Raw genomic sequence first — 72,089 nt, 5'->3', positions numbered from 1 at the left:
TGGACGGGAATAACTCGACGATAAAAAATGTGATTTGTTTGCAATAAAAAAACATTTTGTCAGTTACTAAACCCTTTAATTGGATAGGGTGATGAACAACAAAATTCACCTTTTCCCTTTCTTTAAATTGACCTCAAAGTTGAAAGTGGGCTTAAAGGGTACATGGGCTTAATGGGTACGCTTACCTTATTAAGATTAAACACAATATCATTATCAAGTTAGCATGAGCTCAGATGTCAGTCATGTATACAAAAGGATTAAAATGGTCATAATGCAGTGAATTTCCTGTGGTGTGACTTCATTTTCCTGCGGTGTGACATGCCTATGCAATGTGTTGATGCAGGACACATTTTCCCAAAAATGGCAAAAATAAGGCGAAATTCCACAGACCACTAAGTGCTTTATTTTTTTCTATTCTACTTTTTCCATCATTTTTTTCAGGAATTGGAAAAACTTTTTTTTTTGCGTTACGCCCTTAAACGTCAACCACCCAGTTACAGTCAGCAGAAGGTATCCGTTACACGCAATGACAGTTCCTTGTTGGACGTCTTTGACCCCAAAGCATCCTCACCTTCTCCATCTTGGTCTGGTATGGCAGCTCCAGCAGCCATGATATACAGTAAGCTGGAGAGTGGTACGTAGGGTCTCCAAAGAATTGGCCACAGTCTTCCCACCTTAGCCTCACATTACAACACAAGAATGGCCAGGGAAGCCAAAAACAAAATCTGTGACCCTACACATCCAGCATACCACCTATTCACACTCCTGCTGTACCTAAAAGGTACCAGAGCAACCCATGCAATACCACATGCTTTAGGGACAGTACCTACCCACAAGCCATCCGCTACTTGAATTTGCACACTTTATAGTTACTCCACTACCTGGCCTTCCTACAACTTGTCTTGCTTACTTTGCACAATGAAGCTGTTTTCTCAATGCAGTTTCAATGTTTCCATTACACTTATCAATGTCTTCCATGTTTTTGTTTATTCCCTGCTCAATTATTCATGTAGCCTTGCGCACCATTCTCGTACTTCCGCCAAGAGACTTGGCTCCGCACTACGTCTGGTACCTGTTTTCTGTGGAGCGATGTTGAGCGGTAGGATTTGGCCGGTGTTCTGACAAACGGTCCCATTGTAATTTTATCCTAGGGTAGGATGTTCTGTCAGACCAGGCTATTATTTATGTGCCCCCTTGTTTTCTTTCACACATCCCCCCCCCCAGGGCTGGGCAATATGACGATATATATCGTTATCGTGATATAAAAAGTGTATATCATGACCTTTCTCCTATATCGTGATATTCAATTGTATACAACTGATAAAATTGCCATCATTTAATTACATTTCATGTTGTCACAATACACACTATAAGTTCATGTAACTGTAAAAATAACAATAAAAAGATCTATTTTAAAGAAAGGTTGTTTTGCGACATGAAAAATTAAGAGCAAATAAAGAGAATAACTGAAAACGTATGTAATTGTGCTATATCGTGATATATGTCGTTATCGTGATATAAAGTAATCCATATCGTGATATAGTTTTTTTCCATATCGCCCACCCCCCCCCATTCCATTCTCCATTCCATTCCATTTCATGTGCCACTGGAACGTCAAGTAGGTACACACATTTCAGATCACCCGACAGCTAACGAGAGGAAAAGACCAATCAGCAAACAGCCCGATGGCCTAGGCCTGAGTAGGCCAGGCCTGCACACACAGGGCACGACAGCCTTGGGGAGCACTTTGTGATATCACTATATTGCGTATCCCTGCACACTGGCGACCCTTTATGCTTTAAACAAGGATAGTAACAGGTGGATTCAACAATGGCTTTTCATTGAGCGGTTCAAATAAAATGAACCTGAATCATAGTCATACTGGCTGGCATACTGGCTGCATTGAAAACAGTGGAATCGAAAGATGCCACAGCAGTACAACACAGCAGTTTGTTTCGATCCGGTATGGCGAGGTCTTTAGTAGCAATTGGTGGAGGCCGAAAGTATCCGCCCAGAATCCCAGAAAAAAATTACAAGTCAATGCAGAGGCTTGTGACGCAGGCCATTCAGTTAAGTCATTCATGTGTTTTTTTTCACACACCAACTCAGCTAATGGGAAAAGAGAGACTGATGATGCATAATCCTTCAAAAAAAAAACACACACACACAAAAAACTGTTAACTAAAGCTTGTGCTGTAATGGCAGATGACGTCAGGCTGTGTCTGAGCGCAGGGGAGCGCATGGGGGCCTGGAGGGCAGGGCCGGGCCGGGACGAGGAGAACTGCGACAGATGCCTGCTGCACTCAGACACGATGATGTCACTCTGGATCACCGGCAATCTAATCTCACAGAGGTGATTCACACGCTCTGCATCGCTCTCTCTCTTTCTTTCTCTCTCTCTCTCTCCTTCTTTCTCTCTCTCTCTCTCTCTCTCCTTCTTTCTTTCTCTCTCTCTCTCTCTCTCTCTCACTCCCTCCCTCTCTCTGCTGAATGCACAAAAAAAGAAAATTTAAGCCTACCCCCTTGTCCTCGTATTGGCTGGACTACCTCTGAGCTACTGCTTTCAACCCACCTACTTTAGAGATAAACGCAGCTGAAAAAAGATCGGTACAGAAAAGCAAAGGAAAACAAAAGAACTCGAGTACAAAATGTAATGTTGCCATAAAACGGAAGGCACCACACAAATTGCACAGACTAAAAAAAAGAGAAAACTCCCTGTTATATAATAAAAGTGAAAGAAAATAAGACTGAAAAGGGGAGCAACTTGAGAGAACTTAAGACACAAAATCAGCACACATTTCATAACAAAATCGAGGTCACCGACAGGGGTAAATATTTTTTAAAAATAAGTCCGACAGGCGGACAACAGATGCGTCCGTCTATGCCCGTTCTGAACCTTTTTTGCCCAAACGCCCCCTTGCCTCCTCATAACCTGTCAAGGCAATTTATCAATAAGCCTACCATGTACTGTATAAGCCTGGATTTGAAAAAGTACCATAGGATTTCAACAGTGTTGGGCAATTTACTGAAAAACTGTAATGCATTGCTGATTACATGTTACTGTCTTTTCAAAATAATCCCTTACACTACATTTAGCAATGTGGGGACCTAAGGCGAATTTAGCTAGGGGGGCCATCGGTCCATCCCATATCACATTTTTTTTAAACATAAAATCTCTATTTTTGTTAGGCTATTTTTTTTTTAATCACGATTTTTTTCTTTAAAAAAAATAATAATTACAAACATAAAAAAACAGGCAAACATTACCCTTTCTGGACAGATTTGAATGAATAGGCTATTTGCAATTTTGCATAGGCCTACAATTCTCTTTTCACTTTAATATGAGAGCAGTGATGTCCCCCCCTCACTGAAGTGTTATTTCATGTGTGTGCATGATGCTGTCACCTATTTGAAGTGACGTTGATGTTGGATTTCATGGAATACTTGTAAATGCCGCTTTGGGAAGAAAACAGAGTAGGCGACAGGTGAACTGTCTTTCTGTCAAAACAGTGGTTTGCAGGCGTTTGCGTTTTCACGTGGATATTGTCTTCGTGGACCGTAACAGACAAACAGTAAGTTCCATAAACTAATCAATGAGACATTGGCTACGTGTACATGATGTTTTTAAGTCCGATTTAATAAATGCGATTTAAATAGATCGGATTAAGAGTTATTTTGCGATGTGTATACATGGCACTTTCACTTAAATGCGATTAAACGTCTGGGGAAAATAAAGCATTGCGATTGGACTGAGGTCGCACGTGCTGAGCGAGCCAAATAAGGCACGGGGGCGTGGTTCAATGCCACCGAGATGCAGGTCATCTTCCCCACGAAAATCGTTGCCTCAGGCGGACTGAAATCACAACATTTCCCCCTTTCTCCCTGGATCATTTACAATGCTACATTAGCTACCCTGTTAGCATAGAAAAACGAGTGGTCAAATGGTAATGTGGAGTAACTTTGTTGTGCTTCATTACTTCGTGGGGCACTTTTACATCAATATATGGAAGCCACAACATTTATAGTCGCTTAGGGACTTTAAATTAAGCAAAACTTTCATGTGAAAATCAACAGGAAGTGCCGCCATGTTTTTCTCACTGGCATTGCACGCATGAGCTCCAGGCCAAAACTGAGCGACTGCCACCTTGTGGACACAAGAGGGAATCACAAGAGGGGGAATCACAAGAGGGAATCACAATTCAGAAACGCATCACGGGAGGGCGGACGGACGGACGGCGGACGGACGGACGGACGGACGGACACCAAAGCCTCTTATAGAGATGCGTGGGACGCATCTAAAAAACCTTTTTCCACCAGACGAAGTGAAGATGAGAGGCTGCATCTTGGCCCCGACAGGATGTTTATTAATTGGCATATAGAGAGCAGCCGTGGCCCGCTGCCCAGACAACACACTAGTGATGGCCCAGTAATGCTCCCTGCAGCCCCCGAGTGCACCGCGCCACACACGCACACACGCACGGACGCACACACACACACACACTCCACCGGGGGCAATTAGCCTCAACTGAACACTCCTCTTATCAAACCGCAACCTGCCAGCCTCCATACCGGGGGTGTGTTTGTGTGTGTGTGTGTGTGTGTGAAGGAGCGAGAGAGAGAGAGAGAGAGAGAGAGAGAGAGAGAGAGAGAGAGAGAGAGAGAGAGAGAGAGAGAGAGAGAGAGAGAGAGAGAGTTAGAGAGTTAGAGAGTTAGAGAGAGAGGGGGGGGGGACTTGTGCATACGAGTTTGTGTATGTGTGTGTGTGAGCGAGAGAGAAAGAGAGAGTGAGTGAACTCGTGCATACGAGTTTGTGTGTGTGTGTGCGTGTGCAAGCGTGCGCATGCGTATGTGGTGCACATCCTTCTGAATGCATGTGTGTATAAGTTTGGATGAGTGAGTTCCAGGGTATGTATATGTGTGCGTGCGTGCATACGTGTGTGTGTGTGTGCATGCGTGCATATGTGTGTGTGTGTGTGCGTGCGTGCATATGTGTGTGTGTGCGTGCGTGCATATGTGTGTGTGTGTGTGTGTGCGTGTGCGTGTGCGTGTGTGCTGTACAAGTCCATCCATGCAAAACAGCTTATACAATAAACTGCATAATCTCTCCATGCCAGGCGTCCCTACTCTGACTCATCCCATCCCCGCGGTGGAAACAAAAGACATAAGCCCCCTCACTAATGTCCCTTTATTTCAGCAAGAGACGAGATGCGAGCTGGATATGCTAAACTACGCAGATTATGGGCCTCTCAATGTAAACACCTCATCTTGAGGCCTATGGTACCATACATGTGCCCGTACATCAAAAGGGCCAAAGCATGCAGAGCGATTGGGAGTCACTATTTCTCTATGAAGGGTCAGCGAACTGAGTGACCAAAGCAAATATGCCGGGGGCGAAGTGATGTGGACTAGGGATGCTAACGATTAATCGATTAAAAAAACATTAATCGCCAATTCAACTGACAAGAGACCCAGGTGAAATGGGCATGAGAAGAGTGTGCGCGAAGAGGGATGTGAATAGTGGGAATATTTAAATCACCCGTGGTCTAAAGAATTTAAATGGAATTCATATGTAGCATTTTATCTCACTTTTTAATATACATTTTTAGATTTAGTAGTTTTTTTTGGAGAAACATGGAGATTTCGGGGGGGAAAACGCTGCTTATCAATTAATCGTAAGTCGATCGATAAGGCAATCAACCAACGATTAATGAATTAATCGATAACTTGCATCCCTAATGTGGACAATCAGAGAATTTCAGCGATTGAGATTCAGCTAAATATTATAGTAATGACCTATGACGCGGTTTAGCGCAAACCAAACCAATGAGATCAATAAACCATGCATGTATGCTTACTATGGGCCTCTCAATGTGACATTACATGCAGATGCAAGTGCCTCATCGTGAGTCCTATGGTACTACAATAACTCATCATCAGACTCTTCGAAGCATGGGAGATTGGCTTGGGTTGGTGTGCAAGGACAGACTTTGTTGGGGGCTGTGGCTTGAGGCTGTGGCTTGAGGCTCATAGTTTGTGGCCAAAATTAGCATGCATCACAAGCCAAAAAAGGAAACAATAAAAGTTACGTTATTTATGACGTATAAACGTAATAGCTGCTATATAACCTTATGTGACCCTTAAGCATCAGGTTGTGCTGCCTGCACACTGACGCTTTTCTTTGATAATTACAGAACACAGTGATCAAGTAACGGTCTGATGTTAAAAACAGACAGGAAGCCTTCCTGCTTAGATAACAGAGCCACCTCACCACCATCACCACCACCACCACCACAACCACCAAAACAACATAAAAAGGAGAATGGTGTCTCCTGAATAAGTGGTTTCATCTCTTAGCAGACAGTCTTGGTGGCACTGCACCATTTCAGCTCATTCGAATGCCCTCCTATTCCACATATTAAAGAGGAAGAAAGAGAAAAGAGGAGATGAGATTGACTGGTCGGAGGTCTACATGGTGGTGCTTCCTCATTGTACCGGCCCGGCCGGCAACCATGAAAAAGATCAGATCAATATTGGCAAGGATGTGACGGCATACCCGAGGGACCGTGATGGGGGATGCAGCTTTGCAGAGGCCAGGAAGAAGCACGGCATTAAGGCTATTTTTACTGCTATGGGACCAGGGCCTGCTGCCATTGTTTTGTATACTGACTGACGGGAGAATAAAGTTTCAGCTGCCCCCCTCCCCACACACACACACACCACCCTTCGAAATTGTGACAGGAACTTAAGGGGGGGACCCCCTTTCTCTTCACACACTTCCATATATTGCTCTGCCTCTCTTTTTCTCTCTCTCCTTCACACACACACACACACACACACACAAACACGCGCGCACGCGCGCACGCACGCACACCTCCTGTACGCGTCCAGCTGCACGACACAGCTGGCGTTTCCAATGGAGTCCATCCTTTCGAAAGAATGCACCAAGAAAATTTCATGTGACCCTCTTCCTTCCTAATGACGCTCCATATTTTTACAACCCACTTAAAGTCACTAATGACTAAGTATTCGGATAAATATTAAACTATGTGACAAAACTAAATCTTGTTTGTTTTAGTTTCCGATTAAACCAATCAAGTTGATAAAAATAAATAAGTAATACACCCAGCCATTTATTTTTAGTAAACTTGGCATACATTCATTCAACAGCACCGAAAGGAAAAAAAACTGTAGATTATAAAGATTATAATGCAATGAGGGGAAAAAACCCTACAATTATAATCCAATAAACTGGGCTGGGTGGGTGCGTGCGTATTGTTTTGCACGTCTTGAACAATTAGGCTCCTGGTGCACAGGTCAATGCTTCACAGGCTCACGGCAGGTCATCTCCCCTCCTGTTAACATAACACGACTCCAAAACCTTACAACCACCAGTCTAGCATAGCGTAGCGTAGCGTACACCCAAAACCAACAGTGTGAGTGAATGGCCAGGCTAATGGTGACTGATGCATAGTCTGATTATATAAGCCAGTGACCTGAGCTGACCCCAACTAGCTCCATGAAATTGATCCTGAGAGGAGAAGGGGGGGGTGAGGGACGGTGTCGTCAAGATTTCACATCTGTTGGCACCACTCTTCCTAATAAGCATGAAGATCTGTCCCTTTACACAGAGCATACACTTCAGGAAATAATTCAGTCGGTTTCAACTTGGGGAGGAATTCCCCACGCCACTGACACCATTTAGACACCCTTTGCGCGGCTATAGGCTGCGTTTTCCCCCCTCTTCTTTCATTCTTTCTGACTGACCATAAAACATTGACCCCCGACCCCCAATGAAACTGAAGAGGAAAGACATTCATTTTCTTTTTCTTTTTCTTGTGGCTCCACTAAATGTGTCTGCCCCTCAGGCTTCTCAGAGTGCGATAGAAGCATAGCTGCAGAGGCGGAGCTATAGGGAGGGTGAGCAGGGCTTGCCCCTGGGCCCAGGTCCTTCCCGTATTGGTAGTGAGGGCCTCATTATGACTTTTTGGAGGCTGTATGGGGGGCCCAGTGTTTTGTCCTGGGGCCCTGTGTGCAATTGTTCCGCCACTGCATAGCTGGCGTTCCATGATGTCCCAAAAACTGTGGGCCAGACTGGGGACTCAAACATGTCCTGTGTCTTAATCTCCGAAACCTTTACTTGTCCATTACGCTGCATCGGGTGTGTGACTCACCCAGAGTATGTTCTGCCCTACATAGCGCATTATGGTAAACGAAGTAGGAGCATGTCAGAATCTGGAAAGGCATTCCAAATGTCTGCTCACTTAAATTCAAATTCCTAAGAAATTCAACTTTAAGTCAGCCAGCCCAGTTAACACCTTAAGATACTTAAGACGCAATAACCCCAGTCGGTATGACCTAATTAACACTCATCTCACATCATCACAGCTGGAAACATTACTCCATTCACCTGGGGGCTCCTGGAAGATCAACAACCATCATTATGTTCATTCTAGTTATATGTAGGTCAGTGGGAAACACCGGCTGTGTTTGAAATGTTCATTCATTTACTATCTGTGCTATGTAGTACTACATTGCTATGTAGGCTTTCCCTGTCTTGTGCACTACACAGTGTGACCGTGAACAAAGACAATTTGAAACTCCACCAGACATTGGTAGGCCCAGCCATAAACGGCTGGGCACTGGACTGCTACGCTGGCGACTCGGGTTCGATTCTCGGCCCGCGGTCATTTCCCGATCCTTCACCGTCTCTCTATCTCCCATTCGCTGCCTGTCTCACTCTTCACTGTCCTGACTAAATAAAGCTAGAAAAAACCCACACACTAAAAAAAAAAACAGACATTGGTAAGGAACAGACATCACCTGGACGAAGTGGTGCATCACACAAATGCAATGTACCATGAATGCTTCAAATCCATTCTGGGTCATAGCCCAACCATACCCGGGTCATTCCATGTGAAGTCATACACTAGCCAGACTCATGCAATGCTGGGGTTCTACCTCGCATTTTAAAAGGCACACTAAGTTTCATGAACATTGGTGCCGGTTGGGCCCCAAAGTGTCTGATCTCATGTGGAATAACCAACTCTCTTGCACTCTATCCCTGTCATGATATTCACTGCCCTGCCCAAACTAAAAGCCCTCAAATAATAATAATAAAAAGATATCATCAGAGAGAGTAGAGAGAGAGAGGTTCCATTGGCCCATTGTTTCCGGGTTCTATTATTGCAAGGGAGAGGGGGGGAAATCCCCCTTTAGGCAGACCTAAGGACTGTTCTATTCAATGCTAGGAGCATTATGACATGCCCCTTTAGGCAAACCAGAACCTGGTCATGTTAGGTGCCCATAGCAACCTATTACATTGGCATATCTCTATATACTTAAAGAATCTCTGATATCATTGTAACTCCCCTCTCCCCCTGACCACAGGTCACTTCAGTCTTGATATCAGCCACTTTAAACATGGAGCTGTGCCACTCACGGTATTAACATACCGATCATTCACAGCAAGTGGAGTGGGAGTGGGATAGCAGACTGCAAATGGGATGCATGTACATTAGCATGTTGCATGACGCCAGGCTGGTGCTCAAACGAATGCAAAAATCAATAGCCTCTCCCCTTACTACTACTACACACACACTGCAGCTTCACAGCATCTGTTGCCTGCCTGACCACGCCTCACGTGGAAAACATAAATGAAATTTACTGAGAAAAAAAGCTGGGAAATATAAAAAGGGATTCAAATCCATACATCCACGTGTTTCTACTACTAGATGGAAGTGTTGTGGGAAAAGAAACGGCCCTTTAAATGGCATTACACTAGACTAAGCAGCAGAGGCTTTTATGCTAACCCATTAGTCCACAGCTGCCCCCAGCTGTCTTTGTGTTTGCAGGGGTTTGAAAAGGATGTAGCAGAGACATTTCATTAGCGTTAGTGGGCCCGCGGACGGAGCACCATGCCAAGCACAATGCCAAAACAAAAAAGTGATGAGGCTGTGTCTACGACGAAATTTCACCGTTACCCAATTCCCAGCTAAAATTAGACAAGCGAAAAACGCTATAGCTGTAGGCTATAAGTGCATTTATGTAAGACCGTATGTCCAAACCAAACGCACAAAAAAACTTGACCGTGGGCTTTTGCATGCAAAAACCGTGGTCATCCGATATAAATAAACTCACTTTTCAGCATTGGTTAATGAGTACCATGTGCTCTGACCTTTATACACAAACCTGCGAGGCGAATAAAAAGCTCAGATGCCTCTGTGCTGGGGAATAATATAGGTCTGACATTGCCTGGATGGATTCATACTTCTTTGTTTAGAGCATTCTTTCTGTGCATGAACAAATAAAGAGAGGCTAATGTCTCTGCGATGACGTGAGCGACTGAAGAGGGCCGGTCGTGACGGTCTTCTTCTTCTTCTTCTTCTTCTCCTTGCGTAAGCAGCAGCAGCTCCGCAACTAATGTAGCTAAGTGAGAGCACTGTGCCCAGAGTACTGCGGGCCGGCCGGGCCGGGGCCTCAATCCAAAAGCATTGCATAATTTGCCTGTCAGTCAAAAGGAAACCCCTCCTCTTCTCTTCATCTCTACTTACTGTCCTCCCCTCTCTTCCTCTGCCGCAGCCCCCGCTCAGTAATGCCCTGTCTTACACACGCAGGCACGTGCGCACACACACACACGCATGAATGTATGCACGCACGCGCGCGCGCACACACACACACACACACACACACACACACACACGCGTGCACACACACACGCGCGCACGCACGCGCGCACGCACACACGCGCGCACGCGCACACACACACACACACGCACGCACACACACACACACACACACGCGCGCGCACACACACACACACACACACACACAGACAGACTTGTCAGAGTTGTTCAGGAGAAGGGGGATGGCCTGAGCCATCAACTTCCAGAGGGGATTTGCCATCTGTTATACAGAAGTCCTAGCCTTGTCATCATCATGCAGCTAAATGATGCCATAAAATATATGCCAACAAACTGCCATAACCCTCCCACTGTTACACTACATGGACATGCTTCCAGGCCATCAATACACTACTAGCTTCCACAACTGGCTCATTTCAAAAGGGTTTCTTGTTCTATTCAATTTTTAATATCATTACCTCTGATAACTCAGGTATCTTGCCCCTTAGATACTGTATGCTTTGTCTGTAAAGAATAGAGCTGGGAAGAAAAGCATACAAACCATTTCTGTATACTACACTATGACAAAAAGATGATAAACGACAAAGAAGACAATGGAAGAAGAAAAATGTGGAACACATTTTTTTAGAATAATAGAAAAAAGATGAGTGGTATGCGGCGCCGCTCTCACATTTATCAGAGGTTTATGTTTTGAAGTGAAAGTGAGAATGTTTGGACAAAATGAGTGCTAGGTGAAAAGCATGATGTAGCCTGATCATCAATCAGTCATGACAGATGACTAACATCAGGACGGGGGAGTCAACATCTTGTTGCCATGACCAGATCATCATCCTAGACTGCACTAATTACAGTCTCGAAATGAGTGACTCCAATACAGTCATTGACCACAGAGCTGAATCTGCTCAACTCCTACATCAATATAATTAAGCAAGATACTGACAAAAAATTGGAATCACATTGATTCACAGCACAATATAAGCTTACCATTGTCTTCATTGTCGTTTATCATCTTATTGTCGAAGAAGCTTCTTCAGTCTCAGTGTTCAAATGCCTCGTCGCGAATAGCGTTAAGTGATGCAGTCTTTTGTAAGAAATGTGAGATTGCCATTCAAAATACAGTTGGCTGTGCAAGGGGCTTTTGGACCTTTCTGGTAAATGTATTAAAATAATAAACAAGAACGCAATGCAACTCTGAGTGTACTCTGAGTACAACTGGAACAGACCAAAAAATGCAATATCCCAAATCTTGCAAATCATCATAATTCTGTGCACTTTTCAACCACTCCATCTACCTAGTTGTTTAAATGAATTAGAGTCAGGTCATTTTAGTTTAAGAAAAGGCTGATAACATGGTAGTAGATAGCAGACTCTTCGATCATGCTGCCCATCTTTGGCCACTCCACAACAGGTAAACAGGAGTCAGGTGTCATTCTGTGCATCACACCTCTGTGAAATCGTGTCACAATAATAACATCCTTATTTTATCCAATGTGAATGTAGCACTATGTCCCCATACTTTAGCAAATTATCAGTAGTGGCTCTGGTTGTGGGACAGCTTGGAGGCAACAAGCACAACCTGACACTTTTGGAACAAGCTTGTTTTGAACACAGAATGACCCATTTTGGGAGTCGGTTATGGCTTGGGGGGTAAGAAAAAAAAAAAAAGCAAAACCCCACACACATTTTGTAGGGCTTTGCATTCACATACACAACTGAATCAAATCAGTTTGGCCAATATGGGCTACAGTTGATGAATTTGGATCTAAGATGTATTTTTGACAAACAGTAAGCCAATCTGAATATCAAGGAAACCCGTAAGAGGTCCAAGCAATGTTTGACGTTCTTGCAAGTGACATGTCTATAGCTTGTTGTGTGGAGAATAATGTCGCACATTTTCCGAGAAGTAGTCTGCAAAGTCTTTCAGTTCCTGTCGCAATCGAGGAGACAGCAATAGCTCAAATGAGGATGGGGGACATAAATAGACAGTGACTGTGGAAAAGTAATGTCCATACACCAGGAGGAGCTTTACAAAGCTTGGGAAAACACAACAGCCTTACACCTTCCAACATCTAAAGAAAAGTCACTCACTATTCACCTGATCTGAGGTAGAGATAATATCAAGCACCTAGATGTTTCCAAAGCCAGACAAAGACTAGCAAGTTATCTTAAATCTCTCAAATTACCGCTGCACACTAACCAACGTAGCCAGTTCCCATGCTGTCATTATCCACCCCCACCCTCCATCCTTTCAATATGAACTGACTCGCCAAACTGCCCATCCAACACCTGACTAAGTCATCATCAATAGTTTGTGCTGTTAGTAATAACAGCAATAATGTACACTTATTGTAATAAATCATACAACTAGTGTAAATAAATCTTCATAATAAACTCAACGCGTCCCATCCCATGATCTCATCCTATCACACATCACTGACCATGAGCGCCCACAGCAAACTGTGAATCACTGAGATGCAGCAGACCCACAGCTGCATGCATAGCCAATTATATAATCCATAAGTCACTTGATGCCAGCACTGTGTACATGTGCACTTCGTCTCAACATCATGCCTTGCCTTGCCTTTCCTAGCCAGATCAGATACTGTGGCTGTGACGCTGACATCATGTCTCATTAGTGGTCTATTAGGTCACACAAGACAACATTTGATATTGCTTCATTCCTAATAATAATTCGAAATGATCTGACGGAGGAAAAATGTCCTTTTGTCAGCATAGCATTGGCTTATGTCTGCTTGCTGCGCGTGTTCCACTTCTGCGCCTATTCCAAAGCACGTACTGACACACGCGTACATGAGCATGTGCTCTGCTGACACTTGGACAAAATGCAAGGAAAGCGTCCTCTGTAATGTCCCAGGCCGTCACTACTGCGTGCAGCGTATGTTATAACGTACTATACAGGAGTGAATCATTCACCACTGACCTGATTGTGAGAATTATTTTACAGATGGCAAGGCAAACAATGTGCGTGTATGTCTTAACTCAGACCATTTCTTGCATTCTTTGTCATTTTGCATGCAGTGTTTGGATTGTCAAGGTGAGGGGCAATTTCAGACCATGAATGACCCGCAGTGTCAGTGTCTTACCTTCAATGGCGATAACGTGTTCCCGAATCTGGTTCTGCAGGAGGGGCTCTTCCACCCTTTCCAAGAGTTCATAAATCGAATAAATGTTGGGATGGACAGACTCGAACCGCTGGATTTCCGCTCGGATAGCGGCCGAATTTGCAAGGTGCTGTTGATAGTTCATCGTTCTGATGAGATTCGCAGTTGCACTCTAAACGTCAGTGTCCAATGGCTTTTGTCAGTTTATTTACGCGTGTTCACGCCAGCTTTTGCGGTTCAATTCTACCACAGAGCAAGTAACCTATTAATATTCAATGGTACAGAAACCAGCAGAGAAATGTTGGCTCACTAATTGTATTTTGGTTAACCTTGCTAGCAACCTAGCCTGCAAGCTACCACAGCCAGCTGGATATCAGTCACAATGGGTTGAAGACATCTGTCACAGAAAAATGAATGCTCTGAATTAAATCTTGTATCGTGATCACACCAACACGGATTATTTCCACAGTGTCTCTAAAGGGTGCCTAGTTTGTTTCGATAAGTGGGCAACATTACCTGATAAAACTACCAAACGATAACATAAGCTAGCTATGAAATGTGCCCATGTAGTGTTTCCAAACAGCACACCCCAAAATAGAAGCAGAGACGCCGGAGGGAGATTCGGAGCTCTCCCAATTTGAATTCTTTATTGGAAAGACTGTTGAGCAGTCAGTCCAGCAATCCTTCCCCATATCCTCGCTCCGACTCCGGAGTCCAGGAATGAAATATTAGCATTGCCCAAAATCGCTGATACTACAACTATAGCAATTTTCCAAAACACCAAATACTTTCATAGCTGGCTAGGCTAATGTTAAATAGAAGCAGAGGTGACCAGAGCAGGCCCCTCGAATGCTACCAGTAAAGGAGGTAAAAGTCGGAATAACCGGTTCTAACATTTGTCAATGTTTTAACGCATCAGAACAATCCAAACGGTTATAAAAGTAGCAAAACACTAAAGACAGCGCGGCGGCTGTCCTCTTATAGCTAGCAGGCTAGCTGGTCGGTGAAGGTAGATGAATTCTGCGCAGTCAACTCGCTTTATCGTTGTTTAGTTGAGCTAAGCTAGCAGAACACACGCCAAACTACTTTCAGCAACGCATATATGACCCAATAAAGAGTGCAATAGCGCCATACACAAAACAAAAATGCGCCTGCTGTTGAGAATAACCACGTTATCTACTGCGGGTTATCCTTTTTATCCTCAAAGATGCGTGTATTTCCCTTCCTCCAGCGGCTCGATGCGTCCCGTCTGGTCTGTATCCTCTCACAGACATTGCAGCCGCGCGTGCCGTGGTGGTGGTCATTCCTTGGTTGTTCCCATCAGGAAAAAGAACAGTGCGCTTGTACGTGGCAATTACGGTACTTGGCCGATTGTGCGTAAGGTGCATTGAAAACCCACGTTCTACTGTGCAGGGGAGATCAGAATGACCTCTCATCCAAAGCTTGAGAACAGTGCAAGGTAAGCTTTGCATTATATCACAAAAGATATGCATATGATGAATAATTGTTTCAAAATGTATTTCACAGACACAAACACACACATAGACAAATGGCCTTTATGTGTTTCTCTTATACTACCAAAAGACAACCACTACCAAGTCAAAAATGAATAAGAATAAGCTGTCAAAACAAATACATTGTTAACCCGAAAAAGCATGGCTGAGTTCCTTAAAAAGTCATGGCTTGCTGGCACAGTGAAAGCAACTTGAGTCAACTACAGTCAATCTACTGAAACAACACAAGATATGATTCTTGTACCACAGTTTTGTCTCTGAAAATCGTTCTGGTTATTTCTTTGTAAATACTGATCTGACGCCACCCATATATAGTCTTGTGTGCGAGGTTGATTGCCATTAAGGGGTGATGGTTTGGCGTAGATCAAGACAAGCAGGCAGGGAGTGGGGAGTGTGGGGCAGGGAGTAAGTGGAGGCCCAAAATGAATTCCTTTCAGGGGTTCCGCAATATTCCTTTTAATGGCGTGGTCATGGTGATCAGAATCCTGGGGGTCATTGCATGACCTCGGATACCACACCTCCGTCCACCAGCAGAATATGCATGATGCCACCATGACCACGCTTCTTTTTCCCGCTACTGATGGCCTTGATGCAACACTCGTGGTTCGCCACCGCGAACTGGGTTTCCGTGCCGTCGTCTGCAAATTCCCCCTGCATAACAATATCAACCAGTCACCATGTGTCTATGTGTGTGTGTCATTTCAAAATGTTGATAAAGACTATGTTTTTTTGTTTTTTTAAAAGCATGCAAAAAGAACGGATTTGCATAACTTACCACAGTCTCCATTTGTTGTCCATTGCACCAAACATCCATGGTGTCCTTTTCTGTTAGGAAAATAGATTTAAGTATAAAAACTTGGTATATGCACAAAAAATAAATATGTGAAATTAATTTAGATACTGTTAGTCTAAACAGATACAGTAGACCACTACAGATAGACAGACAGACAGACAGACAGAAGGGCTGGCAGGCAGGCAGGCAGGCAGGCAGACAGACATGGCCCAAGTGTGAGTACACCCATGGCAACCTACAACCCCCCAAGCAACCCTCTACCAAAACCCATTTAATTACACACTGGGAATTGCATTGCTAAATGTAAAGATGCGTTTAGCCCATGCATTAAAGTGTCCTATACTGAAAGCCCTTCCTTCTGGTCAATGTAATCACACAGCACATCCAAGCACAATGAAATTCAATCTCTGCATTGAACCCAGTGCATGGGAGCAGGGTGCTGCCATGGCGATGGCTATCTATGGAGTGGTCTGTGACAGCAGAGGCATCAAAGAGCTTTGCCAGTAGAGGGCGCACTGTCCTAAATTACAAAGGCAATGAGGAAGTATGGAAGCAGGGGGACAAAGGGGACACTTGTCTCAAGCACAGGGAGAGAAGGGGCCCAGATTGGGTCCTCTTTACATTTTATGTATTGGCTTTAGGACCCTTTCAGATTGGCCAGATGGGTCCTTTCCTGGGCCTGGCCAAACGTATCAGTGACCCTGCATGGAGATACTGTTGCATGGACAATTGTAGCGAATGGGGAAAGAGTTGCTCAGCGCATCTTCGAACCCAGGCATGAGTCTTCAGGGTAGCAGGCTCTAACTGTTATACCAAAGAGCCAGACTCGTGACAATCAGAGCAAGCCCACAATCACATCAATGCTCACCCCACTCCACTGCCTTCCCATTCAGAAAGGGTACCATCATTTCACACGCGCAGGGTCTCCCTAACACAGTGTTTCTCAAAGTGGGGCGGAAGCCCCCCTAGGGGGGCGCGGAGGTATTGGAGGGGGGCGCGTGAAGTCAGAAGGATTTTCTTTTTTAATACTTTTCTGCTTTGCCATTAAGTCAACACATTCACTTTACAATTACAATATATTCATTAATTTATTCACTAATATTTGGAGAACATCATAGGCCATATACGTGTATATTAGGCTCTAATAAACTTTACGAAGACCTATTTATTTGTATTTTCGTCACCATTTTGCTCGAGGGGGGCACAGACTGACACCCTTCCTCTGGAGGGGGGATTGGCAGGAAAAGTTTGAGAAACACTGCCCTAACAAAACTCTTCAACACACTTCTCTCATCCAGGGAGTCTGACATGACAGGGTTCGCCCATCTTTGAGGTCCCTTGCACCAGGATCATCTATTCTGCGTGTCCCTTGTGTGGAACATGTAGTTGTGGGTGCACCACAATTAACCAGTGTTCGACCCCATCTTCCTCCAATAGCTGAGATACCCTAAGCATGGCACCGTCCTTCCGCACTTCTCCCATGGGGCAACAATTGGGGGCTACCCCCTTGCACAGGTAAGGCATAAACACAATTTTGTTGTGTGCAGTGAGCACTGCGTGCTGTGTCACAATGATAATGGGAGTTGGAGTTTCCCAGTTGGGCTTTCACTTTCAGATCACATGTTTGGTACCCCTGCCATGGTTCAAAACCAGGCAAGGAAACTCCTCCACTTTGTTACAGCACCATTTTGGTGAGCTGCTGGTGGCTGGTAGCAGGTAAATAACATCAGCTATCAAAAACAGTAGGATGGGTTAGGTGGGATGTTCTGGCAGCGTACTAAAATAGATTCCATGCCAACAAATTCATGACGTACGTAAGCCCTCTTCCTGTCAGAGCTGTAATGCTTAACGACACCTCTGCCATGCAGGGAGGCCATAGATCAATCCCACCCACCTGTTGGCAGGGCTGCTGGTAACTTTGGCTGGCCCCAGGACAAAGTTGTCTGAGGATGCCCCCCACCTCCTCAAACCCCACCCTAATACATACAATAGGCTCGTTCGTGACGAAGCAGTGCTGCTTTTGCTAAGCAGTGGGCATGCGCACTTTGCCAGTTTGATGCATTCTGGTTAGAATTTTCTAACCACAATGCATCAAACTGGCAAAGTATGCATGCTCGCTGCTTAGCAAAAGCAGCACTGCTTCGTCACGAACTAGCCTAATATGATGAGGACCCACCCATGTCCCTGGGCCCGGGACTACTTATTCCTTTGTCCCCCTCCCCCTGTCAGCTTCCCTGCTTGTTGGCCTGGGGAGATGAACCCATGACCCTTAAGGCTGCAAATCCAATTCCTCAAGCCCAAGCCCCATGGCTGGCTGGCTGGCTGGCTGGCCCCATTGGTGGGCCACGTAACGCCTGATGCAAAAGGCCACAGGCCACCAGTCAGTGTGTCACATCACATTAGGGCTTCGTTTGGCAGGCAGATTCTTGTCACAACACTTTTGCTTTGTTTTCTTTTGTGTTTTGTTGTTTGAATGCAGACAACTGTTTTGTGGTTGTGCAAAAAAATGGAGGTGATGAAATGGTTCTTTGATATTGCTGGATGGTTTCCATGGAAAACTATCTCTGATGACCCATTACATAATGTGAATGCTTATTCACATAAGACATAGTTCTTCAGACTCTAATAATAATAATAATCATAATCATAATAACCATGATAACAATAAAAATAACTTCTTTTTATAGCGCCCTTCATGAAACCCAGGGTTGCTTTAATGGGCTGTGCGTATCATATTGGTGTCAGCACTGAGGGTTTTTTTTTTTAATAGCTTAATCTTTTGGTTCTAAAAGTCGTAAGGTTGAGGGCCACTTCAGAGTTTGCGTTGCCATTCCCCATGCACTAGTAGGCCTAAATATTGTACATGTGGAGATGTGTTACTGACCCAACACTATCCTGTAGTCTACACCATCCAGCTTCACGGTCCAGGATTTGCTTATTTTGGAGCGATTGTCCATGAACCTCTGGTAGGCCTTCCCGTTGATGTTGAGAGAGTACTCGTAGGCGAAGCCGCCGATGGCCTCGATGTGGATGGTGGCCTTGGCCTCCGTGACTCCTACGGTCTCCTTCCCCACCAGCTTGAACATCCAGTCTCTCCTCAACACCTCCTGAAGTAGCACACAGCACAACGCAACACATCACATCACACTATGGACAGTTTGTGTGTGTGTGTGTGTGTGTGTGTGTGTGTGTGTGTGTGTGTGTGTGTGTGTGTGTGTGCGTGCGTGCGTGCGTGCGTGCGTGTGTGTGTGTGTGTGTGTGAGTGGTGTAATGTCTATGTTATACAGTATATAGCATATGCAGTGTAAAACCACACACACACATACACACACACACAGACACACAATACACAATATAATAAGTTATTGTGCAGAGGTTTAGGTGTGTAGTTGTGCAGACCCCACAAATTGGCACAAAGCGTAATTGCTGCACATGCTTAAAACATTACCTATTAGAAACAGCCAACTGAAAAATAGAAGCACCACTACATGACAAAAGATTTGCCTACCTTTCCATTGATGTAGATGACACGTTTTCCCGTTGTGGTCCCATGTTCAAATTCAATCCGGTAAATGCCATCACTTAGCTCTACGTCCCACCGCGCAGCAATGTCCCCAGCCATGTCTCAGCAGGTAACATACAGCAGACACCCGAGGTGTCAAAAGATTAAGCACATTACAAGCATCTTCTCATCTACACCCTCAGTGTGCACTCGAACGTGTCGCACACATTTTTTTTTGTCTTATCAAATTCCCAAACACGCGTGCATGGAGCTTCCTTGGTGTGCTCTCTCAGCAACAGGTGCATTAGTGTAAGAGGCTTATCAATCTCCTCCTAGCATCTTGTCCAGGGCAGGAGGGCGCACGCGGTCTGTCAATGTCTGTCAGATAGGCTGGACTTGAAGTTCAGACGGATGCCAAATGGGTTGATGGCAAACAAATTGCATTTCAACTCTGGCTGAGTCAGCATTGTGCGTATCAGCAGATTAGTGCTAGGTGATGAAGTCCAGATTTACCTACCAAAGAATATGACGTGGCCTTCACTAAAACTCCTTTAGCAAAATAGTCGAACGACCTAATATAATTTTAAAAATATATATAGAAACCATTGTAGACTTCAAAATGAACATCCAATGATGACTTATAAATCTCAGTGCAGACACACAACTTCTACTCTGCACTTCTTTTCCAAAGCTGCAATATGCGCCAGTTTCTACCAGTAGATGGCAGTACTGTCTATTCCATTATTCCATGACTGGGTCCACCTCCCAAATAAAAGGGTCTACGTGTACAGACCCCGTTATATTAGCTTTCAATATGACAAGAAAGTGTCTTTATTGTATCATGTCATACACCATAACAGATGTCTTATCCAACTCAATAATTAAACATTGTATATTACTATTAAAATAAAAACTAAAGCAGTTCGAAAAATACCAATTTCTTGAGATCTCCTTGAAACGGAATAGGCATAGGCACACAGCAGTGGGCGGTATTGAACCCTGCTGCGAGATCCGATACCCATATGTTACTTGCTCTCCATTTCCAACTCTTGGGCTGTATAGAGTAAGTTAGCGAGATGGTTATGCCTGCATTTTTCCATTGTAAGCGGAAAGGAGACGTCGCCAGACGACCCCACGGTGAAACGGGGGATAGAAGAAGCTGATGCAGACATTTGCCGAAGATGGGTAAACCGACGTGAGCTTGCACGCAACCCAAATGATCTGCTACACACCTTTTGTTTCTAATCATCTGTGTCAGGAGTTGTTTTGATATAACGCGAGATTAGGCTATACTCAGGTCGTGCGTAATAGTCGACTTTGTAGGTGCCTTTTGAATGTCTGAAGAGGATGCAGCTTCTTTTCAGTTGTAGCATGACAAGTGATGGTTGTGGGACAGACATCTGCCATTAATTTCTTTATTAAAACTACCGCTTCAGAATTATATCTCAAACTTCAAGCATTTCCCAGGGACAACTGTCAATGACAATGCGCAAGGAATAAGTACGTCTACTTTCATTTTGAACTCTTTTTCAAAAGTTGATCGCTGGAATGGAATGTATACTATATACAATGTTACTATATTTTTCGGTGATGCTGGCAGCAGTCGCTGTAAGTGTGTCAGAGGTGTCGGTACAATCAAACGCACAGTTCCAAGGAGGAATGCACAGCCAGGCATATAGGAAACGCAGTCACAGTCCGCATTCAGACACTGTGATCAAAAGGCACATTGAAAGCATTGCACAACTTGCTGGCCAACTTGCAGCACCACCCACCACCACCGCGGCACACAGTGGGGAATTCATAAACTCACAAGAGAAAATGAACCCGGACCAATTAGGGACTGCAAGGACCATCAAAAGGACGCAGAGAAGTAGGAGGTTACCTCAGCCCAAAAAAGTAGTCCACAGTGCTGCAGCCGCAGCTCACCTTGACCACAGCAGTGCTCTCCAAACGGGGCATTCATCGTCGTCACCACTTCTCCACCTCAACACAAACACCTCCACCACCTCCTCCATCATGCTGGCCAGGTTCTCTGGCAGGAACAGAGCGCTCGTCATCTCCGCCCCACACAAGTCTGACAGGTCCTATCAACAGCTGCTGAAACTGATGAAAAAACACGCCTACTGTGAAATGGCAGAGCGCGACATGCTGCAGATTGTCATATTCCATCAAGGTGGAGGTGGAGGAGGTGGAGGAGATGGTGGAGGCGGTGTGGTTGGAGAGATGGAAGGCAAAATAAGGCACATCACCAAGCAGGGCTTCATCATCGAGGAGCCCCTGGATGCAGACACGATGCATCGACTGGTGGGGGTGCTGAAACTGGAGGCGGGTAAATTTGAGATGGTCCTGCTCAGGAAGACCCTGCAGGTGGAGGCTCGCTTCCCGTACCCCGTGAGGCTGGAGGCCGTGTACGAGGCTGTGGACCAGATCCCCGTGCGGAGGCTGGAACGGCTCAGGCAGAAGGGCTTTGTCCAGAAGTGCAAGGAGGCCGGGATGGAGGGGCAGGTGGTCAAGACGGCAGTGCTGGTGCCCAAACTGCCTGAGACTCAGGTGAGCTCGCAGGCAGACAACAGGAAAGATGTGGTCAGGCCTACAGCAGTAAGCATTATGAGGCAGGACACAGGTCAAGGCGTGAATGTGAAAGTGACAACTTTTCCAAGCACCACCACGTCCACCACCTCCTCACCACCTGGAACTACCACGACCACCACCACCACCACCACCTTCACCACCAGTGTCACTACTCCAAAGATGGGCCCCACACAAGGACACAGTGCTCCCCACACAGCAGCCACAGCTGACCCATTTTACCAGCAGCCCACCAGGAATGTGCGGAGTGATCAGTCCACCACTGTCACTTCCACTTCTGCCTATAGTGCTCACTGGAGCAAGGCTGGAAACTCCAGTGGTCAAGGAATTAACCAGGCTTCTGGCACCACAGAGCACAACCAGGCCAAAAAAGGCACGTCAGCTGAGCAAAGTACGCCAAAGAACAAATCGAAAGCGGCAAACAAGAAGAAACAGAAAAAGGAAAAAGGAAAAGGCAAAGAGAAAACCAGGGAGGACAGTGAGAAAGCGACTGTCGCCAGTCTTGAAGATGACATCCTTAGCCAAAATGGTAAATCTAAACGGGGCACAACGGAAAGGCCACCCAGGACCGAGAAACCAGACAAAGCGCAAAAAAAGAACAAAGCAAGCAAGAAGTCAAAACCTCCCAAGGAAGGCAACCATGTCAGTAGTCCTGAGATGGAGGCACTCATCGATAGGAAAGAAAACGCCTCAAAGCCATCAGAAACGGAATTAGCCAAGAAGAGATCGCTGGAAAGGTTTTTGAGTTACTTTGAGAAGAGAAGAAGGTTGATTGTAAGTATGCTTCTTAGTATTTAAGATAAGATAAGATAAGATAAGCTTTTATTGTCTGTTTGTACAGAAATTTGTCTTGCATGACACTTCTCCACAATCCACATGTAAATGCACATTAAAGACACACAAAACACAACATGGCCTATATAGTCTAGTCGTCTAGGTCCATAAGATTTCCGTTGAGAAGCTTTGCAAATCGCTTATATACTGTATTGCGTGCCCTCTGCGAGAGTAAAGTCACCATATCTTATCTCCCTTAGCAACCCTGTGAAGTTCTGGGGCCTATGAAATGTCCTACTTGCCCTCCCACCCATGGTTGTGACCTTTGGTTGTCATAGTTACTCGAGTCATCTACTGTATGTGTCCTCCTCCAGGTTGTCACAGCTCCCAGCGAACAGAACAGCATGTACAGGCAGCAGAGGGATGAGTACAGGGAGCATGTGTGTGAGATGGCCCTCAGGAAGGTCTCCGTCGTCACCATCTTTGGGCCCCTCGCCAATGGCACCATGAAGATCCATCACTATCAAACGGGTACGTACTGTAAGGGGGGGGTGCTGGGGTGCACTGTGATAATGCACACACGTACCATAGGCAGGCAGCTCATCATGGAGGCCCAGGTATGAGGCTGGCCTCAGTCATATCCCTTCCTTGTGATGAACATAATTTATATGGTCATGTTGATATGTGATTGATATCACATTACAATACATTGCATTTGGCAGACACTTTTTCAACCAAAGCGTCTTACAATTGGGGACATAATCATGTCATCAGAATAAAAGTACTGTTTCCTTTCTTTGTAGTATTATGTTGCTTAAAGTTTTATGTTGCTTGTTTTATATTTACTTTGTACTGTAATGTGTATTATGTACATACTGTATAGCACAACTTTCAAAGTCTCACGGCTAAACACACCAGTAGGTACACCTGGTATTTTTTTCCAAGTGTGTGCATTTTGCTCCCAGTATCATTGCTGTGTATTTCCTGGCCGAGCAAGATAAGCTAATGACCATGAGCACACTGTATTCCAAAAGGAAACTACCTCCTGCCATATCAACTTAAGACGATACTCGAGTAATGTTCAGTTGTTTTATTTGATCATATTTCCTTGTTTTTTTCTCAACCATGTCACAAATAATGTACACTATACAGTAATTAAAATCGCATGGGGAATCTGCAGTATCACTAAGGCTCACCAGTGGGCCCAGGCCCACAGTTTGGGAATCACTACTGTATACTTACTGTATTTCTTGGCAGCTCATGACAAGCCAATGAGGGGTTTGCAGGACGATGACCTTGTGAATCATGACCTCATCATGGCCTTCCGCAAAGAGCTGGGCATGACACACGATGACTTCTCCATGGTGCTCACCGACTTTGAGATCAAAGTCAAGGTCAGAGCTTAACTCTCCTTCCTTGGGCGATCATAATTGTACATTCAGTTGTAAAAGAACACACAAACATGCACGCACGCACGCACACACACACACACAAGCCTTGCTTCTTTCTTTCCACTTGAACATTTGTTTTTCTACGACCATTTTTATTTGTGTTTGCTTGTTTGTTTGTTTGTTTATCATAGCAACAATATGAAGTGCCGATTGCCATGAAGGCCGTGTTTGACTACATGGACACGTTTACGTCACGCATTAAAGAGATGGAACAAAAGAAAGAAAAAGGTCTGACGTGCAAAAAGGAGGACAAATCGAGAACATTGGAGAACTTCCTGTCACGGTTAGTTATGAATTATGCATTTCACCACATTACTTAGACTTTGTCTTGTCCCCTCTTTGTGTTCGAGTTATGAAACAAAAACACACTACAGAAATATCATAGTCTACATTTTGTTTTACAATTTTGTAATGAACAATAAGCAATGCATTTCTTGGATAACTAATAATGGTCTTCCCTACATCTAGTATGTTCTCTCTCTCCACAATTATGGAGTTACCTAGTCTACATTTTTCACTATGTGCTGTTGCCTGCATATTATAACTAGTGTGTACGCATCTACGCAACAAATAAATCTGCCCTCTCTTCTCATTGCTGTGGCTGCATGGCTCTCCATGTGGCGTGCAGGTTTCGCTGGAGGCGGAGGCTGTTTGTGATTTCCTCCCCTAACGAGGACGAGTGGGCCTACCAGCGGCAACTCCACACGCTAACCAGCCAAGCGTGCAGCCTAGGTGAGATTGCTGTCAAAGAAACCCTGCCACCGCCTCCAGGCCTCGATGGCTGCACTGGAGTAATCATGTCTGATAGATGGACTCCTGCAGTCCTAAACCCAGACCTGTGTTTTTCATTTATCAAGCGGTGCACAGCTCAGTAGATGTTGTTGCTGATCACATTTACATAATAGGCTGCAGACACCCATGTGTTGTGTGTTTGGCTGCACATCACTGGCTCTGTACGAGTGTGTGTGTGTGTGTGTGTGTGTGTGTGTGTGTGTGTGTGTGTGTGTTTGTCTCTGTGTGTGTGTGTGTGTGTGTGTGTGTGTGTGTGTGTGTGTGTGTGTGTGTGTGTGTGTGTGTGTGTGTGTTTGTTTGTGTCTGTTAGTTAAACAAAGCTGCATGACTGGAAAAGTTTTGTGCAGGGTGTGCAGTAATCGTATGCTGAGCATGTATACAAAGGCAGACTACTGCATAACGACCACGTGAAGACTTTTTTGTATGTATGTCATTTTCTGTGTAAATCTCCTGCAAACAGGGTGAACCCATATGTTAACTCCACTGAGAATTCATGGAATTTGGGTTTGTGCCTAGGGGGAGAAAGAGAAAATATATAACTCTTTTTTTTGCTTCTGTTTGGATTTACTTGTAGTGGAAAACTTTATTTTCTTTCCTTCTTGCATAGGCTAAATGTAGACTTTTCATTTTCAGAATGTATGCTGCCCATGCACAAGTGTTATCTTTTTTTATGTGCTGTATATTAACGATGTCTAAATACTTATTTAGACACAAATACTGTAGGTGGGTCTTCTCCATGTCTGCAATTTTGAATTACCAGGGGTAGACATCTTTGGCTGCAAAATTGACAATACATAGGTTAATACATATTGTCAGTAAATACTAGTTTATTACTTGGTAATATTCATGAAATTATCCAATTTGTGAATGGGCAGCATTATATTCAGAAATTAAATGGTTGAAAATGACTGCAATATCAGTGCCACGATTTGACCTGAGAACTGCACTGCCATAATGGTAGCAAGTCTTTAAGAAAATACTATAGTGTACATTTTCATGCTGTATTAGAGGTATTCACCATTTTTTAAAACTGACACAAATGTGTGACCTTATGTTGAATGAAAGAAAAATCCCTTTCTTACATCACAATATGTTTTAGTCATTCAGTGGCGATTTCTTCTCCTATTCTATCCTATGAATTCATTGAGTAGCCTATTTGAAAGCAGAAATGTACTTTTTTACCTAGCTTTTTCTATAGGCTAATACAAGCAAAGTTCAGAAAAGAAAGACAAAACGTCCTTGTAGTTTACCCGTGTAAAACAATGACTTTGGTGGAGAAGACACGCATACAAGAAGCATGGAGGGGATTCAAACTTAGAACAAACTTGCAAAAAAAAGCAGCAAGATGAACACAATGTCCGAACAGCCTGCCAGACCACCACTCTGATGATGTAAACAAAAATAAACTATAGTCAAATAAGCCCAGCAGCCAACCACTGAATAACTGGATAACTGTGACATTTATTTGGCTCACACAGCATACCAAAAAGAAAGATTTAATACATTCCACAGATTTCAAACAGCCACAAGTACAAACCTTAGAAACTGTTTATGTGGAGTAGAGGGGAAGAAGAAAATAAACATTTTTTTTACAGGAACATAGTCTATCAAACTTGTCCACTCACCGAGATAAATATACTGTATATGTACAGTTGAGGACGAATTTATAAAGCCCCCTCCTGAAATAAGACATCTCTCTTGATTGCTCAGTGAGAATGACCATGAATACATGCACGGTAGTGACTTGAGGCAAAAGACACTGGACTGGAACTGTTGATTGCTACCATGCTGTCTCTCAAGGCCATTTCCAATACATGACTGCTTCAAGAACAAGAATAGAAGATGATTGAACAAGAACATTCACCAACATTTTTACACCATTTACCAACCGACCAAATGCTGGTAAAACTTGACTGTGGCTGGTAACAATTTCAGTGTCACTAGCCAATTTGGCAGGTAGCTTATTCTATGGTATGATGACATATCAGAATAGCGTTTATTCTGCACTTTGCCCCATGTGTATCAATTGTTTTTAAGTTCAAGAAAAAGCTCAGTTACTCAGTTTCTATTTGTTTTATTGCTTCTGAGGTTAGATGTACAGCGTCATGATACAAAAAATAAATAAAAAATTGTGGCTAGTAGAATAGCTGGATGGGTAGTGACTTGGGAAAACCACTAGCCACAGTGGCCGGCAAGCGAAAAAGTTAATGTCAAGTCCTGCCATTTAGGTGTAACTAACTCATTTCCCAAGCACACCTGACGATCTCTCATGGTGCACTATGCGCCATGGCAGAGTGATTAACATTTATTTTGATTAGACAATTGATGAGATGATTGGATGTTGTCAGTACTCCACATCACAGGACGAGCCGTTTATATCTGTGTGGACTTTCATGTTGCCATTGCTAATGCTGGTAAATAGCCAGACAAACATGAATATAGTGCAAGTCAACAGTATGTCAAATGTTTTCCTGATGGACTGATGCTTCGTGTTTTTCTCATTCCTTCCCTCATCCATGATTTGACGCCACTCCAAATCCTTTTTGCTCGGTTTTCCTGACCTGGCTGCTGAAATGGCTCCTTGGAACCTGCAGGTCTAGTCTTGTCCTTGGAGTTAAGGGGAGGCCAGCTCAAGGTCCTTTTGGTCTCCGCGCAATTTTGATATCATTGGTTAACTTGGTACTTTCCGGGGCATGTGGGTCCGCACTCTTGTCGGTCTTGTTCAGGGTCAATCTGTTTGCCGGTCTTGTCTGTTTGTTTGTCAACACTATAGTGTTTGTCAGCCTTGTTGTCACTGCTAATCTGTTTGTCAGTGTTGCTGACAGGCCAGTTGACAGCTTTGGCCAGGCACGGTATAGAATCATCTGAAAAGGCCCACCTCTCAATACATACAGTACAATCAATGTAATAAGGATCCAATTATGGGCCCCCTACTCTCCCTAGGCGCAGGACAACTGACCCGTTTGTCGCCCCTTGTCGCCGGGCCTGCTTGCAAGTGTTGGTCAGTTTGTCAGCTTGTTTGACACCATCATTCTGTTTGCCAGTTTTGTCAGTAGGGTTGTTTGAGGAGTTTGAGGGTTTGGTCTTCTGCTCTGTCTTGTCAGTCAGTTGGTCAGTCTTGCTATCAGTCATTTTGGTGGCAGCCAGGGGAAGCAGATTTCGATTTTTGGAAAAGGTGGGAGTAGGCCTACTAGGTCTTGCACCTTGCTGCTTTCTCTGGTCAGTCTCTATATCAGTCTTGTCAGTCATTCTTTTGGTGCATGGAGTGGCTTTCGATTTCCTAAAGAGGCGAATACCAGGCCAATCACCTTGCTGCGAACACACAATAAATATGTTGTATACTGTCAAATACTCCCCACCCCTAAAAACATTGAAGATTCGAGATTTCTTTTAAACCTATTAGGCCTACATCTTGTGAGTAAGTTAGAGAGGCTAAGACAATAAAAAGCTTTTTTTTCCTCAAAAGCTTATAAGTGTGTGTGTGTGTGTGTGTGTGTGTGTGTGTGTGCGCGCGTGCGTGCGTGCATGTTACATTACATTACGTTACATACAGTACTTATCAAATTCTCAACATTGCCTATTCAAAGTTACAAGCTACTGATCTTCTACTGCTAAACATTCGTATGGACAGAAAAACTATAATAGAGGTGAAGCTTCTCTCCCATTGGTTCCCATTGTAGCCACAGTTCCACCTAACTGCCACTAGTTGGTGAACGCGGGCAAGTGGAAACGTATAGTGGAAAATGTATGGAATGGAAAATGGAGCCCATAGGGCTAAATGCTAGGGAAAAAATGCTACTACAATTTCCAGTCACAAATCTCATAAATACTGTTAAATATTCCTGGTGTTATATAAGAGGCTCTATTGTCAAATTTTCAGGTGTTTTAGTTTTTCAAGCAGGGCACAATATTTCGACCTGTACTCGCTAGCATTCCGCTAATGTTCATGCAAACAGAATGAGATACTTCAAGCATAGAGGCTCCAGTATCTACAGGTGTCATATCATAACTTCCAGGAATAAGTTGCTATGGGGGCAAAATGGCGGCTGGGGTGAAAATCGCTCGAAATACATAGAGGTGACATTTACTTAATGTCCACGTAAAATACCAAGTCATATATTTCTGAAATATATTTCAACGGGAATCTTTTCAGTGACTGGTTCATACCAAATCATGCATTTTTCTGTAGTGAAGTTAGCTAAATAATTTTAAATTAATTTTAGAGTAGGACCAATGGAACTGACTGACTAAACGGGGAACCCTGCAACAGGCCTATTGACGTTTAGACTGCATCATGCCTACCAGACAATATTGATAATAACAATAGTAATTATAATTGCCGTTAATTGTCTTCAAAAAGGTTAACAACACCAAGGCAGTGGTAAACTGACTGGGGATGTATGAAAGTGACGGCACTTTCACGCCAGTGGCTCAACTGTAACACCTATGGCTGTTGCCCATAAAACAATCTTGTGACACCTCTAGAAACTGGAGCCTCTATGCTTCAAGCCCGTGCATTTCCTGGATCCATGTGATGTCAGGTGAATGCCCCTTTAGGAGGCCTTTGGCACTGTAGATGGCGGTAGCGCACATCTCATGCAAGCAGTCACCAAATGACACAGAAAGACCAGAATAAGTAAGGGACAACGGCCCCTTAGACTGAATTTGAGCACATTTCTTTGCATTAGGTGGGACGAGTTTGGGATTTCTTTCTCTATTAAGAAAATATTTAGTTTATGGACTTGGCCTCATAAACAGAGTTGCCCCAAAAAAGTCGCTTTTGGCTCACTGAAAAGTCGCTAGATGGCGTCATTACATAACAGCATGTCATTTTTCCGACGCCTCATTGGTTCGACGCGTCAATATTCCGAAAATGTCCAATTGATCCTATAGCCCACTTACTCGAAATAATTAAATGAAACCCTTTGCTCCGACAGCTCAATGTTCCGACCAATGGCTGTTTGGGGTTGGTCATCATCCCAGGTCGTATGTCCTGCAAATAGACTTCTGCTGCATGCGCTGCGACGAGCACATAGATGCCATCTCAGTCGGTCTACCTGTGCCCTTACGAAAACCACCCCTAAACATAACCTGTCATTAATGCAATGTTGCCAAGTTTAACAATTGTGCCCTACCCAAAACCACTCCTAACCCTAACCTGTCAGTAGGCTATTGCAATGTTTCTGAGTTTTAAATTTGTGCCTCTACCAAAACTTTTGCTAAACCTAACCTGTCACAGACAGCATGACCACGGCGCAGGCTGTCAGACTCAGAGATGACGGTGATCTAAAGCAGCTTTTGGTCGGAACATTGGACTGTCGGGACAAAGGGTTTCATTTTATCGGTAAAAAGTTATCTGAGACTAAGTGCTGTAGGATCAATGGGAAATGTTCGGAACATTGACGCATAGGACCAATGGTGCGTCGGGAAAAACTAGCAGACCCCACAGCGGCATGCACGACACGCTGATCCCTAGAAAATTTGCCCACATGCCTTCATTCACAGTAGCCTACAAATGGGCAGTGCTAGCTACTGTTTGGAAATCAGAACTAATCTGCAGCCCTGCTTAACCGTGGGAACAGTGTTGCCAAAAGAAAATCAGCCAAAGTCGATATTGGCTCGCTGAAAAGTCGCTACATGACGTCATGTCATTACATATGACGTCACATCACATACGGCGCGCTGATCTTCAGAACACGTGCCCGCATGCCTTCCGTCCACAGTAGAAATGGGCGGTGCTATCAATTTTTTGGAGATCAGAGCTAATCTGCAGCCCTGCTTAACCGTGGGAACCGCTTCTGACGGCGGCGCAGTCACAATTATGTTGAAAAACAATGATTTTGCACTGAAAATGTGCGTTTTAAAAAGTCGCCAAATGCACCCAAAAGTTGCTAAGGGCACTAGATGAGGTTTTTAGTCGCCAGGGACGTCAAAAAGTCACTAAATCTAGCGACAAAGTCGCTAATTTGGCAACACTGCGTGGGAAACGCTTCTGACGGCGGCGCAGTTACAATTATGTAGAAAAGAAATTATTTTATCTTTGAAATTGCGCATTTTAAAAAGTCGCCAGATGCACCAAAAAGTCACGTTTTAGTCGCCAAATTGGCATCACTGCTCATAAATTCAGCTTAGTTACCCAGTATATAATTATCTAGTCAGTGGCTCAAAAAAAGGACAAAATACTCAATTGAGTTAGTAGTTAATATCAGGGCAAAAAAATATATACAATGATAAAAAAAATATTATTGTAGGAAACTCCATTGACAACCATTCATTTTTCTGTGGATTAGGGTTAGCTAGTTGTAGCTAATAGCTAACACCCTGACACTTGTTGGTGCCCACCCCGCGCCGCCTGGCCGATGTGTGCCCTTTGCACACTGCATATGCGCAGTATGACGTATCAGGAAGCAGAGATGGGACCAAGTCCCACATGTGCAAGTCTCAAGTGAGTCTCAAGTCTTAACCCGGGGGTATTATCTTCTGCTTATCCTCAGCAAGCCACACCATGCCCCTCTTCATTTCTGCTACCTTGTCAAGTACTTTCTGGAACACCTTGTATGCCTCTTTAATCTCTGGATGCACCCTCATGGTCATCAAGAAATCTTCTCCTTTCAATTTACAGGAATTGAAAAGGCGCCTTACTACAGAGGTGTTAGTGCCAACTATGATGGATGCCTCCCCTTTGACGGTCGGGTCTGGACACACCAACACAAGTGCCTCAACTGTCTCAGTCATTCCCACTACGTCTCTGCTGAACTCCAACCTTAAGCACAAGTAGCCATCATAGGGATATTCTTCTGCACTGAGTCACCATAACTCCAGACAGTGAATTGGAGTCAGTGGTATGTGCTTTAAGTATTTTTGGTAGAACGAGCGGTAAAGAAGGGTGACTTGAGATCCACTGTCAAGTAAAGCTTTGGCGTAGATGTCTTCAATCTGAACTGAGACAACTGAGGTAGGGCCAACAAGGCCTGCTGGGAGCATAGCTTTCTGTCCTTGCAGTGATTTGCACTTTGTGGGACGTGTCATCACCGGGACTCCAGTTCGTTCCCTTACTGGGTCCCTGGGGAGTTTCCCGTCTGCCGTCTGAGCTTTATGAGCCGCTGATGGACTTTTCTGAGGTTCTCTGCATTCTGGCATTGGCGTTGGAAATGGCCATCTTCCCCGCACTTGTAGCAAAAAACATCAGCTGTGTCCTGTCGTACTCTCTGTTACTCTCTACCCGTTGACTGGGTCTTTGTGAGACGATCGGTGGCGTTGCTGAGGGTGATGAGACGGAGAAGGAGAGCAAGCACGTCATCTCACTTTTCAGGCGTTGCACCTCTTTCCTCAGACTCTCAACAGAAGGGGTAGTTTCAGTAGGCACTGGGCTGGGACATGAGAATGCAGCAGGGCTGATGCTGTGCTCAACAGGAGCGACCATAGCAGACAGGGTTACATGACTGCCTGTCTGCCTTTCAAAGATCAGAGCCTCCTCTGCTCTCACTTCACGCAGCAGCTCAGTGAAACTGGCGGGAGGCTTGAATTTGTACACCAGCATGATGCAGAGGGCAACCAACCAGGTCATTAGGCAGTGCGCCCCGTGCAACTTGCTCAATGCGAGTCCTGTCCATCTCTTGGAGAAGAATCCCCCCTTTTCGGAATGCAGAATGTAGCAGTTTATCAATTCTGTGGACATATGCTGAGAGTTTTTCTCCTTGCAGTTGGAAAGTGTTGCGGAACTTGAACATGAGGTCTAGGGCACTCTCAGTGGTTCCAAATTCGGTTTCCAGTGCTGCTAAGTAATCCGTGAACCGGGCTTGCTCACTCTCAAGCATCGTACAATATCCGCTGCTGGCCGTTTAAGACATTCAGCAATTTTCTGCTTCTTCAAGGGGTCTGAACACTTTCACTCCTCAAGCAAGTGCGTCATCTGTTCCGCCCAAGCATCATATTCCTCTTCTCCAGGTGGTGTTGGCTTGATACCTGAGAACCCTCGAAGCTTTCAGTGGACTGGATTTTCCACAGGGGCTGTTTGGCATTTGTGCACAAGCGAGGTGATGGCATGGACCAGCTGCATATTCAGGTCTAATGATGCTGGTGGTGACATGGCAGGAGAGGGCATGGCAGGATTTAGCACTACAGGGACAGACATGACAGGGGTAGGCACTGCAGAGACAGGCATGGCAGGATTTGGTGCTGCAGAGACAGGCATGGAAGGGGTTAACAGGTCTTGCACATCAGCAACAGTCTTTCCCTCATAAGCCAGGAAGGCTTTCAGTTTGGCTTCAAAATCTTCCTCTGGGGGAATCTTCATAGGCAAGGCTTCAGCAGCGACACAGACCACCCAGGGAGCCACCTCAGTACTAAGGGCTACTTGTTTAGGCATCTCAACTACACTGACCATCAAAGTGAATCATAAAATCCTACTTATGAAGCTCAACAATCATATTTTCTATATCTTGCTGTATCATTGAGTAAAGCAGATCTGAAGTTTCTCCCTCTGAATCCAGTGTCTAGTTATTAAATATATTATTATGACAAAGTGCCAACGCTCGGTTACATAATTGTAATCCAGCTGAAATATGCCTAACCTATGCAAAGGCATTAATGTGTATTTGTTTGAGACTTTATAACAGTCTTATGTAGACCTCCTTGGCTTTACTTCATCCGGAAGTCAGAGAGAGACAAATGGGCACAAGAGTTGCAGACCTACGGAAAGCCCCGAGGGGATAAAATACATTCACTCTCTTATTCTGTCTCATACAAATCTGTTACAATTACATTAGGAATTATTAACTCTCATAACATAACATACAATGAACACACATTTACTTTGGTATTCTCTAGAGTTCAGGTGTGCTACATACCCTTAGCGCGTTAACTGAAAAGTTGAAATATCGTCACTGTGTGAGGCCATGGTCATGCTGTTGTTTGCAAGTGTGGATTTGGTTAGAAACTTAACGTGTCTATTTTCCCATGTCAGGTCTGCGCCATATGTCAGTACTCCGGCTGGTGGGAAAAGACGGAGAGAGTACAGGGGGAGTCCTTGAACTGTACCCTATCAATGGTAAATCCTGTTGAAAATCACTGTGTAACCAGGGTTCTAAATTAACACCCACAACCGGCCAAGTAGGCTACTGATGAGTTTTCAATTTTGCTGGTAGAAAAGAAAACTTACTAGCCACTTTGACCCATCAGTGAGTGTGTGTTCAGCTAAGATTATCTACTAACCATTTTGGATAAAGGACCAGTTCAGTCAATTTCAACATGCAGTTGTAATGATCACACTACCCTGGACTTGTCAGTACCTGAGTTTTTTTTTTTTCTTCTTCTTCTTCAGCCTTTTCCGAGATCTTGGTCATTGTAATGGGGGCAGCCCTCTGTTTACATTTCAAAAAAACTTTTTATTTATTCCCAAAAACATCCGAAAGGTTATACAACATCAGCAGACAACTAGCAAACAGCGGTACCTTTTGGGAAAATATTTGGAGTAGGCCTATGTAATTTTAAAAAAAATGTAAACAAACGCTGCCCCCATTAGGGGTCTTACACACCAAGGCGGTAAAGCGTCGCGGAACGGCAGCGTTTTTTACCGGCGTCGGTGAAAATACATTGAAACATATCTGTCCTTACACACCAACCGGCGGTAGTCGAGCGTCAGCGGCGCGGGAGCCGGCTCCGCGCCGCGCTGCATTTGGAAAATAGAACTCGAGCGTATTTTTCACGCCAGCGACCGGCGGTGTCTCATTCAAATGAATGGCAAAGTAGCCTGCTAGCTCTGGCTGTGGGGAGGGTTTTGAATAGGACTGGCCGCGCACGCCGACGCTGTCAGTGTGAAAGGCAGAGAAAAACACGCCGGCCAAAACTAAGCGGAAAGACCGCGTTCGTCCCGGGACCGTTCCGTTCCGCCTTGGTATGTTTTGGCCCTTAGAATAGCTCATATCTCGGAAAGGGCTTAGCCAAAAAATGTGGCATCACCAGGTACTGACAAGTCAAGGGTAGCGTGAGCAATACAACAGCATATTAAAATTGACTGAACTGATCCTTTCATTTAGAGCCCTTTATTTAGAGGTACAATGTGCAAGATTTTTAGTTGTTTATTTCCAGAATTCATGCAACCCATTCACTAATAATACCTTTTTAGAGTACTTACCACCACCATCAAATTCTAAGTATTCATTATGACTGGGAAAATTGCACTTTTCATACATGAAAAGGGGGATCTTCTCCACGGTCCGCCATTTTGAATTTCCAATAATACCCATTTTCAGCTGCAAAAATGACTGTACTTGGGCCATACTAGAAACTATTTGTTTATTACTTAGTAAACTTGCATGAAAAGATCAAATTTGGCAAAAGGCGACCCAGTTTCAATGAGCAGCATAGTTGCAGTACCTTTTTTAACCATTTCCTGCACAGTGTACCTTTAACTACAGTCCACTGCACAAAAATGTATCATCATGTATTAAAGCCATTACCATTGCATGGTCAATAAAGCCCTTTACCGTACAGAAAACAAGGTGGCACTGTTTATAACACAGTAGTCATTGCATTTATAATCAGCGCATTTACAAAGTTGAAAGTCATCTAATGAAATGTGATTCAATGTCGGAGGGGTACCTGTGCTAACCTGATTTACATCATCTGGCTGCGTTCGGCTACGTCTCGCGGGGGCGTTCCCATGCTCACATATCAGATGGCTAGAGTCAGGTAATACCTGTACCCCATCAATGGCAAATGCTGTTGAAAATCACAATATGAAACTCCTCAGCACAAAACATAAAAAGCCATTGCTCTATTTCATGACCATTAAGACCTTTAGGGTTTAGATAACAATATAACACTGTTCAAACACTGCAATTACATAATCCAATGCATGTAAACTGAATGTAATTTAATGAAATCTGCCTGAACGAACGCACTTCTCCCAACCACAGGAAGTGCCTCGGTGGAGAGGGAGCACCTCTCGGCGTCGCTCGTGCAGGACATTAGGAACTACTTCCAGGTGGCGCAGGACTCCTTCTCCATGCTCCTGGTGGGCAAGGACGGCAACGTCAAGTCCTGGTACTCCTCGCCCATGTGGTCCATGGCGGCCATCTACGACCTGGTGGACTCCATGCAGCTGCGGCGGCAGGAGATGGCCATCCAGCTGTCCCTCGGCATGCGCTGCCCCGAGGACGAGGACCAGCCCAGTAGCCATCAGGACGGCCACCAGCAGGACGCCATCTTCCGGGGCTATGGTTACTGACAGACATAAGGGGTGCGAATTCCAATATGCGGACTCCCGCCCTACATCTGTGCTTGTGGCCTGTCTTTGCTGACGCCCCCCTCCATGGAGAAAACGATTACGTTTCCCCGCTGTCAGCCTAGCCACAACAACTTTTGGGGGACTATTCTTCGTTCAGCATACCAATGGCAAATGAGAAAATTGCATTAGAATTGCATATTAGAATGCACCCAGGGTGTGGGTGGAATTCCTTCCCTCCTGTCCTTTCCTTTCGCTTGTGGCCTTGTGATGTGAGGCTCGACGTCATTGATGCCCGAGGCTTTGTTCAATATCTTGGAATAGCACATTCAAAGGATGTCATCGCATTTGTAATTGGGATGTTGAATGAGGAGAGGCCCCCAAACTGCTCTGCCTAAGTGGACAAAACTTTTTTTTCTCCACAAAGGCAGGGTGACACCGAGACAAGAGGCCTCAAGCAACAGGAAAGGACAGGAGGACCCAATTTGACGTTCACTCATGGAGTGTAAATCACATCCATCTTCCAGTAGTTCCCTCCAGCCTCTGGACATGCTCCTTGGAGTCCACCCACTCCCACAGAGAAAACAAAGTTTTCCAACTGTCAAGCAGCACAGAATTGCCTTTTTGGGGGACTTCTCTCCCATTCAGGGGCCTCGTACTAGGATTTCTGTCTGAATCTTTGTGTATGTTAAATTCTGAAGATATATTTGCACCAAAAAGTGTCAGTCCATGCATAAACAGGTTTTCATGCGGATTCACGTGGTAGTACCTCTGATTTCACATGAAATTTAGAACACAAGTGCTTTTTTTATGTCAAGTCAGTCTTAGTACATATGAACGTTTGCATGAAAAGTTACTTGAGTAGCTTTTTGTGCATAAGCAAGCTTTGTACATGAGGCCCCAGATATCGTGATTGCAAATGAGATAGTAAGTTCTGAATTAGATTTTTGCAATATATTGAATTTAAAAATAACATCGTATTGAGAGGTCATGGATGGTGTTGAGCGAGGCCAGAGGAAGCAATGGAGGAGGAGGAATATTGAGATGTACCCATCACTCTTGGTCCTGATGCTGTGCATAAGTTTGAGCAGAAGCAATCTGAATGGATGAATGTGATAACCAAGAATGATCTGTTTGTTTTATCTTGCTATGGGGAAAAGTTCACACACACACCTTTGGATACTCCTTTGAGTATTTTTTTTATATATTTTTTATTTTTTTCCCATATTAATTAGAAACACTCCTAAGTGAAACACTCCTTGGAAGTGAATCCATGTAGTATGTCATGCATCAGGAAAAATGTGAAATGTAAGAAAATGCTATTACGATACACAGAAATCACAAATTTACGAAAAGTTATTTTCCAGCTTTTTCAGCTGAAGTTTAGTTTTTATTGAAGTTTTCGACAACTTCTTTGTTACTTTTGAACTTTGGAATGTATGTTCATTTTGACTCAGTATTAAAATAATTAAATGCAACACAGTGACCATTTGTTCTCTCTGCATTTCCAAAGCAATACATTTTAATTAAGCGGGCTTGCCACACTTATAGTAATCTCTAAGTACAGCTTATTATTATTAAGCGGGCTTGCCACGCTTAAAGTAATCTCTAAGTACAGTTTATTATTTTTATGCTTGCTTCTCTTGTGCAGGGCAGTAAAAATAGAAACCGCTTCTCCTCCTAGGCCTTTCGAGATAGAGACACCATTCAAACACTAAAACGACCGGCTCGGCTTGGAGATTTAAAAAAATGCTTTGTGTGTCCATACCCCTTGACGTTTTTTCGTTTTCGTCGATTTTGTGCAAGTTTGGGTCCCCATTGAAAACAATGGTAGAATGCTCATGAACGAAGGTTCCGCCACTCTACAGATCAGAGTGTAGGAGGCTTTTTTGTTCATAAAACATCAACACTTTCACCTAGAAGTTTAGTTGACGCATTGTTAGCGAGCTCTATGAGATGACTCCAAACGTTGAAAATATCATGTCCCAACTCTCATCACTTTTTAAATGGCAGGTGTGTAAAACCTCCCAATGGCTGTGTCCTATTGATTCTTGAAGTGCCTTTCTGAAGAGGTCAGGTCATCTGCAACAAGAGGTTCATTTGTGACTCAACCGTTTAACCTATAAACTTCAATCAAGGACTGTTAGAAAGATCACACGTATGACTCCAATCTGTGCAAAGGATATCTGCCAATTCTTTTTAGGTTTTTAACAGCGATCTAAAAAACAGAAACTGTTTTTGATTCTGCCCTCTGCCTTCGAGCACAATACTAAATGCCATACAGTGAATCAGAACATATGCTGCCAATACAGGGTTCCATCTCAACTGTCACTTTCTCTCAACATTCTATTGCACGGTCACACCGCCGGCGTTGAACGCGTGGAAAGATGCGGAAGCAATTGACTTTGTATGGGAGAGCAGGCGGCAGAGCCGTTAAAAGCCGCAAAGCGTGTCTAGAGTCAAAAGCGTCAAAAGCCGAGGGCGTCAGAAGTTGAACTTCATCTAAAAACATGTAATGAGCTCGGCGGCGGCAGCCAATGGAATGTTCACATTTTTCTAAACACGAGCTTCGGTTGGTCGAGATTCTTGGTTGAACGCTTCAAGTTGAATCTTTTGCCTCGTTCAACGCCCCTGACCAGTGCTTTCCAGGCAGGAGTCAGCAGCGTTTTATCTCTTTCAACACCGGCGGTGTGATCGCGGCATTAACGAGCAGCTGCACTACCACTCTAGAAGCCTATTTTTCAGCTCTTCAATGCAATGTCATATTGAGCCCGTTTATATGCGCATCAATAAACCGTTTATGATCAGGTTTTTGGAGTTACCGGTTTATTCGAGCGCTCATGTAAACTGAATAAACCGTTTTCATAATCGGTTTATTGCCGTTATCGGTTTATGAGAAATCCGATTTGCACAGGTAGGTTTTTGGCGAATAAACTATTTTCTGAAGACATGTAACCAGCATAATCGGGTTATTATCAGGCTATTGACATAAAAGGATAAGTAGCCAATCACAAGCGTTAAATTCTAGCTTCGTGTCACACAGGAAAACGACGGACTGCATATAAACAGCAATAAACCGTTAACTCCAATAACCTGTTTATTCCAACAACCTGATTATTGCGGCCATATAAACGGGGTCATTGTCTTGCTGGACTGCACATGACAGCCAGCTGCTTGGCTCAATGGTAAAGGTCCTGGATTAGCGATATGGAGGTTGAGAGTTCAAATCACACTTTGACCCACATTGATTTTCAAAATTATATCATATGTGTTCCTTAGCCAACTAAAAATAGCATGTAGTCATTTAGTATCAATTGCAAAGGTGCTGGATTAGAGATATGGAGGTTGTGAGTTCGAATCCCACTCAGACCCATGATGATTTTCACAATTATATCATATGCAGTGTTCCTTAACCAACTTACAATAGCATGTATGTCATTTAGTGTCAATGGCAAAGGAGCTGGATTAGAGATATGGAGGTTGTGAGTTCGAATCCCACTCGGAACCATGTTGATTTTCAAAATTATGTCATATGCAGTGTTCCTTAGCCAACTTAAAATAGCATGCATGTCATTTAGTATATCCCCAAAACGCGGAGCTACACTTTCAAAATGGCTGAATCGTTTGGCCCATAACTTCTGACTGGGTGGATGGATTTTTCCAACATTTCTTTTAGCTTTGTTTTCTCAATAGTTGTTTGTTTATAATTTAGGTATAGAGATATCAAAAATAAAACTGCTCATCTCTGCTCCAAAAGGCAAGCTTGCTTCCAGCATTTTCTGTGAGAATGCAATCTAGTTAACAATGAAGTTTCATTTAAAATAAATAAAACCATCAATAGACTAGTAATTAGTGCTACTTTTCCACTGTCCTGTACCTTTCTCAAAAGAGACACAACACATTGAGCCTTTTTAATTATTTTATTGGAAAAGGAGTGACAGAAAACAAGCCATTGTTTTTAACCATTGTCTGGTCCATAGTATGTAACAGTGCTTAAGTAATTTTAATAAGAGGCCATCAGATAATAAATACTTTCGATATTGATTATAGGAAGTATCATTTCAAATACAAAATGTTTCATGTAAACAAAGTAAAAATCACATGGATTGTATAATTCCATTGAAAATTGGAAGTGCTTTTATAGTGATCCCTAGAAAAACTATACAGTACAGTGTTAGGCAATTCCTTCAACAAACTATAAATATAGACATTTCTACTTAAAATAAAACTTTCTGTATAGCAACAGAACTATGCAGCATGATAAAAAGAGGCTTCTTTGCCAGTAACAAAGCAAACTGTCTAAAACACAGCTAATATCATACTGTATCGTAATATTAATATTACAGATTTAAATACACATCGAACACTGTTATTCAGCCAATGGCACATTACACAGCGATTCAGACAAGGCCACAGGCCTATATATCATGATTGTGTATACATTCATTGTGGTTTGGTTTCATAGTTTACCTAAATACACTACGAATGATTAAAGCAAATTGAATTTAACACACAAATTTGATTACAATGAATAACAATGATATTAAATCCAGAAGTTTTAAGGCTTAAAGGGTTGTCAAGTAGAATGAATGATAGATAGCACTGTGAAAAAACAACATTTCCTCAATCATTGAGGAAGCAAATAATTAGCAGCATCTAAATTCGGGGTCTACAAGATTCTGTATTAAGCCATCACCAGTCATACGTAGTGCTGTGATTCCCAACCAGGGGTAGTAGTACATGGACACACTTCAATGGGTATGGGGGAAAATAGTAATAACAAATGTATGGAGCGTAGTCAGATAGAGATAGAGGAAGAGATATAGAGCATGAGTGATGAGGGAGCTCATGACATGTCAAACAAGCTTAGGGGGTATGGGACAAAAATAGATTGGGAAAACCGTTTTGTCCATCACCATATTTACACAAATTTGGGAGGAATTAAAAAACAAACGTGGAAATAAACCTTAGTACCTAAACACAGAGAGGAGAGCAGGCATGGCTTCAATGACAGTAACCAGAGAGGGTTTATGGGTATTACGAGAGACTAAAGTCCCGACTTTTTCAGGGTGGTACTGATGCTGCCGTTGCTTGGGAGAGAATTGGTATCGTGTTTTCATTTTAATTTTTACCAAAAGCAGGATCCTTTCAAACAGCACTTAGTTTGAATTTTTTAACTCGCTTTTATACGTCTTTACTGTCAATATTACGTCACGAGTGGCTTCACACACTGCGTTTGGATTGGTTGACCGGCTGTATTAGTGTGATCACGACTGCCGTAAAGCAATTTGGTTAGCAAGATGCTAGCGGAGGCTGACTCATAAATGCCAAACCTGTAAGAAATCAGAAGGATATAACTCCCAGGTTATTGTACATTTGATTAAAATCCAAATCGGTTTCTCAGAACCCACAGTAATATTATCAGGTTTCAGCCGACAGCGAGCACAATTGTGTGTGAATAGCGCCAGCCTTATGGGCTGCGCTCGCTGGACAGCGCTCCTAGGTGAACTGCAGGCATGGGTCGGATGGCGAGTTTGGACACTGTATGTAAACACACTGTGCAGTAACTCTCAAATTTCGAGTTATTGGTTGTATTCCTGACACTGGCCACTAGGTGGGGGAAGTGAATTACTGCTCCATCCTCCCCTGGACCTGACATACCCAAATCAGAGACGATTGATAAGGAGGAGACGGGTCGTAAGGCTGCTGTTAAGAGCTTTCAGACATATTGATTGTGGAAGAAAACAAATGTGTTTCAATATTTTCCAACAATTATTCATAAAGAATGACATCGTATAACTCCTTTGTTTCTTGCTAAAAAAAAATCTGGTCATTCAAATGTGTGTGTAATGTAATCTCACAAGGTTTGAACCGTTGTGATTCAGATTGACACCAATCTGATTTGATGATTTGCATGCAAATCACATTATGCGCCTTTAAATTCAGAGGATGAATGTAGTTGTAGTCTGTATGCTGATGAATGTAGTTGTGTAGTCTGTATTTTGTAGTGTGCCGTGTGATCCAAAAGACAAGTGGGAATCACTTACCTATAAACTACATGTCTGATTATCATCATTGTGCGTATCGTAACACAAGGCCAGAGATGGATCATTTTAAATAATCCACAAGCCATCAAAAACACGTCCTTTGAGGACAGAATTCCAACAATATTATTATTACTCGGTGTGATACCAGGGTTGTTTTACTGAAGTAACCAAAATTCCTAGAAGCACCCCACTGCTTCAATGTGTGACCTTTTATCAAGTTAGCCAGTACATCGGGTGGTGCTCAGCTATTTCATAATAAAATCCATGTTTGAAATGCTCACCTACTAACTTCAAAGCACACAACGCAAGGTGTGAATTACACTGTTGTGCTCCCTGCATAGTGTGCTGTGAAGTGAACGTGTGACAATTTTGTTTGCAGACCAAGGATCGAGCTGAATCTGTAATGTACACTTTGTTCGGAACAATGCCACTTGCTCCCAATGTAGTGAATACTTTGGACACTGCTTTAGGCTTACTAGCTAGTGTTTAAACAGTCTGGGGTCACGGTATCATAGGCAGACATCGTGATCGCACGTATCCAGTTTCTGCCCCACGGCGGGGGTCCCATTTCCAACAACGATAGTCTCCTCCGTCTGACTGCTCTCCTGTGTAGATCCTGCTTTCGCTCGCCTCCACTTATAAACCCCAGCCACCAGAAACACGACCGCAATCACGGCAAAGTAAATGGCGTAGATCAGAAACTGGGGGAGGAAATGAGAGGAATATACAGCAGCAATCAGCGGATAAGTTATGAAAACCATTTTGTTATTTCAGAAAGTGCACTCAACTCCACACAGTTGAAAGAAGGTCTTTGGTCGTGAACAACTGAGTCAGTGTAGCCATCACGGTAACATTTGTAAATGTGTTACAAATTATATAATGCTGAGAAATGGTAGCAGTAACAAAACAGCGGATATTGGTTTTTGTGCAGTGTAATACCCATGACCTCCCACGAAAAAAGTGCAATTAAACAAATAATAATAACTACCTGTTGTAGAATGTCCAGGGCAAGGACATTAGAGTCCACCACAATGACTGTTAGAAGAGTCTGGAGCAGTAAGGCTGTGAGGGTGTTGACGCCAAAAACGAGCGCATACCTCTTCATGCTCAGGTTTGTGGCAATCTGATATCTGCATTAGAGAGGTGCAAATTAGATTGATTGGAACCACAGTCTTGAGGAAACAAGTTCTTTTCCCAAAGTTAAATGCTGCATCAAAGACCCAAGTTGTGAGAAAAAGGACTTCCTTTTGGAGCTTCAAGACATTTACAAAGAAGTTTTGTAGATGTATAAAAAAACTTCTTACAACTCTGATGTTTTGACTACAATGCCTTGGATGAATGACAATCTTTCAGTCTTTTGATGTTCATGTGCTCAGACAGTTAACTGTCTACTTACTGCCATCTCCGCACTGTGTATGGTCAAAGTTCTTCTACTGTTAGTTAGTCTCTTAACCCACCTTAGCTAAGTATAATAATATAACAATAATAATAACCCATGTAAGGTGTTTGGTTCTGTGGGAGCCGTTTCCAGGTTTTTTGCAAGAGAAAAATAGTATCACTATTCTCTCACACTGGGATTCACGGGCCTTTGCACATTTTTGTGAGTAAATACACAGTAGATATAATCTTCTACGAGTTCTTGAATCACGAACGAAGCACATAACCTAACCAGCGATTTGATCTATAGCCTATATTTCATAGCCCAAAAGACAATGCCTTGTCAATACAAAATGACAATTATACTAAACGTTTTGTATCTAGTCTTGAATCTGTGTTAAGATATTCAAAAATTGAATTCCCCATTGAGAGACGTCCACAAGTTTTAAGTTTCTGAAAAATGTAGCCAATCAGATTCTTATTAACAGATGACGTATTCACGACGGCCGTATTTTCAAGTACCTGTGCATCAGTATTATGACATCATAGCAGCTGATTATCAACGTTCCAAACTGTCCATGGTAACTGTGATAAACATACGAAATTGATCATTCTGAAAAGCGTTTCTATGAATCAGCTGCGTTTTGATTTGCGGTGAGTATTTTATTTGTATCTGGTTTCTTATTGATGTTGATGGAAGAGCCTATTTCTTTCATCAGTTTGTGTCAGTTGTGAAAAAGCAGTTGACCCTAATTTCCCCCTCGGAGTCAATAAAGTTACTCTACTCTACGCTAACAATGTTCAGATTGGATGGCTATTATTCTTCAAAATCTTGTATCTGTCCCTCACTCCCAATTTTTCCCCTTCCGATGTTTGAGAACTAAATGAACCTCATCACTGTATAAGGCCCACTATGACTCGAGGAACAGAGGGTGACTGCCCTGAGCAGCACCCCAAGAACAAGAAGCGGAAGTAGGCACGTGCATTGAAGCTCTGGTTCTTCAGTTTGTTCCTGTGCTGCGTTAAAGCCCCCGTTGAGGACATTGGGAGGTGGGAGAGATCCCCCAGAAGATCCACAGTGTCCCCAACATCACGACCACGGCAACCACGACTGCCAAAACCCCTGACAAAACCCCAGTTAGCCGCCAACTGGTCTCATAGGACTCAATGTTAACTGCTAGCATGGAGGTAAAATTTGCACTGCCATACTCAGAGAACGGTTGAAAGTACAGGAGAAAGGTAAAACTCAACTATTTAACTCAAGGGGAGGTTTAATATCAGCTTATTTCCAAAAATGGGACAGTATCACTTTAGGGCCACCAAACTTGTTAAGAAAACTGAGAAACCAACCAAGATGAAGAAAATCCATGACGTTATCGACCACACATAGACGACTGTGCCACCAAAGAAGACCCAAGTCCCAAGGAAACTGCACCACAAAACCAAGATGAAAGGCCCAAGGAACCAACAGCAGCATGAAACAAAACTGAGGCCTGCCCAGGGCCAGTTGTGGAGAGGGTGAGGAAGGACCCTAAAAAGTTAATAGACCATACTGATCTAGAGAAAACCCTAAAAAGCTATGGAAGCGTTAGCGGACCTTGTTACTCAGACAGAGCGTCCCTAGATGCCTGAGTTTCAAAAGAATTGTGACCTTTGAGGAGGTAACTCAAAGGTGCAGCAAGGTGATCACAAGAAGAAACCAGACCAAGAAGAAAGACCTGGAGAGCCACCTGGAGACAACTCAAGGGTGCAGCAAGGTGGTTGCAAGAAGAAACCAAACTAAGAAAGACCTGGGGCGCCACCCGGCTTTATCCAGAGCCTGGAGGGACCAAATGAGAAGAGCCGACAAGAAGAACGTGGAACCAAGACGCCTGACCATCCAAAAGAGATCTTTTGATCTCAAGAAACACCTCAGCCAGCTGCTTGTGGTCATGATGGTGCTCATCTTTGCCTGGTTCTGTCCCAGCACCCTCAGCGGCACTGGAGAAAGTAGTCATTCTTCCAACTTGACAAACTGAGCTGTGTCAAATGACAAACTGTACTGTCAAAATAAAGGTTTCTATTTTATTTTTTTTAATCACAAGTACAGTCTATTCTCTCTTTATTTTACCCATTTCATAAACAGGGATTGGTTGGATTGTCAAAAGAGGCCAGTTTTAAGCAACCAAGTTTCTTTTTAGAGATTGAACACCTTTTGTAAGAGGTCTTGTAGATGAAAGGCCAAATAAGTAGAGTGGCTTAAAACTACCATGACTTGGATATTATAGTATGAGAATTTAAATTGATAACAAAAATGATATATTTGGCTTTCAGGCAAAAAGGATGAACATAAAATACCCTTGCAAAAATCATCAATCTCAAACACACATTCAGGCACGGTAGCCGTTTTATCCGGCCCCCGATGTAATTTCAATGTTATGCAGCTTCACATGAAATATAATATTTTGTAATGGAATCTTAGAATATACATTTGCAATACAATTACGTTATATTCAGGGGACCTAGAGAAGGTGGGGTATGTTTTAAAGCTGGATGCCTTCATTTTAGACCTAAAGTGCAGGGGGAAATCCTGGTCTGTGTTCACAATACGGCCCTCAGAAGACTTTTAACGCCCCTGGAATGAAAAAGGTTCCCCATCCCTGCTTTACACTAATTCACTTTTTCACATATTGTACCTAAAGCATATCCTTAACCTTATCCTTTAAACGCTGTAATGTTGTACTCACGTAGCGATGGTGATCAGCAGCATGTAGGTGGCCCTGAAGATGATGTAGGAGACATAACACACCCAGATGTTCATCACCGTGTCCATGATGTACACAGACCCGGCGATGACCACAGAGAAGGTGCAGAGGGCCAGCTCGCCCCACACCTCCCAGGAGACCTTCAGGTAGCCCACAGCGAAAGCAGCCAGCGCACCTGTAGAGCAGGAGTGGAAATGAACTTATCAAAGGAGGTACACATACTAGAGATATACTTATAGCCTGACTATACTGCCCTACAATTTCAGAACGCAGTATAATTCGAAATGGCAAACTGAGAAAAAAGGCTTTAAAGTTTCCTTTCTGGCCACGTAACTGTGTTGTAGGTAAAGTGGTGATGACACTTCCATATAATACTTTTTTTATGGTGGAAATTAGTGCACACAAGAAACATTTTTAAAAACCAACATTCTCATTACTTTTTAGCTGAAAAAGCAATATACTGCGTTCTGTTGTGGTATTACTGTCTACACCAAAACCACGGTGTCAATGGAGAAGTGCAGTATATTGCGCAATATACTGCATTCTTGGCTAGTACGACGTAACCTCCTAAAACCAAAAAGTGCAGTATAATCGTTTATTGTTTTTTTCTGTAACGGGACCAAGTTGGACCAAAAAAAATGAACACAAGAAAAAGGTATTTTAAAGCCAATTTCCGGTCTAAACCCATTTTCAACCATTTTCAAGATACTGCGCTCTGAAATGGGAGGGCAGTATAGCCAGACCATAGTGCCACACAGATTCGCGAGCACCATTAATCAGGGAGCGCACACGCAGTGCGCTCGTTTTCGAAAAGCATGGCTTCATGTACCATTTGTCTGTTCTTGCCACCAACAAATTATTTCAAAATCGTTCTCAGTATGTGGCAGACTCTAAGGCTTACAATACATTTGTTGGCAATACCCAGGTCTGGCAAGAGCCAGGCTATAGTAGAGAGATACCGGTAATAAATATCTCTATTCTGCAATGTAATTATTGGAACAATATTTGCACGTTTGATAGGTCTGGAAAGGTTGTTAATCTTTAACTAAGATTTAAAAAAACAAAAGAAGAATCAAAACATCACTTTTTTATGATGCAGGCCAGGTCAGGACGACAACTATTTGGCCAAGATATGAAATAAAAAAGTTAACCAAAGCCATTTCTAAGATTGATGGCATCACCATCTGCTGTCGTCAGTGATTGTGATGCAGACCATGTTGGAGGCCATGTTGTGGCTTGTGGCATTGGGGCAGAGACAGTTTTTCCACCTTCATCGCTCTTCCAGCACATGGAGGTTACCCACACTGACGCCACAAATCTGCTTTAAAATAGCTAAATATATATGGACAGTCTTACTTGTCTATTTTAGTTCAGTTAGTTAGTTGTTTTAGTTTTTTTCTAGTGACCTTGTGTGATCTATATGAAAGGTGCTGTGTAACAAAACCAATTTATTTTTGGTCTTTTTTTTTTAACTTAATTTACGATAGGAGAGCGAAGGTGGTTACAGGAAGTGAGTGGGGAGAGAGCGACGGGAGAGGGCCGGCAAAGGACCCGGGCTGGGAATTGAACCCGGGTCAGCCACGCAGTAGATGAGCGCCCTACCGTTTGGCCGCGGCAGGGCCCCAAATTAAAATGTTACCATCCTTATATTTGACTTACCCAATAAGGTGGAAATGGTCTCCACGTAGCCGTTGTAAATTTGGAACTCTTTGGAGGGCAGGATCTTCTCCCACAGCGGCTGCACGTAGTTGACGACCTGGAAGTAGCCGCAGGTGGAGAGGGCCCACCAGAGCGACCAGGAGAGGAGCGTGCTGCTGGAGTAGCTCTGCAGGAAGTCCACCCACAGCAGACGCAGCACCTCCGCCAGACCGCTGCGGCGCTTCTCATCACGGCCCTGTGCGATCATGACAAAGAACATACAGCAGACACCTTATTACACCACCCATTTCAACAATCGTGTTCTCACAGGATTTCCAGTTAGACTGGCAATAGCCCCTCTTAATGATTTAGTACTACTTATAGCAACTACTACTAAAATAGTAATGGTGCCACTTTTGTAACAGTGGATTATAAGATGGATAGCAACTTTATTAGCCATCTCTGATAACAACACACAGGCTGCCATTATGTGACAACTGATGTTTTTACGAGAGCACTTCCCATCACAACTACAAAGAATGATGAAATGCTTGGTTATTGTGTCAAAGAACAGGCCTAGATCATTTTGGCATCATGATTTTTTTTTGAAATCCTGCAATAAAGGACCCATCGCGATAAGTACAAATACTGGAAGGCATACTGCTATGTCTACAGAGGGCTGTTATCTCTACCTCAAAACCCAGGATGTAACTTACTGTTTTAAGCTACCCCATACAACAAGCCACACATTTCAAACAAGACAACTGGGGCTAACCAACCTTGCATCATCTTGAGACATAACAGGAAGAAGGAGGAAAAAACCTTGCCAAACACGTTATTCATTTCCCAACTCATTGTTTCCTTCTTTGAATGGGAGCTGAATGGAAAGAATTTAACGGTCTTGAATTGATCCATCATTCCAATTCGGACTAGCTGATATGATATAGAAAACATTTTAAATCAAGAACTTGACCTTCTGCATTATGGGAGATTACTGGGATGAAATGATGGTGTGTGGGGGTGGAAGAGAGGTCTAAGATATAGGAGAAGCCTGGGAAAACCAAAGGAATAGCAGCTAAAGCACTCACCCCGTGATCCTCGGAATTCAGCGGCACCTTGCATTCCAGGCTGTCCCCTTCAGACTCTGTGGGGGACGCCGAGCTTCCATTCTCCTGCTTGTGGAGGTCCTTGTGGTGGAAGAAAAGGCTTTTTGCTGGCATAGGCAGGAACCAGGGAGTCAAGAAGGCAATGCAGGCAAATGACAGAGTGATGATGCCCAAATACTGCAAAGGGACCTGGGCAGCAGACACCAGCACCTGTCCCAGCAGAGAACCGATGGAGGAGCCCAGAAGTGTTATGCTCCGGCAGAACCCGGTCACCTTCTGGTAATGGGCCTGGTCCACCACACTGTAGATGTAGGAGTAGTAAGCAATGTCTGTCGCTGTGGCAAGCCCAAAGAAGAACTCCAGCAACTGCATGGCCGTTACACTCTGTACCTTCACAATCATGGCGTAGGTTACAATAAAGCTTCCAGCCTGAAGAATGAGCAGGGGCTTGTAGCGAAGGTAGTCTGTTGCCAGGAAGGCTGGGATAAGTAGTACCAGATAAGAGTAGGTCCAAAATGGGTAGATTTCATTTATAACCTGCAATGAAAGGGGCAAACGGGAGATAATCCGGGTATTAGGTGTTTCCATCATTATTTCAAGATTAACAGTTCCAAAAGAGATTGCCAAAAAACAGCAACATAATCTTCTACCATGTCAAAAACATTTTCAAATGAAAGACTTTCCAGAGGTATGGTTTTCTCAAAATAACAAGGTTCCCCTTGAAAGATGTTCTTTCAATTCTTCATCATTAACCCCACATGGCGTAATAGCCTACTTGCGCTATCTGACATCATTCTCATGATGACCTTGGACTACAACAGTGGTAGTTGAAATTCAAAGGCATCAGTGTTGTGTGACAATAATTGCGACAGTAATTATCACACATTGAGATATAGCAATGATATATTTTGACAGGTTAAACATGTATACCAAGCTTTAACTTTACATTACGTGTTCGTGTCTGCCTGTCGCAACGGTATGATGCACCTTGCATCACCTCTGCCGTGCTGACCCATAAGTTGACAGCAGCATTGCCTATGTATCCCACGTTTCAATACAACATTAGAATGCATACAGTAACGCAAAACAATAATTATGTACAATGAAGAGGGAAAAAAGGGTTGCAGAAAAACCTGCGTTTCGGTGAGGTTCTTATCTGGTCCCAGGAGAAAAGCCGTCAGGAAAGGTTCCAAAGGTCGGCAGTTCGAGAAAAAGCCGTACAAACATAATAAGACTGTTGGGAACAGCCATGACTCTGGCATTTTTAAAACGGCAACACTTTACACATATACAACGCAAAACAAACTCAGACTACATTGGGAAAAGTCGGCTATGGTCATGTCTTCACGCTGGTGTTTCGTTTACTGATCTCTTCCTCAGTCTCACGAGTTCCCTGTCGCGAGAATATGACGACCAAAAAAAGAGACACAAGCAACCAATCATGAGAGTGGAAGATGTGGGTGTGTGATGAGAAAATATGCGGAAACATAATAATAATAACAACTTATATCTACTGTTTATGACAACAACAACAACAATAATAATAATAACAACAATAATAATATTGCTAATACAAACAACACCACCAATGATAATAATAATAATAATATAATAATAATAATAATAATAATAATAATAATAATAATAATAATAATAATAATAATAATGTAAGGTATGCCTACTTTTGATTAAAGACTCCATATAGGCCTACTTTACATTTCTGTGTGGGAGATGGGTTGATGTCAGACATCAAGAACATTCTCTTTCATTGTTCTTTTTTTTGTCCATCTCAATGTGCACCAACCCCATTCTACTGGAGGGCAGTAGGAAATGTCCCCACTAATGGCTAATATAACTTGAATTCCCTCATATCATTAGGATTACAGTATGTGAACAGTCATTTCAATTAGGTCTTGGTTAAACCTTACATAGTCAGGACAGGACAGGAGACGTTCACCGACTGCTGAGGGCCAGAGACAAAGCCTTCAGAGCAGGAGACGTAGCTGGCCTAAAGACAGCAAGGGCAAACCTGTCCCAGGGCATCAGGAGAGCAAAAAAGGAATACTCAGACAAAATAACAACACACTTCAAAGACAGCAGAGATGCACAGAGCCTGTGGCAGGGCATACAGGCCATCACGGACTATAAGCCTGCACCACGAAGCTGTGACAACAACACCTCTCTGCTAAACGACCTGAACAGTTTCTTTGCCCGCTTTGAAGCACAAAATGACACTCACCCACAGAAAACTCCCCCTCCCCCCCATGATCAACCCCTTTACCTGTCCTCTGCCAGTGTTAAGAGGACACTGGCCACCATCAACCCACGCAAAGCAGCTGGCCCAGACAACACAACATACCAGGCCGAGTGTTGAAGGATTGTGCAGAAGAGCTGAAGGATGTCTTCACAGACATCTTTAACATCTCTCTGGAGCAAGCAGTCATCCCATCACTTTTCAAAGCTGCTACCATCATACCTGTGCCGAAGAAATCATCACCATCATGCTTCAATGACTACAGTTCTGTAGCCCTGACGCCCATAATCATGAAGTGCTTCGAACGGCTAGTCCTGTCACACATCAAAGCCACCCTACCCCCCACCCTAGACCCCTACCAGTTCGCATACCGAGCCAAGCGATCCACGGAGGATGCAATTTGCTCTGCCCTCCATCCAGCCCTCACCCACTTGGACAATAAAGACTCATATGTGAGAATGCTGTTCATTGACTTCAGTTCAGCATTCAATACCATAATACCACAACAACTCATCAGAAAACTGGACAAACTAGGTTTCAGCACCTCCCTCTGCAACTGGCTGCTGGACTTCCTGATGCAAAGACCACAAGCAGTACGGGTAGGGAACAACACCTCAAGCACCCTGACCCTGAGCACGGGGGCTCCGCAAGGTTGTGTTCTCAGCCCCCTGCTGTTCACGCTGCTGACACACGACTGCACAACGACCCACAGCACTAACCATCTAGTGAAGTTTGCGGATGATACAACACTGGTGGGCCTCATCACCAAGGGCGATGAGACTCACTACAGAGAAGAAGTAGACCTGCTGGCCAGATGGTGCAAAGACAACAACCTCCTGCTGAATGTCAACAAGACCAAGGAGATTGTTGTCAACTTCCAAAGGGTCCAAAAACAACTGCCACCACTGACCATCGACGGCGATGCTGTGGAGAGAGTGAGCAGCACCAAGTTCCTTGGAGTGCACATCAGCGACGACCTCTCTTGGACCACCAACACTACATCACTGGCGAAGAAGGCCCATCAGCGTCTCTACTTCCTGCACAAACTAAAGAAGGCAAGTGCTACACCCTCCATCATGACAACATTCTACAGAGGAACCATAGAGAGCGTCGTGTCCAACTGCATCACAGTGTGGGGAGGAAGCTGCACGGAGAAAAACAGGAAGACACTCCAGCGTGTTGTGAACACAGCGAAGAAGATCATTGGAGTACCACTCCCCTCCCTGCAGGACATTTACACCACACGCCTCACCCGGAAAGCACTGATGATCATCAAAGACACAAGCCACCCTGCACACAAACCTGTTCAGCCTCCTGCCCTCTGGAAAGAGGTACAGGCGCCTCCGTTCCCGTACCACCAGGCTGGCGAGCAGCACAATGCACCAAGCGATCAAGATGCTGAACACTCAACCCACTCTCCCTCCACTGTCAGCCTCTAGCCAGCAAGGCCACTGACAACCCCCCCCACCCCCCACCCCCCACCACCATATCTGCGACTGAACATTCCACCTGCACTACTATACTTGTGACTGAACTTTCAACCTGCACTAACTCAAAACATGCACACACACACACACACACACACACACACACAAGCACACTGCACTTTCTGCACTAAACCCAAACATAAACACACTGACACACACTGACACACACACACACACAGACACACGAACACACACACAGACGCACACCGCACCTTCTACCTGCACTAAATACACACACACACACACACACACACACACACACACACACACACTGCAGCTGGTGTACTTGACAGACCTTTTAATATTTATTTTTCTTCAAAATGCTACTATTACCATGTCAGAACGCTATAAAGGACTTTTTTAGGAAAAGCACAAAAGCACAACAATACCTCTTAATGTATGTCCTCTACAAGTCTTCTGTTGTCCAGTCTTGCACTTTAAATGTCTGTATGAGCACTGTCTATGTCCATACTGTCTTAAGTCCATGTATAAGTACTGTCTATGTCTATACTGTCTATGTCCTTACCTAGATTAGTCTATGTCTGTATGGGAAAGCAAGAAATGTAATTTCAAATTCTTTGTATGACCAGTGCATGTAAAGAAATTGACAATAAAACCTACTTGACTTGACTTGACTAGTCAATCGTTCGATTGCCTAAAACCATATGGCAGATTATGTACTGGACATGGCATGGCAACACAGATAAACAATGGAGCGGTTTGGGACTCCTATTTTACAAACCCGCAATGGTGAAGGGGGAATGTCCAAACGTGAAATGTCCCAACCATAGAGGTAGAAAATAACACTAGAGAGGACACAGCAATTTGCGACAGCACTGGGAAATGGCAGCTGGAGCTTCCCAACTTCCGTAGGTAGTGTAGGTACTTTCAGGCAATGCAAGTCAATGGAGAACACGCCCACCTCTGTCAAGAAATTAACTAAAACTGTGTAAATATAAAGTAACACTTTAATCAAAGACCAGATTTGAAATGTCAGGCTACATATCTACTGAAATCATGTGAGTCGATAAAATACATTTAAAAATAAAATAATATCTTTTATGAACATAGTTAGCAGCACACTTCAACTATTGTCCAACTATTGTCCTTGTATTTTCACATGATTAAGCCATTTTTGACAGAGGTGAGTCTCGTTCTCCGTTAATTTCCATTTCTCTGATCTACCTACAGATAATGGCCGCTACAGATTGCCGTAAAAGGGGGGCGGGGTCCTCTCTAGTGTTATTTTCTACCTCTATGTTCCCTACAGTCAACAACCCATTGACAAAATAAAATAACTTTTGAGTGGCCATATTGAGTAGAGAATCTTTAGTAAGCGAACCGAATAAAGGTGTGAGAGTGAATTTGAATGAAGTAAAACCCCAAACAAATCTACTTACATATATATATAGATTTTTTATTTATTTATAAACAATTGTTTTCAATATGGTACTATGGGACACTGAAAAACAATAGATTAGTTTTACTTGATTTAAACAAGACAAATAGGATGATGCAGCAGATGAAAGTAGCCTGGGGGTAAGAATGAAACTGTATACAGCACACACTTTTGTTACCAAAATAATAAGTACTCAACACGATTTAGGTCATAACAGACACCGTTACCGTTTTGGTGTGAGTAGAGGTTATGGTTTTGGCGTCTGTTGGTAATATTGTGGTAATGAATGTCCGATAAATAATAGATCACAATTTCCATACAATGCATATAGTTTTTTGTAGTCCAATATTTATTTCGCTTATTTTATTTTATTTATTTATTTTTCTTTATTTTTTGTAAAAAAAAAAAAAGAGAACAAATCAGAGAATGGTGTTTTGACAGATACATGACCAGAGCGCAAGTTGTTTTGTTTAAAAGAGCAGAGCAAGGCATTTGCAAACCCACAGCATACACATGTACATTATTACAGACGAGTACACTGCAAGATGGACCACCACATAGTGCATTAGCTGTTGGTACAGGTGTTTTGCTTGTTTTTTTTTTAGTACAGGAGCAGCAACGTCATCAATGAACACAGATCCATATCACACATGCAAAAAGGCTCACATAACCAATCACCCACCCCAGACTGATCCATTCTAGAGGGATATTCCAAGAATGTGGTTTGGTAAACCAGGATAGAGCTATGCTAATAGAAGAGCCTGGCATCCTCACTTTCTTAACTGAATGAAACCTGCAGGCTCTTTCAGCAGGCTTACCACGTTCTTCGGGTTAACATGATCAGGTTTATCATTAATCACTCTCTTCGAGACCCCCCACCAGTTCAGTCTCTCGCCATTGGTTAGAGCCTGCCACAAAGACCACACCCACATCATTGATGAAGTAGAGGAGGAAGTACAGCGGTTACAGGTTTTACATGGTGAAGTGCCTCGTGTAGTCGTACTCTATGGTGGGAATGACGGCTTGGACAAACTTCAGGAAGATCAGCAGATACCTGATGTGAGATTTGGAATTAAGGAAGAAACAAAACATGCTTTTTTAACTGGAACGCATTTTTTGCACATTTCTCAGTGGTTAGATCAGGGTTTCTCAACTGGGGTTGCAGAGAGAATTCCTCAGGGGTGCTGCAGAAGGCTGACATGAACTTTAAATATGTAAATATGTTAAAACATGGTGAAATGTTTCTTCTTGCTTTATCACACAGTTAGGTAAATTGAGGCCACATCATTATTCTAAGTCTGTAGTGGATGTGTGTGTGTGTGTGTGTGTGTGTGTGTGTGTGTTTGTGTGTGTGTGTGTGTGTGTGTGTGTGTGTGTGTGTGTGTGTTTGTGTGGTCGTGCACTCATTCTACTGTACGTACGTATATGCTACATACGTTTTGCATTTGTTGGTCTTCAGATAAAATGTGCATTCTAATGACTCTAAAAAAGAGAAAACGTTTGGGGTGCCTTGGGATTTTTCATTCATTTAAAGCGTGGTGCCGTGAGTGAAAAAATGGTTGAGAAATAATCGTAGATTTGTAAAAGACAAACGTAAAACAGGATGATGATGGCGCCACCTAGTGCATATCATGAGTTACTTTTTTCACTCCAGTTGCTCTCCAAGAAATGAAATGACACTGGCTGAAGCATCATGCTATGAAACTTATGGAAAACTTACCATCTTAGACAAAGTGTGACTATTTTGTAGACAATGTTAAATTAACATCAATGTGCAACTTGGATTTAAAAGTTCCAATACAGTACCAGCTCTAGACATTTGCAAGTCTTTTTCGTCATGTGGGATGTAGGCTGCCTAAGAGGAGATGCCTTACAATTTCAGAAAAAGATTAACCTGGCCCAAAACCACTTCTCATAGCGCACCAGCAAGTGCATCAGTTTGGAATTTGTGGTACTGGATTGCAACATCAGAATCCAAGTTTCCCCATCACAGCGAATTCATTAGAGGGTGACAAATGGTAGGCAAGATGCAACAACAAGCCAACCCAAGGAACTAAAGGATACATGTGAACTCCCAGCTCTCCTCCTCCTTCTGCGACTGTTTCGATGATTTTCTTCATCACTTCAGCATGTCTAGGAAACACAAACACAGGACATCAACAATACGACAATTAAAAATCTGAATATGAATGAGATATAATGCCGCCACCACCACCACTCTTTGAAATTAAATGGCCCAGTATTCCCATAAATGCCTGATGGGACTACATCAGTATAGCGCTTTTCTACTCCTAAAAACACTCAATTTGACTGAGTTCTGCTTTGAAGCGAAGCAGCCAGGTATATACAGTACTATGTGACTAGAAATTTCAAGCAACAAACAGTGGATGCATATGTGGATGCACTGTATACTATGTCTATGCATATTTCAATGCGTTTGAAGCACGTTTATGTTGCATCCAGTGACAGTGTGTCAGACAAGGTGTCAGAAAAAGGCCCATGGGCAGCACACCAGCATGCCAGTTTACCTGCACGGGTGCACGGAGCACATGGCGGGAGGGGGGAGGTGCGGGTGGTTTTCAATGGTGACAGTTTTCTTGACGTGGTCCTGGCTTATGTCCTCGTACATGTGCTCCACCGTAAGGGGTTGTCTGTCCTGAGGGGCAAGGCATGAGATTATTCATTTAGAATGGTTAAACTGTGTTCATGGAAGCTGAAAATAATAATAATAATATAATTATAATAATAGTAATTTAAAAATCCATTTTATATTCATTTTGTCCTGATTTTAGACCTGTGATTGAGTACCTCGTCATATCCAAACAGCCACAATCGCGGCGTCTGGTAATATTTGTCGTATGTGATGTAGAGATCATAAGTGCGAGTTTGCAAAATGGCGTCTTCGCTGCCTGCCTCCATTTTTGACTTGGTAGTATCCACCATTTTCGTCGTGTCAAGGGTGGCCTGTTTGGAGGAGCAAAGAAAACATATACAAAGCCATTCATAAGATCTAATCCCAGATGCCATTTCATTTCACTTCGTTTGTAACATGTTGTATTCTATTTAAGTGTAGTCAGTCTTGCGAAAACAAATGCCATTGTCCAAACTGGCAGATGTTGTGTTATGACAAAGACAAATACCATCTCTTACCTCATCGTTCTCCAAAAGTCCACTCTCCTCATATTCTGAAAAAAAGAACATTATTGTTATCTGTTTTAGACGTCAGTCATATAGTATGGGATTATGCAATCAGTTCAGAGAGGGGTGGTGATTTTTTTTTATTGATGAAGGGATTTTGAGTTTTCATTTCAGTCATCGTTTAAATTTAGGAATCTCATGTGAATCAAGCTTTTCTCATATACTTTTATGCAGTGTCTTAAGACGCAGTGCAAGACGTTGCCATTTAGGTGTAATCCAAAACAAATTCCATTAATGAATGTAATGTTGCGCTAAAACCGGGACTCCGGTTCGAGTCCAGCCTGGGTCATTTCCCAACCCTGCCCATCTCTCTCCCATCAGTTTCCCGTCCACATCTTCACCATGCACATACTACAGTATTTAAATAAAGACTAAAAAGCCCCAAATTATTATTTATTTGAAAGTATTTTTTGGGGCCTTCCGGCCTATTATTACAGGACAGTGGAGAACAGACAGAAAATGATTGGGAGAGAGAGACGGGGGAGGGCCGGGAAATGACCCCGGCCGGACTCGAACCGGGGTCCACATGGGCATTCAAGCCCAAATGTTGGGGGCTTAGCGCCCCCACCCCCCACCCCCCCCCCCCGCTCCCCCGAAATGATTTTTTTCAAGATGGGAACATTAGGAGGTATGGGTATTGTTGCGCTCTAGATGTTACGAAAAATAACTAGATGCGTGGACCCAAAAGATGTAAGGTATAAGGTTGAAGCAGGTTTGCACACTAAACAAGACACAAAGGTCAAGCACAAGGAGTTTTTTTATTTTATTTTAGTCAGAGCAGGGTAGAGAAGACATTTCAGGCTGTTGCCATCATCAGTGCTCTCTGCTCGCAATGAGCCCAACTACTGTGTAACAATTGAGTAGTACCCACCAGATGGGAACATTATCCATTGCATACCTTCCATGTCTGCAGCCTCTCCTTCGTCATCCTCATCCTCGTCATCATCCCCACCATCGTTTCCACGAGCGCCCACCTTCACATTCATGTTCACGCTGTCCTGAACACAAAGGAGACAAACAGCATGCAACAGTAAAAACTCACAATCGCCACAGATGTAGAACGTATCTAAACAGAGTTTGAGAGAATTTACTTTATTATCGAGGGAGATATCCTGGACAGCGTCTGTTATTCCGCCCACACCTGCAAAATAGCATAATAAAAAATATGCAAATTATTGCACAAGTTCCTGTATGGATTCAAATGGATTTCAGCCCGAAAAGGTGTGAAATAAACACACATGACAACAACCAAAATTCAACTTGCCCGTGTTGTGGTAAGTGTCGACCCATCCTCCGTCCCCGTCGTCCTCCTCGATAATGGCCTCCAGCTCGTCAGAGTACTCCATCTGTTTACACCGCTTATAGCAGGGCACTGCCAGTTCCCACAGCAACACAGTGAACATGAGCACAACATGAATTGTTTAATGAAGTCATTTTTAGTAGTTCATTTCCACAGAATTTATGCTGGCCATTCACAAATGTTATCTTTTTCATAAATATGAACCACCACCATCAATTCCTAAACTATTCATGACAACCATCTCAGTGTACACGAGCAAAACATGACTTCAAGAAAGGAATGTTCACTAATAAGACTGGAGATTCTTATTCAGTTATTATACACAGTTTAACTGTTAGCAACTGGATGACTTCTTCCAACTAGCACCTTCTGTTTAACACTATAATAACATTTAATTGATATTTAAAATGGGCTGACTTGTCTTACCATTGCGGGTTAGTAAGAACTGTTTGTCCTTTGGTAAGTATGGCTTCACTTTAGCCTCCTCTCCCGATGCCCTTAACGAAGAGAGGAAGCGAGTTATAAGGAAGTGCAACATACTTCAACAGATTATATTTCATTGGTGTGGAATTTCATGGTTTAGGCCTACATTTGTAGAGAATGACTTGTGACATAGAGGTAAAAAGATGAGAACGGAAGATGACAACACATTCTCCAACCAATACTGTTCAGACACCCTAGTTCTAGGTGATGGATATCAGGGTTTCCCTCAGCACTTGTAAGTAAAGGCGGTCACTTGACAAAAAAGAAGACGAAGAAGAAAACACCTCCAACCTTGATAAGCCCACCCCAAAAAAATAAAGATGTATAAAGTATAACTTCTAAACTTGTTTTTCAACAAACTAAGCTATTTTGGGGATTTTTCATGTCACATTCCATATAAAACTGGAACCACAGCCTTTCTAATGATGACAGTGAGACGTGCAATACCAGCTGACCTACCTTGACTAACAAATGTTCTGCTGGAAACACTGGATATGCAAGAGGGTTTCTAACCAGTTTTGCAATCTGCTTACTCCATATGTACCACAGCGTAGGCCTACTGATTGTGAATCGGAATGCATTGCAAGCTGGCTGAAGGCCAGCAGTGGAGAGAAAAAAGGCCATACACCAGACCACCAGAGCAAACCCAATGGACAGATTACTCATAACTGCTTTAAGAATCAAAAGACGGCCATGCAAACTCGCAGATTTTCATCTTACCATTTCCATGTCGGGCAGTGATGAACTAAATGATCACCAGCAGCAATAAACTGCAAAACAGAAGCAGGTTAAGTAAGTGCGAGAGTTGACCTGTATCAATTCCCTTCATGGTCACAGACAGACAGGGCAGTGTTTAAATCTCACCTCCTCTGGAGTTATTACACCCGTTTCTTTAAATTTTGATTCCTGCAAGCAAAGAAGGATATCATGAGGAAAACATATTGGACACACTCGGTTTAAACGTGTAGGCTACCCACAGACCACCCAAAACAGCACTGCTGTCTGTCAATTTGATGTATTGAATATGGTTCCAGATGTTTTCACTTCGGACGGTAAATGCATAACTGCTATTTTTTCGGAAATAGCCGTGCAACAGTATCATTTATTAGGCTCTATCACAGTTGAATAGCTTACAAACATGTCACACTGACATAACATACGGTGAGATCTCGGGGGTAGAACTACTACTTGTACGTCGTACCTCTATAGTCCCTCCTGGCATGCATAGAAGAGAAGGCGATCTATACTCCAGATTTTCAGATACCGTGCTATTGCAATACCTAAGCGTGAAGGTAATTTCAACCGTGACTCATAAAAACGCAATTCTTGTGGCAGCGATACAACTTAGCTAGCTTGCTAGCTCGGTTATTGATTTACCTTTAGAACGGGTGTCAGGAACTCGGCCACTCCCAACGCCGTGCCTTTCACGGAATTGATAACATTCTGCATGTTGGCAGCAAAGTGTTCGCAATTTTTGCTGTTATCCCTCTCCACAAACAGAAAAAGAGACCTCTCTGATATTTTGCCAGAGTTGTTGCTGACTTTGTCAGCATCAGATCACATGACTTGTCATCTGACCAGCACTTCCGTAATTCATGGCTCGTGCGTCCGTGCGCATCTGTGGTTCCAAGGGCCAGGCAGGCATAGCGGCAGGACGGTATTCTTAAATGTTGGAATGTATCGAACGTGTGTAGAACTAATGCTGCAAAGATGTAGCATTATCTGCTTTGCAGTTAATTCAGAAAAGACGTTGGGCGGTCTGGTGCAGTAGCCGATGACTGACCATGTCTCTGCGTAATTCAAAATAAAAGTCAAAGAATTATATGCAGCCACTGACCTGTAGGCTAAAGGTTGTGTGTTAACAGTTGGGATGTGAGATGACAGGGGTAACAGGCCCGGCAGCACCCCTCCCTGGTCTGCTACACTCTTAAATATGTTCTTTTTCTTTCTCATGGGAAGTTGAATCCTGATAAGTTATCCTTATCCCCCCATCAACACTTGATCTGGATCTCAAATTGAGCACTTTTGCATTTCAGTGTTCATGCTTCAGTGCTATGGCATATTGATTACGCACCGAAACAGTGCTGCCCGAAGTGCACCATCTGAGACAGAATATGTTTCCTTCTCATAATAGGCCTATGCCGAACCATTCTATAATTTGGCAATGGTATTCATTTGTAGACCTACATCAATTAGTGTACAGCTTATCTACTTTTCCTGTAAAATTCTAATTAAAATATTATGAGACCAAAAAAAATGTTCGGTACGTTTGGAACTTATTATGTTGCTGGGTCGCGGAAATAATGTTGGGTCCAAAAGTGGGTCCCAGCAGAAAGGTTTTGGGAACCACTGCCCTAAGCCAACCCCTCCAGAACGTCACACAAAATATTCTTTAAAGACAACCTTTTTTTTCATCGCAATATCGTGTGCGCAACAGGTAAGGTAAGTCAACCTTGCTCTTTGCCAACGCATAGAGGGCTTTGTGGCCACTGCTCATCTCGATTACACAACTTTAATTAGTCTTAAACATAGTGAGCGACATTTAATGAATTTGGCCAGATTTGAGGACTTGAACAATCGCACGGCATACATGTGTTTATTCTGGTTGATGGTCAGCATATAGGCACCTTTCTCTGGTCTTATTGGAAATCCCTGTTCGCCGTCATTAATCTCTCAATCGGTTATTATTATTTATTTATTTTAAATATTCTTCTGCTTCGCATGCTGTCAAGAGCACTGGCTAATAGGCGCTCATTGTGTTATTATAATAACCGTATACGGTTGTTTGCATCACCGTTCCTTGGTTACGCCTAACGTTGAGTCATTTTTTCATGACAAACTTGGAATGGATAGATGAAAGAAAATGATGATATGGTTGACAGGTTTTTAAAAAACAATCGTAGTGATGGCCAGGCAATATACATTGTTCAATTATCGCTTTGGGAAATTCTAATCTCCATTAAACCTGGCATTTTTTCCTGTCACCTGAAACGTATGAAAAGTCTAGGAGCTATATAAACACATACGAATAACTTACAAATAAAAACACTTCAGAGGTACCCTTCCGGTCAAACAATATCCAGGGGCGGATCTAGTCATTTTGGGGCCCTAGGCGAAAAATTGGGCCCCTCAAAAGTCAGTCTTTAAACACGTACTCAAAATGAGGGTCACCTCTAAGTGGCATGTTAGGCTATGTAGGCCTATAAAAAAAATCAGGATAAACCAATTTATTGATAAGACTGACATTTACATACGATCAATCGCTTGGTTCTAACAACTGAAACCAGCTATTCTGAAGTGTAGAGCCTAATTCTATTCTAGGCCTAAAGGATTAATCTCTTCCCGGTTGGCGGAAAATATTGGGCCTAATCCCTAACCACAAACCATCTCGACGTCAACGGCCTATAAGGGTTTGGGGTTTTTCGCTTGGCAGCATAGGCCTCAGCATGAGAGCTTCCTTTTCAGTTTTACTTTAGATGTCCATCAGAGTTTTTCTTTCACTCTTCTCCCGCCAGAGACTGCCTGCCCTCCCATCATGGTAGACACTGACAGCCTTCTGAGATGGCTCTTCATCAGGCTGAACATTGTATACATGGTAAGTTTCACAGTCATTGCATATTACCAAACATCGTCTATTAGAGTTAAGATAACCCAAACTCCGTCCACCCAATGCAAAGGAGTGTGCTCAAGTTTGGGTCTGCTGAGGGGGCATGGGGCACTAAGTCACACCCTCTACTTCCTGGTTCATGGGGCAGAGGGAGTCAAAAAATGATTACTGGGCTTGAAAATGAGTGATTTTTGGATTTGTGGTGCATAGGTGGAGGTCCAAGGTTTGGATTGGTGTCAAAAAAACACTCATTTTCAAGCCCAGTAATTATTTTTTGACTCCCCCTGCCCCATGAACCAGGAAGTAGAGGGCGTGACTTAGGTGCCCCATGGNAGAGAACACAGACATCATATAGGAAGACTAGATACGTCATCGCTTATTTCAAGCACGTCCGCACAGGTCGGCCATATTAGCGAAGCCTAAACTCTCCACAGACCCTCCGTTACACCTGAAGTAAACTGAAGAGTTGAAACGTTGGGATACTTGAAAATGTATACTGTTGCTTCGCTGAAATATTGACACGTGTTTATAAATGGTAGGGCTCCTTAAAACTTACGTGTAGACTGGGGTAAAACGCCCAGGAGAGTAATAGGCCTATGCTTCCCACTTAACCTATTTGTCCTAAAAATTAGATAGACCTACAGCAAATACACATTTTAACCATTGCTGTGCATTACGTTGACGGCATGGATATATTCATTGCATCAAATTATAGACGACAGAGATGACGTACTGGAAGAGAGATTTAGCCTACAGCGCAACAAGTTAATTCTATCTGGATGGCTTTAGCGTCACGACTCATTTTTTTCACAAGGTGGAGCTGTCGAAACCAAAGTAGAATGTAAACCACAAGTGAACGTTTATTTGTTATTTTACTGAAAATATAAAAGATTACTTTGTGCATTTGTTTATGGGATCTATTTAATTGCCCGAATAAGCCTACTGAATTATATTATACATGATTTTAGACCTATGAACATTATAATATAATGTAATATAATATAATAATAATGTGAATATGCATCACTATGCAGTATCAACATATACTTTCGTTTGGATTTTTTTATACTGTATAAAAAACCAACCCTTTCGAAAATCGATATAAATTTGAGGGAATTATGGCCATCTGAAGAGTGTACAAGACCCAAAACTCACTGCAACTGGTTGAGCCAGAAGGCTGCTTTAACATGGCCGCCATGCGTGGACGTTCGACTTGCATGACGGGAACGTGGACGACGCATCTTGTCTTCCTATATGATGTCTGTGGCAGAGAATCTCTAACAGGGAGAAGGCTCAGTCTCATTGGTTCCCATTGTAGCCAGTTAGCTTTGCATGCATACTGCAGTAACTATGGAGTGTCCACTGTCCACTAGCCCCTTGACTGTCAGGCGACCCGGGGGCGACCCGAATGACTTTGAACTTGAACTTGATCTTCATTCCGCAATTGTTTAAAATCCAGGTGGTGTAATAAACCCAGGAACATTATATATCATTGGAAAGCTTAGAATCTCAGGAACACACCTATCACTGCTATACAGGGATATGAACATATTTCATGTGCATTATCATCAATTTATTACACAATGTCACCTTTCAAATTTGACCCCCCCAAGCACCCCCCGCCTGATGTCTCCCTACCTTCCTAGGATGAGTGGACATCCAAACATGAACATATCCTTATCATCATGGTCTCAAAATGTCTGTTACAATCCAAGGTTTATGAAAGTGTATTCTTTTTTTTACTCTACTTCAACCACAAGTTGTACAACTCCACTCAAACTAAACCACTTTTTTGTGGAAAAAACTATCACGTTTTTTTTTCTCAAGAATTGTGCTGTTTTTGCCTACACTTCCATATATTTCATATGATAAATGGTATTCCACATGATCCCCAGACCCTGCTGATTACATAGGCACCACTGGAGTGGCTCTGTGACATTCCTACCCTGAAAGACAAGCCTTAGAAGAGAAGTAGGCAGGTCCTGTTTTACGCAGCTTTGTGTTGGCTCATTTGCTTTGAATGACTGCAGCTCCCTCAAAGCAAGAGCTAGAAACTCCATTCAAAGACTGAATGATAGTCTAGAGTCCACGTTTTCAAATGAGTCATATAGCTCTTCTGTGTTACACCCAGAGACAGAGGAATCTCAAATCTGCTCAAGAATGCCCCTTTCTTCCCATGTTTTTACTGTACATAGTGTACAGTACCGTACAGTACTGTACAGTAACATCTCTGTAATACTACCCAAAAGGCATATCCAACTAAGTCAGATGACTGTAGAACACCTCAAGGGGTAAGCTTTCATTTGAGACCATCATGAGGCTTCTAGCTCAAACTGTTCTTGAACAGTGAGACCTTATTTGTGGGGTGCATTTTGACTAATCAGGTCTACAATAAAACATATGGCAAAACGCATGTGCATATCCACACATAATTGTCTTGAGAAAGGTCATATATAGATGTAAAAAGATCAACTTTGACAAACAGCTTCTGTAGACCTGTGAGTAAGTATCAAATTTGTTTCCAAGGCAAAATGTATCAGCTAAACTGTTGAAATGTAGTAATTTCCAAGAGTTTCTAAAACCGCCTGTCAGAAAAAAAAGATGTTCAAACCCCTGTAAGTCCTTGGCAGTACATCACAACATCTTCCTGTCACTTCCTGAGGATTCTACAGAGTCTCTACTGTCAAATGGCACCAGCCACTTCATGATAGGTCAAAGTATGCAGGCACAGGAACCATTTAAGTACACATTGTGCAAAACTTCAAAAACACTCAAATATAGCCCTTAAGGTCAAGGGGCTAGTTGGCGAGCGTAGGTCAGTCCTTCATGTGGGAAAATGTATGGAATGGAAAGGGGAATACATATGCTAAATACATTGCTACTGCGATTTCCAGTCACAAATATTATCAACAAAACATTCCTGGTAAGCACTTTGACTGTTGTTTAACAATAGGCTGTATTGACAAATCGTTCAGGTGTGTAGTTTTACAGCAGGTTAGAAGATTTCAACCTGTACTCGCTAGCATTGCGCTAATGTTTATGGGTTTGGCCCCATAAAAATTGAGCTTTGTGACCCAGTATATAATAATCTAGTGGCGCAAAATAATCGAAACGCTACTCAAATGGGGTCTTATTATTTCTAGCTTCGAACTTAATATTAATATTTCAGGACAAAAAATTATAAAAAATCACAAAAATTATAATGGTAGAAAACTCCATTGACACCCATTCATTTTGCACTGGCCCGTGGTTAGGGTTAGCCAGTTGTGGCTAGTAGCTAGTTCCGTGAGTGAACACCCCCTGCCCATGGTCCCCTCCTTCTTCTTCTTCTCTCTCTGTGGCATTTGGTGACGGCTTGCATGAGATGTGCGCTACCGCCATCTACACTGCCAAGGGAATTCCAGTCATTCTAACCTAAAGTCTCCAAGGGTCTCCTAAAGGGGCGTTCACCTGACACCACATGGATCCAGGAAATGCAAGGGCTTGAAGTATCTTACTCTGATAGAGGATGTTTGATATTATATTGCCTGACTCTCGCCCGACCTGTGCAGTTTCGTACAGCTTCATGAGCTCCACTACTACAAAGTAGTTGTGTTGGCTTCGCCTTCATGGCTTTATCCACCATTTGTCCGTCCTTGCCACCAACAAATTCCTTAAACGTTTTTTGTTAATCTCCAAAGAGTCAATATATTGTAAAATCTGTCTATGCAAGCCACCATTGATGTTGAAACAATACACTGCACATGTGCATTATGACGTGTCAGGAAGAGGAATTGCCAGATCTGTACCCTGACGTGTGTTTTCTGCAACAGCGTTTCACAGAACCGATTGTTTCACTATTTACTTTCGCGTTTTAATTGTTTATTTTGCAGCTGCCTAAAGGAGGCAATTAGTGTTTTAAACTCTCGGTTTTATATGAGATACAGAACAGTCACAGAAACGTTAAAAAAGGTCTCCAACTGGTCAGCTAACCAACTCTCAATTCATAACACAATATCACATTATTTACAGCGACATACTACATTTGATGTAGGCCTAAAACAAGGGTATGAAGTAAGGTATAAATTAAATATATGACATTTCCCTTTGTGTTCATGTTCAGGCGGCTGCAAAATAAACATTTAAAACGTGAAAGTCATAAAGCGCATGTGCAGTGTCCAAAGAGTCTACATTGGGTAGGCGGCCCACGTTGGGCACTGACAAGACATCCAGACCTGCAGTATGTGTGTGATGTATTTCCGCTTAGCTCCATCAGGGGGCTCTAGAGCTATATACAGACAGTACACACAGTACTCGGGTGGTACACAGAGGTAGGGTGAGAACCATGTTAAATATCCATTACATTACATTACAGGGATTACATTACATGTCATGACGTGACATTACAATAATTGGAACTAAATGTATGTTCTTGAAATACTGTGGCAATGTTTTTAATGATGATGTACCTACTGTGAGATCATGTCTTTCAAAACATTAGCCTACATAAAATATGTCAGTATGGGCTATGACTAATCTGTTCATGTTCAAGAAACTGACTTGATGGCATAAATTGTGGTAGCTTCATGTCCAATTTCTACCACAGAGTTCAATTTTAAATGTATGTTGGTGTGATCATTTGGCACATGTATGAAATCGTATCTTGCCTCTATGTACAGATTTTTGCAGGTGTTGTTTTCCTAGTAGCTATTGGGCTGGATGTCTACCTCAGAAATACTTTTGCTGATGGGGTAAATATGCATCATTCCTTGAATTTGATAATGAAAGTTTTTTTTATTTCATTAAAAAATATATATATACATAGGCCTGCAGTATCGTATTCCCAATTTGCATATTGGTCATGTTACAAAGTCAATAAAGGTGAATAATATTTCATCCATGCTTTTCTTTAAGGCCTACCAGTACATTGCATGGATACAGACTCCCGTTTGGTTACTGGGTTTTGGAATATTACTCGTGGCCAGTATTGGTATCTATGGAGCCAAAGAACAGAAAAGGTGGCCCTTCGTCTCAGTAAGAATATGATGCATTTATATTTGCTCTATTTCATATGTGTAATTAATGTATAAGCAATAGCTCTAATCATAAGAAGAATATTAATTATAACAATAATACACAGTATAGCCCCCTACAGTGCATGGTACAGTACATATGTTTTGAATCAAGCAGAGTGCTTCATAATAATGTGTGTATTTGTTATCTAACTGTGATGTTGACAGAGTAATGAATGATATCAAGGGGCCATATTATACAGAAATGTATCTTCTTGCTTGGGGGCTGAGCAAACATGTAATTCAATCATTCTGAGCACCCTTTCCCTTCAGGCAGACGTTTTAGCCTTAGTCTTAGCGTGGACTTGGGCAGTGTTGCCAGATGTGCCTGATCAAAATTTGCGCCCAAAAAGGTTATCAAAAAATGCCAAAATGTGCTAAATTCAGCCCAATTTCAACAAATTGCAAATTGATTTCTATGGGCGCAAAACTGCAGAAAAAACTCCAAATGGCCAATTTTTCCTGTTTTTACCCGCAGACGGCCATCCCAAGTAGCCCGGGTAACCGCCCAATATGGCAACACTGGACTTGGGTTTTAGGCTTTTAATGTCTGTCAAGGTTGTCATTCATCCAAGCCATATTTCAATAATACAGGTCCCTCTTCACACATGAAAGATCACCTGGGAAACTCCCACTGTCATTGTGACACAGCACTCCACAGCGCATAACGAAATTGCATTTATGCCTCAGATATCATTGACAAGCTTCACTGTTACACTGGGCCCTAAATACCGTATGATGCACAACATTGCGTAACAATAACAGTAGCGTCCTAATTTACTATAAATTAATGGTGTATGGCCACTGTAGCCTAACTGTAGCCTAGTGAGCCAAACCCCTTCAAGCAAACTGTAACGATCTAGCAGACCAACTAAAATGACTGCGCGGGCCAGAATAATAATGAATTGTCTTAACTTGAGTGGCATGCCTTTCTTTCTCAGTACATCACAGCCTCTACAATTGGTGTGATCATGATGGTGTCCAATGGCGCACAGTTAGCCCAGCTAAAATATCTCGTAAGTGTCACGGTTTCCCTGGAATGGACACGATATATTCGATTTACAAACATATATACTGTGTATATATATATGAAGATTTTCATCGCATAACGGTGTATATCCATTGTGCAGAATTTTGGGAAATTGCCATTTTTGTATTGGGCATTGCATTGCACTGCAAAATGAGTTAACACATAGAATGATGATAGGACTTCTGAACAGTCATTTCCAATAATAAAATGCAAAAGTAAAAAATGGTGGATACCGTTTTGCAACCAAACTCTTCATATATATAAGCCCTATACAAATGTCAGTGTCTATTCTGTCTTTTGACTATTCAGCTGGCCCTGGGGAGGAAACATGGCACCATGGCAGCATGGCAAAATGAGTATCATGACAACAACATCACCATCTTTAGGAAAAAGAGGTATCGCACACCAATCAACCAGAAAATCAACTTTGGCCTTATGTGTATGTTTAGGGTCATTGTAATCATGGAAAGCAACACAATGAAAATCAATGGAGTTCAATGAGAGATGGTGACATATTCGCTGTTCGTAGACCTAAGGCGAAAGTTGATTTTCTGGAGAGGTGAGAGTGATTCAGTGATTAAGTATGACACCCGATCTGCGTATTTGAAGTGTTTTGAAGTTACTTATCTGCTTATTTTCACATTATGTTCGATAGGCGACAAAACTTTTGTCTTGTGAAAATCTGCCCTGTCTGTGTTAAATAAAGGGTCAATCTTTCTTTGGTGCATGACATTTATTTTTGTACATACATTTTCATTTGGGAGGGTTGTAGCTTTCATATGAGTGACTTCTGAAGCCAAGTGATTAATTGAAAGTCAGGTTATTAGCTGTTATTCCAAACAGATGGATAGGCGACAACTCTTTTGGAGACGGGTGTATTCTTAAACTGTCCACCATTTCTGCAATACTCAGTCGTTAATATTACACGTCTATTAGATTTATTTTTTGGTTTATCTCTTAATAAACCTGTTCTTGGTATATCGTTGATTTTATTAGCTGCTTCATTCAAAACAGAGTTTTTGTAGCCCCTCTTTGTAAAGTTATTTTCATGGTTGTCATGTTCTTATTTAGGTCTTCAGGTTTTTTACGGATACGTTTTAAACGACAGAATTGGCTAAAAGGTAGGCTGTTCTTTAGTGGTAGAGGATGGTCAGAATCAGCCCTCAAGAGGCAGTTTCTCGCTGTGGGCTTCGTGTAGAGATCAGTGTATAATTTCTTTCCGTCTCGAATGATCCACAAATCTAAAAAACTCAGCTTTGTGTCGTTGTAATCCATGCTAAAGGATATAAATTCAGAACATGAATTGAGGTAAGCAAAAAAATCTGTTAATTCAGTCACCGATCCTTTAAAGAGGCAAAAAATATCATCCAAATATCTCTAAAGATATTGTCTTTAAGAATATGGTTAGAATAAATATAGTTTTCCTCAAATAGACCCATATATTAATTTGAGGAAGAAGGTGAAAAAGAACTCCCCATATGTCTCTCAATGTAAAATGTGTTTTGAAATACCCGGTAATTATGTCTTAAAATCAGTTTGGACAATTTCAAAATGCATGCTTTAGTAGGATAACACGCCTAATGGACGTGTTAATGTCAACAGATTTTTTTCTCATTGTGTAAGGACAAGTCAAATTGATTTGTCATGTTGTTTAGATTTGATGATAAATGTAAATTATAAATGACAAAAGCAACTGATAACGGATAATGTACCGGACTAAACCATTCATTTTAGCCTGTTTGGCCCCCTTGGATCATGGGAAAAATATTAGTCACTCATTTTTGTGTCACTCTTATTACCAAAGGCAGTCCGATTACTTGTCTGGCTAGTACATGCCTAATGCCCTATGCAAATGGCCACTGAGACACGTGGACAGGCCTGTTTCCAGTCAGCACAAATTAATCAAACAACAAGCTTCCACACAATGATTGACTTTATTAGAGAATTTTAACATTGCAAACTGACTACAAATAGCCTTACTTTCCACAAACCACATGACACAAAAAACATTAAGCATATATTAAAGGATAACTGCTGTATTTTCAACATTAGGCCACACCAATTAAATTTGTTGGTTCTCGTATTTGCCACTTGTATTTTGTATCACAATGGGAAAAAAATCAGTTTCAATACCCCAAAAAATGAAATCGCTAAAAAAAACGAAGACTGCATGTTTTCATGAACGGGGAGGTGTCTCTTTAGTAGTTGGAGGTCATGTGACGTAGAGAACCAATAAAACCACTCCTTTCAACATGCCGATTACGACTAGCGAATCAGGAAACGTGTTACATTCAAACATTTACAGACAAACATGCAATGGCAAGTTGAAGCCCTTGTGGGTTAGCAGTAGCAGCGGTGAAACACAGTATTGCTCTTAGTGGAATTAGTGGAGTGGGATAGCAGTTTTAAAAAAAGAAAAACAACAACTATTCAACTGTTGAATCATCTCAGTTTATTCAAACCAGATTAATATAATAATTGCCCTGTGAGCTAATTTTGTGCCTGGTCTATTTGGCTGCCTTAATTCCCTTCTACACTGTCCTTCTCCATGTCCAGGTGTTTGCCTGTCTTGCACCTTCCTTTGGAGGTCCATGTGAGGCTGATATACAGGTGGTATAACCACACGACTAATTTTTTTTTTTTTTCGCCCTCTCGCTTCAACTTTTTCCTGAAAAAATCAGAGAACCAACAAATTAAATTGGTGTGGCCTAAGCCCCTTTTCTGAGTTGTCTGCAATGTTCTAGAACTCCCCTCACCGTTTTTTTGATGTTTATTGCTGTTTCCAATATTTGCCTAATTTTGATTCATCCCAACCTGCTTCAGAATGGCAAGTCACCTGCATGTCCGACCGGGTCCTTGGTCATCTTTTCGCAACAAAATTTGATATGGGTGACCAGTGAAGACCAGTAACCACTCCGGTCAGTTGATGTTTTTGAAAACGTACGTTTATGGTGCTTTTAAGGA

At 42.8% G+C, this 72,089-nt stretch overlaps 4 protein-coding genes across 4 annotated transcripts; 1 reads left to right on the top strand and 3 right to left on the bottom strand.

Annotated features, from left to right (window-relative positions):
- Positions 1-15,369: 15,369 nt before the first annotated feature.
- faimb (Fas apoptotic inhibitory molecule b) lies at positions 15,370-20,077 on the bottom strand. The gene is made up of 4 exons (XM_063212585.1): positions 19,578-20,077; positions 18,954-19,176; positions 16,052-16,101; positions 15,370-15,927 (listed from the first exon to the last, which is right to left on the bottom strand). Exons 1-4 carry the CDS (start codon positions 19,689-19,691, stop codon positions 15,769-15,771), a joined length of 546 nt encoding a protein of 181 aa, XP_063068655.1. The 5' UTR covers positions 19,692-20,077; the 3' UTR covers positions 15,370-15,768.
- Positions 20,078-20,527: 450 nt separating this feature from the next.
- ccdc80l1 (coiled-coil domain containing 80 like 1) lies at positions 20,528-38,692 on the top strand. The gene is made up of 7 exons (XM_063211769.1): positions 20,528-22,934; positions 23,309-23,465; positions 24,192-24,328; positions 24,517-24,668; positions 25,014-25,117; positions 34,143-34,226; positions 36,097-38,692. The coding sequence occupies exons 1-7, from the start codon at positions 21,120-21,122 to the stop codon at positions 36,405-36,407; spliced, it is 2,760 nt and encodes a 919-aa protein (XP_063067839.1). The 5' UTR covers positions 20,528-21,119; the 3' UTR covers positions 36,408-38,692.
- Positions 38,693-40,315: 1,623 nt separating this feature from the next.
- Positions 40,316-50,672, bottom strand: slc19a2 (solute carrier family 19 member 2). Its single transcript, XM_063211768.1, has 6 exons — positions 50,450-50,672; positions 49,299-49,853; positions 48,232-48,466; positions 46,555-46,747; positions 43,440-43,581; positions 40,316-43,152 (listed from the first exon to the last, which is right to left on the bottom strand). The coding sequence occupies exons 1-6, from the start codon at positions 50,576-50,578 to the stop codon at positions 42,961-42,963; spliced, it is 1,446 nt and encodes a 481-aa protein (XP_063067838.1). The 5' UTR covers positions 50,579-50,672; the 3' UTR covers positions 40,316-42,960.
- A 4,117-nt stretch (positions 50,673-54,789) lies between these two features.
- On the bottom strand, positions 54,790-60,920 carry LOC134460120 (ubiquitin-like-conjugating enzyme ATG3). The gene is made up of 12 exons (XM_063212584.1): positions 60,815-60,920; positions 60,302-60,343; positions 60,158-60,207; positions 59,381-59,451; positions 58,919-59,026; positions 58,746-58,795; positions 58,553-58,652; positions 57,607-57,641; positions 57,265-57,420; positions 56,985-57,112; positions 56,521-56,589; positions 54,790-55,510 (listed from the first exon to the last, which is right to left on the bottom strand). Exons 1-12 carry the CDS (start codon positions 60,884-60,886, stop codon positions 55,429-55,431), a joined length of 963 nt encoding a protein of 320 aa, XP_063068654.1. The 5' UTR covers positions 60,887-60,920; the 3' UTR covers positions 54,790-55,428.
- Positions 60,921-72,089: the final 11,169 nt, after the last annotated feature.

This window comes from Engraulis encrasicolus, chromosome 12 (assembly GCF_034702125.1).
Source record: "Engraulis encrasicolus isolate BLACKSEA-1 chromosome 12, IST_EnEncr_1.0, whole genome shotgun sequence".
Lineage (NCBI taxonomy): Eukaryota > Metazoa > Chordata > Actinopteri > Clupeiformes > Engraulidae > Engraulis > Engraulis encrasicolus.
The sequence above is the reverse complement of the archived record's forward strand: the minus strand, read 5'-3'. Positions and strand labels throughout refer to the sequence as shown.

Coding starts and splice junctions, on each gene's coding strand:
- faimb (XM_063212585.1), bottom strand. CDS start 19,691: ATGGCTGGGGACATTGCTGCGCGGTGGGACGTAGAGCTAAGTGATGGC. Junction 19,177..19,577: donor TCATCTACATCAATGGAAAG/GTAGGCAAATCT, acceptor GTGCTACTTCAG/GAGGTGTTGAGGAGAGACTG. Junction 15,928..16,051: donor GACAACAAATGGAGACTGTG/GTAAGTTATGCA, acceptor ATTGTTATGCAG/GGGGAATTTGCAGACGACGG.
- ccdc80l1 (XM_063211769.1), top strand. CDS start 21,120: ATGGAATGTATACTATATACAATGTTACTATATTTTTCGGTGATGCTG. Junction 24,329..24,516: donor ACTTTGAGATCAAAGTCAAG/GTCAGAGCTTAA, acceptor TGTTTATCATAG/CAACAATATGAAGTGCCGAT. Junction 34,227..36,096: donor TGAACTGTACCCTATCAATG/GTAAATCCTGTT, acceptor TCCCAACCACAG/GAAGTGCCTCGGTGGAGAGG.
- slc19a2 (XM_063211768.1), bottom strand. CDS start 50,578: ATGCCAGAGTCATGGCTGTTCCCAACAGTCTTATTATGTTTGTACGGC. Junction 46,748..48,231: donor GACCATTTCCACCTTATTGG/GTAAGTCAAATA, acceptor CCTGCTCTACAG/GTGCGCTGGCTGCTTTCGCT. Junction 43,582..46,554: donor CTGCTGATCACCATCGCTAC/GTGAGTACAACA, acceptor TCTCTAATGCAG/ATATCAGATTGCCACAAACC.
- LOC134460120 (XM_063212584.1), bottom strand. CDS start 60,886: ATGCAGAATGTTATCAATTCCGTGAAAGGCACGGCGTTGGGAGTGGCC. Junction 57,421..57,606: donor GACTTTTGGAGAACGATGAG/GTAAGAGATGGT, acceptor TCCTCCAAACAG/GCCACCCTTGACACGACGAA. Junction 56,590..56,984: donor TGCTCCGTGCACCCGTGCAG/GTAAACTGGCAT, acceptor TGTGTTTCCTAG/ACATGCTGAAGTGATGAAGA.